This window comes from Marmota flaviventris, chromosome 9, assembly GCF_047511675.1.
Source record: "Marmota flaviventris isolate mMarFla1 chromosome 9, mMarFla1.hap1, whole genome shotgun sequence".
NCBI lineage: Eukaryota > Metazoa > Chordata > Mammalia > Rodentia > Sciuridae > Marmota > Marmota flaviventris.
The window spans coordinates 17745094-17817182 of record NC_092506.1 but is presented as its reverse complement, the minus strand read 5'-3'; the positions used below and the strand labels follow the sequence as shown (position 1 = coordinate 17817182).

Here is a 72089-nt window from a genome sequence, read left to right as displayed (position 1 = left end):
ATCTATTTATCCACCTGCAAAACTTCCAAAATATCAATATCCTTTGGCTCAAACCTATGTGAGGCAAGAATGTAGAATTACGTGGTACACACACACACACACGCACACACACACACACACACACACATTGGGGATTGTTCTCGGGGGCACTCAAACCTGCATGAGACAAGAATTTAGAATTAAGTGATAAAACACTGAGCCACATCTCTAGACCTTTTTTGTATTTTATTTAGAGACAGGGTCTCCCTAAATTGCTTAGTGCTTCACTGTTGCTGAGGCTGGCTTTGAACTCATGATCTGTCTTGCCTCAGTTTCCCAAGCCACTGGGATTACAGGCATGTGCCACCGCACCTGGCTAAGTGTAAAATATTTCTAACACTGCTTTTTTTGTGTAAGCAGAGCTACTTAAGTTTACAAATAGCATTTATTTATAAAATGTGACCATAATATAAGAGAAAAATCATAAATATCTCCTTACACATAAGAGAATGAAATCTTGTCGAGGGATATTAAAATGAAATATGTTTTCATTTTCTGAGAAACACATTTTCAAATTCTTTCTCATTCCTCTTTTTAAATGAAAGTAAATATACCATGTGTCTCCTCTTAGAGTTCTCTCTGGGATTCTCCTCAGAGTCTAAATGAGATGAAGGTAGAAAAAATTTCCCTTGTCTCTGTTACTCTTTCCCTACTATGTATTTCACTTAATTTATTTATGTTATTTTATCATTCTATATTTATTGGGTGTCAGAATTTGTTTGGTATGTCCAAGAGACTATTGTTAGCTAGCAAGCAAGAACTTTATGGATCATAGCTATGTATTTAGTAAATAGATTTCACGTCTGATATTCAACTATTTTATTTGATTAATAATTCTACAGAACCCTTCTGAAGATCACAAGGAAATTTAGAAATACTGTTGAATTTATTTTATTGACCATACAAATATTAAATGTTCTATGTGTATTCAAGCTCTAAAATCCTACAAACCATAGTCTACTAGAAACATATGAACATCAGTTATGCTGTGTAAATTAATAATAGGTATTAAAGCTGTTAGATTATTAGTCATAATCACTTAATATATGCAATGCACCTAGCACAGTTTTTCTGAGACATGGCAACTAGAGTGACCTTTTTCTCATCATAATCTGGAAGTGTATCATAAGAGTTAAAGAGTATGATCTGGAAAATCAGAAACATTCTGATTATTGGAGCATCAATATATCTCCATTGATAGCTTCATCATTTTGCCAGTATCATCACAGGTAAATGGAGATAATAGAAGTTGTCTTAGTCAGCTTTAACATTGCTATGAGCAGAATATGTGACAATAACACCTGAGAGGGAGAAAAGTTTACACTGAGGACTCATGGTTTCAGAGGTCTCAGTCCATGGATACCTGACTTTATTGTTCTGTGCCCAAGGCAGCACATCATGTAGGAACAGCCCATGGGAGGAAAGCTCAGCTAAGGGCAGGGTGGGAAGGAGATGGGGAGAAGAAGCTGCAGGGAAGATGCACCCTTCCAGGGCACAATATCAGTGACCTCCAACCATGCTCCTCCTGCATCCAGTTTCCACCCGGTCAGTCCATTCAAACTAGGATACACTGATCAGTTCACAGCTTTCATGGTCTAATCATGTACCTCTATTATTTCTATATTAACAGGCGCTTTGGGGGTGGACCTTGAATCCAAACCATAGCAGCAGTGTATATATCTTACAAATATTATAGAGATTATTGCCCAATACCAATATTTGTAATTATTTATTTTTTATTTTCATTAGAAGTATAGCCTATGAATGCATATGCATGCATACAGCTAGAAATACAAAGCCCCAAGTCAGAAGAATTTTACAAATATGAGAGAGTTGTCCTGGCTTTGGTTTTCTCCACTATTTTGCACCCATGTATAGCTGCCTCAATGAAGAATTTATAAATGACAGTATTTTTTTGTGTATCGTTTATGTATTCTTGATGAGATTATTCAATATGTCTTTTGATCCTTTCTTCAGTTAAATTAATATTGGACCTGAGGCACATTCATTTGTCACTTGAAATGGCTTTGCTGCTAAACAATTTCCTAATGGTATTTTTCATCTGAGTATTTCTCAAGGTATAGATTAAGGGATTTAACATAGGAGTAATCATAGTGTAGAATACAGCAACTGCTTTATCAATGGGTAAAGTAGCTGCAGGTCTCATGTACACAAATATGCAGGGAACAAAGAACAGGATGACCACTGTGATATGCGAGACACAGGTGGACAGGGCTTTGCGCCTACCCTCCAGGCTGTGGGTCCTCAGGGAGCGCAGGATGACCACATAGGAGATGAGCAGCAGGAGGAAGTTTAACAGGCAGATGAACCCACTGTTGGCAGCAACGAATAGCCCCAGAGTGTGGGTATCAGTGCAGGCCAGTTTGAGCAAAGGGTTCAGGTCACACATAAAGTGATCAATGACATTAGGGCCACAGAAGGGTAGTGGTAAGATGAAGAGGATCTGGATGATTGCATGGAGAAAACCTCCCACCCATGACACTCCCACTAATAGGCGACATACTTTCCGGTTCATGATGGTTGTATAGTGCAAGGGCTTGCAGATGGCTACATAACGGTCATAGGCCATCACTGTAAGCAGAATGACCTCTGCACCTCCAAAGAAATGTTCCCCAAAGATTTGCATTATGCACGCATAGAACAAGATGGTTTTCTTTTTTTGGAGTGAATCTACCATTGGCTTAAGGGTATTGACAGAGGCATAGCAGGCATCAATAAAGGAGAGATAGGCCAGAAAAAAGTACATGGGGGACCCCAACAATGAACTGGTGGTGATGGTGATTACAATGAGCATATTTCCTACCATACAGATGATGTATATGAGCAAGAACATAACAAATACAATTTTCTGCAACTTTGGATTCTCAGTAAGCCCCAGAAGAACAAACTCTGTCACATTATTCCTATTCTCCATGTATTTCAAGTGAAAGTGAATCGCACTGCCTGAAAAACAAATACAAACTTGAATTAAACTTCTCCCTTCTCATAAATAAATAATGTGTAGATTCTATTGAGTAGAGAGAATTGATGTGGAGATTTTTGCATTTATATTGTTGAGTGATGTGGAAAAAAAAGTGTTCTGAGTAATGATGATTACTTTCCCTTCTAGTAAAGATTCTGCAAAGACTATATATGTGAGAAAATTTTGTGAACACACAAGGCAAGAGGCTGAGTATCTCTAATTTTCTGAAATGACTCAGAGCTTAAATTGAATTAATAGTTTTCACTCATAGTGTCATTTAAACCCCCAAAGCAAGGTAGGAACAGAATGTAACTGCCATCAAAGTATAACTAAAGAATGTTGCCCTGTTTTCCTTAAGAAATGGAGAAACATGAGAGCTAATTGAGAATAGGAATCAAGGATGGTGAGAAACTTAAGGAAGGGAATATTAGATGTTATTCTTGTAACCATCCTTTTGTGTCCTGGATGAAGCATAGTGGGTTAAATAAGGGGTGGAAGCCAGAGATCAGAACCCCGTGTAGAAGAGTAATGGTAACAATTCATATAAAGAGATGAGGGCAACACTTACAGAAATGTAACCAGTGTACAAAAGAGCAGCTATAAAATAATTCATAAAACTTGTTGAATAAATCTAATAACTTTGCAATCCCTAATTATGAAACAACTGATATTTATTCCATGCATGGCATAGTACCAATACTTTGCTTGCACAATTCCTTTTCATACTTGAGGTAATCTGTATGATGAGTGTTGTTGCATCCTTCTTACTGGTAAAGAAATCATCTCAGAAACTAAAGTGCAAGGGCTTGCAGATGGCTCGCAATAATCTTGATCATGTTTACTGACAGTAACTGAACTCTACATGTGTTCTAAGTGTTTTTCAGACATGTACTGATCTAGTTCTCACAACAAAGTGAATGGCTAATGTTGTTATCTTTTTATCCATCTTTACTCTTATTTATATTGCACAGCGGAGTTTAGAATCTTCTTCCAGAAAAATTAACTAATAAGTAGCAGAGTATAAAAGAGAATAAATAGATCATTAAATACTTTTTAAAGATGGAGTTTTATGATGTTGCTCAGGCTGACATTAAAATTGTGATTCTCCTACATCAGCTTCCTAGTAGGTGGAATTATGGGAATGTACCTCTTTGTCTGACTTCAGGTTAGTCCAATTTTTATTCATTTTTTTGTCCTTCAGTTCTTTAACATATATTGTTCTCCTCTTCCTTTTAACTATAAATTCGATACTATGTTATATAAATTATGATGAACTACTTCAGAGAGAGTTTATACAAAGCAATTTCATCAGCAGACACAAAGATACATAATAATTCATTTGAACTCCCAGATATTAAGAAAATGAGTGTTTCTTCATTCTCAGAAGGGCTCCTTTCACTTGGCCTGTCCCTCACATGCAGTTCTGCCTTCTCTAATACCACTATAAAATATGGACCCCACAGTCAGCTGGAAAATGTTGTATACAACCCTCATGAAGTTAAGTGTACTGATTTGAGTGTCAGTAAGACCAGATTTGAATCTTGTTTTTTTTTTTTTTTTTTTTTTTCTGCTTGCAACTTCTTTTACCTGGATATATTTCCTGGCCCTGCACCCATCTGCATTATCATCTACAAAGTGAGAGTGAGAATGTCACCTCATAGGTTTTATGAGAATTGATTGTTACATGAGCACATTCATCACATATCTAGAGACACATATAGGGCTTTCATTTATTTTTATAACTGTGTATGCACTCAGCAAAGCTAAATTGACAGTTTGAGTAAAAATATCGAGACATTTTCAAATCTCCTGTCAGCTAAAGAAGAATCTTCTGGATTACTGCTTTTAGAGAAGACATGTGTTTTACCCACAGCAGTTGACCCCAGAAAGACTTCTTGTTTGTACTAGGGCTCTACAGCTGATGATTTGTTTCATTTAATATTGATATCCAAGTCTTAAATGTGTAAAAGTTGTACTTGAATTTTGTTTTTATCTGCAGAGTCTTGGTTATTAAATGAGGTGTCTCATGGCAAACTAAATTTTCTTGTTGTTGGAGGGCTGGGTTTTATATAAAGCTTCATCACTATGTGTCTCAAATTGTCTAATGTTAAATTTTCTCAATGATATTTGCCAACCATATTTTGAAAAAGGGAGATGAGGATGAATTATCCTATAACAAATGACACTCAGCAAATGACACTCTATGACTGCATTTGATAAATGTTGAAAAGTCATGATCTCTGCATATGAAAAATTACAAAATTAATAAACATCCACACTATAGAAAATCTTACCTTAGTACTTTTAGATGATTTTAATTATGCTTTGAGTGTTCAGAATCAATTTCATCTTCAAAAAGACCTCCTCTTATAATAAAGAATTTTAATGTGAAGTGACAACAAACTTCCAAAGAGAATATTCAGGTAACCCAACATCAAATCGAATGTCATTAAAAATGTTTCCTTTAAAGTCTAAATCATTCTTTTTAACTTGAAACCTAAATATTTTAATAGAAAATCTGTGATTTGGATTTAGAATGGATTCACTTGGTATGTTTCGGAGAAATGAAATCATTCTGTTCCTCTGATTCAGTAGGACAGAAGGCAGGATGTTGGGAGAAAAATAATTCAAATGGGTCACTCCTGATGAATATTGCTCTGGATGAATCAACTACAACCAAAAATATTGCCATCTTACAAGACCAGGAAATTTTAAGAGGTTTTCAGAAGAATTTAGGGACCTAGCTTATAGCTGTGCTTTCTCTCCCAGGAATTAATTATATATTTTGATGGAAATATATTACCTTGGAAGCAGGTATTCTGGAAAGACATATTTGAAAATTACCAGCCTCTGAATGGAGACTTGTATTCCCTGAAGTTTGAACGTAATTTCTTTTTTATTTATTTATTTTTTTATCTGAAATTGGGTTGTTAGGAAAGATGAACGCCATGTAAATAGGATTGCAGCATTAATTCAGTGTGAGTACCAGCGATGTATTTTACCTGAAAATGTGTCACAGAGGGGGCTTCTTTCTTATCAGTGTTAAATCCTTTCTGAAAACCCACCGTGAATTGCTTGAGAGTTAAAGAAGTGAAGACATATTAATGACAGCTATTTTTAACTGCACATGGTGCTTTTCCTTATTTCCTGTGTTTTGGAAGTAGCCAGACACCAAAGAAAGGTCTATTTAACAGTGTTCTCTGGGACACAGTATGTAATGATTGGCAGCATTACAGATTTGGAGAGATATTTTAAACACAGAGAGTTCAAGTCATTGCACATTTTGTCAATTGGACAAAACTTCATTGTTACTTATTTGCCACTTAGTCATTTTAGGAAGTCTGTAAATTACTTTAAAAAAAAAAACATTTATTTGAAGTAATTAACATACAAAATACAGTACATATATAACATGTAATCTATGCCATGAAATTATTTGGTCACCTATCTGACCATCTTCAAATGTGTCCATCCAACTTCTTGTATATTATTAGTATAATGATGATGATGACATGCAGCACATAATCTGCCCTTTGAGCAGTATTTTAAGCATCCTGGACAATATTGATCAGTATAAGCTCAATGGTGTATAAATCTCTAGAACTTATTCATGTTGTGCAATCAAAACATCATACCATTTGATTGACATCTTCTTCCTCTTCATTCCCTAGCTCATGACAATCACAGTCCCACTCTATAACTCTGAGTTAGACTGTTTTAGATTTATCCTGTAAGTGATGTCATGTTGTGTTTGCCCTTTTGTGCCTGGTTTATTTTTCTAAACATTAATGTTTTCTGGGTTGATCCAAAATGTTACAAATGGCAGAATTTTCTTCATTTTCCTTTTTATTAATGCTTCATATTTATATATAACATCAAAACTCACTTTGCCATAATTATAGAAGCATGGAGTATAACTTGTTCCATTTCAGTCCCCAGTTTTCCTGTATACTGCATATTGTGTGTATACATTTTTTTTTATTCACCCATCTGTTGACAGGCACCTGAGCTTATTCTGTAACTTGGCTATTATGGGTTGTGGTCCTATAAACATTCATGTGCCTGTATCACTATAGTATGCTGACTTTACTTCTTTTGAATAAACACCAAGGACTGAGATAGCTGGGTGAATTTGTGGTTCCATTCCTCGTGGTTTAAGGAAGCACTATACCGTTTTCCAAAGAGGTTATACTAATTTGCAGTCCTACTGAAAATGAATGAAGATACCTTTTCTCACTGTGGATCAAACACACCTAAAAATTACACAAGAAACCTTTCAAGTTCTAGAAGACAGACTTAGCACTCAAACATATTGGTACAGGCATCCATTTCCTTAACAAGACTTCTAAAGCTCAAGAAATAAAAACCAAAAATCAATAAGTAAGATGGCATGGCATGAAATTAAAAATCTTCTGCACATCAAAGGAAACACAAGCATGCAGAGAGAGCATACAGAGTGGGAGAAGATCTTTTTAAGCTCTTCCTCCAACAGAATCCAGAATACTTTAAAAAAAAAAAAAAAACTCAAAAGCTTGACATCAAACAACAACAACAACAAAATAAAAGAGCAAAGATCCAAAAATTTAAAAAAACAACCAACAAACAACAGCAAAATGACAAATAAACCAATAAATAAATGGTGAAAAGAAAAACACATTACACAAAAGAAGAAATACAAATATATTAAAAAAAAAAAACTGTTCAACATCCCTAGTAATCAAAGAGAGGCAAATCAAAACTGTGATGAGATTTCATCTCACTGAGGTTAGAAGGGAAATCATCAAGAATACAAATAATGATTTTCTTCTTTATAAAGGCTGATATTTTTTGTTTTTGAAACTATTTTAGAAAACTCCATACTTTTTTCTGTAAAGGCTGAACCAATTTATATTAACAAAAACAGTGGAAAAACATTTCCATTTTCTCACATCCTTAACAACATTTATTATCTTTCTGTTTTTGTTTGTTTGATTTTTATAATTCCAATCCTATCAGATTGAGTTGATATCTTATTGTGATTTGATTTGCATTTTTCTTGATGTTTATATTGACATCAAGCACCTTTTAGTTTATCTGCTGTCCACTGGTATGTCTTCTTCCTAGAAATGTCTATTCAAAGTATAGCACATTTTACTGGTATTAATTATTATTTTTTAAAATCTTTTTATTTGTCCTAATTAGTTACAAATGACAGTAGAATACATTAATTCACTTTGATATATCATACATAAGTGGAGTATAATTTATCTTTTTTTCTGATTGTACATGGTAGAATCACACTGGTCATTCAGTCGTATATGTATATAAGGTAATAATGTCTGTTTCATTCCACAATCCTTTATACCCCTGTACCTCCTTCCCTTCCTTCACTTCTCTTTGGTAATCTAAAGTAATTGTATTCTTCCCTAGACCCCTCCCCCATTGTGAATTAGCATCTGCATAGCAGAGAAAACATTCTGCCTTTGGTTCTTTGGGATTGGCTTATTTTCTTTTAGCATGATATTCTCTGCACCATCTATTTACTTGTAAATGCCATAATTTCATTCTTGTTTTAGGATGAAGATTAATTCTTTTAAACTAAGGTTTAAAAATATAAAAAGCTATCCATATTAATGAGGTGCCACTTTATACATGTACACATTGTATAATGTTTAAATTATGTTAATCATATTTATCTCCTCAAACATTTATCATTTCTTTAGAAATGTACATCGTATTATGGTCATCCCCGAGTGCTACAGCACCCTGAGCTTCTTATTCATAACTGCAGCTCACTACCCAAAGATCAGTATTTCCCCATCATCTACCTCCTGCTCTCCCCAGCCACAGCTAAACACCATTCTATTTTTAATTTCTATGAGATCAACCTTTTCAGTTTCCAGTGTGGCTGAGGTCATGCAGTCCTGTCTTTCTGTGCCAGGTTTACTTCCCTTAACATAATGACCTTCACCCTGTTGTTGCAAATGACAGAATTTCATTCTTATTTATGCTGAATTCTCTATATTTTAAAAACCATTCATCTATTGATAGACACTGATATATACCCAGGAGTAGCATAACTGGATTACATGGCAACTCTTTTTCAGTTTTTTGAGGAAACTCCACACTAATTTTCATAGTGGATAGTAGAGTTAAACCTGACTGGCAACTCTGCTCTTTTTGTACCTGGATATCCACATTTACTTAGGTTTGGAAAATATTCTTTTCTGATCCATTTGAAGAGGTTTTCCACAATTTGGCATTTTCAAGTCCCTCTTGAGCTCCCAGAACTCAACTATTTTAACATTTAATTCTACCTTAAAATCCCTATAAGTCTTGGTTCATTTCTTTTTATTCTTTTTTTCTTTTTATTACTCAGACTGTGTATTCTCAAAGAACAGTCTTCAATGGTATTAATTTTCTCTTCTTTTTGATCTATTTTTGCTATTGATGCCCTCTGATTAATTAAACAATACATCTTGAGCTAGAGGATCTTTTGATTTTTAATTTATTTTCATCTCCATTGGAGTGTTAAATGATTTTTTCTGTGTTTTTTTGAAACAATAATTATTGAGTTTCTCCCTCTATGAGGGGTTGCTTGGGTTTGGGAGAGAGAATTATGAATTAGGGATAAAACATCACTTCTTTTTTTAGGAGAAAGAATGTGCATTACTGGCTTTTTTGGATGAGACCAAATTGCTTCTGATGGTCCCTTATTAAAAAGTATGGAGAAGGTTTGCCAGATTATTAGCTACATATGAAACACCAGGGGGATGTTTTAATTTGTTCAAACAATGAAACCACATTTGGTACAAAAGCTGAAATTGGAATTCCCATCTGATCAAGCTAATGGAATTTCACTATAATTTTTCCATAACCATCTGTCTTTGCACAGGACAAGTAGTTCAGTTGAATGTGGTGAGAATCACACCTGAATAGTAAGATCTACCAGCTTCTACTTAGCCTTTTCCACCACGATATTCTCTGCTCCATAGGTTCAGTAGTCACAGCAATTCCTATTATTTCTCTTCTTCTAATGCAAAGATAACCTGAAAAAGGCTTTGGGGTATCTTGAAGACAGATCAACATAAATTTGAGGCAGTGCTCCTGGCTCCTACCTCAAGCATATCCAGCTTCTCTTTAATTTCAGGGTTTCTGGATCTGCAGAATGGCTCAAGTCTGGATGTTGATTGAGGAAGCATGAATTTCTTTTTTTTTTTTTTTTTTTTTTGTTTTCTAATTGTCAGGAACTGGAAAGAGGGTTGTTTCTATCCTTCAGTTTTTATTTTATTTTATTTTTTTTTTGGTGGATGTTATATCCTTTTATTTTTTTATTTTTTTAATATCTCATAATTTTATTTTTTATTTTTTTTTTAATTTTTATTGTTGGTTGTTCAAAACATTACATAGTTCTTGATATATCATATTTCACACTTTGATTCAAGTGGGTTATGAACTCCCATTTTTACCCCATATACAGATTGCAGAATCACATCAGTTACACATCCATTGATTTACATGTTGCCATACTAGTGTATGTTGTATTCTGCTGCCTTTCCTATCCTCTACTATCCCCCTTCCCCTCCCCTCCCCTCCCCTCTTCTCTCTCTACCCCCTCTACTGTCATTCATTTTTTCCCCCTTGTATTATTTTTCCCTTTCCCCTCACTTCCTCTTGTATGTAATTTTGTATAATCCTGAGGGTCTCCTTCCATTTCCATGCAATTTCCCTTCTCTCTCCCTTTCACTCCCACCTCTCATCCCTGTTTAATGTTAATCTTCTTCTCATGCTCTTCGTCCCTACTCTGTTCTTAGTTACTCTCCTTATATCAAAGAAGACATTTGGCATTTGTTTTTTAGGGATTGGCTAGCTTCACTTAGCATAATCTGCTCTAATGCCATCCATTTCCCTGCAAATTCTATGATTTTGTCATTTTTTAATGCATAGTAATACTCCATTGTGTATAAATGCCACATTTTTTTTTATCCATTCGTCTATTGAAGGGCATCTAGGTTGGTTCCACAGTCTTGCTATTGTGAATTGTGCTGCTATGAATATCGATGTAGCCGTGTCCCTGTAGCATGCTCTTTTTTAGGTCTTTAGGGAATAGACCGAGAAGGGGAATAGCTGGGTCAAATGGTGGTTCCATTCCCAGCTTTCCAAGAAATCTCCATACTGCTTTCCAAATTGGCTGCACCAATTTGCAGTCCCACCAGCAATGTACAAGTGTACCCTTTTCCCCACATCCTCGCCAGCACTTGTTGTTGTTTGACTTCATAATGGCTGCCAATCTTACTGGAGTGAGATGGTGTCTTAGTGTGGTTTTGATTTGCATTTCTCTGACTGCTAGAGATGGTGAGCATTTTTTCATGTACTTGTTGATTGATTGTATGTCCTCCTCTGAGAAGTGTCTGTTCAGGTCCTTGGCCCATTTGTTGATTGGGTTATTTGTTATCGTATTGTCTAATTTTTTGAGTTCTTTGTGTACTCTGGATATTAGGGCTCTATCTGAAATGTGAGGAGTAAAGATTTGTTCCCAGAATGTAGGCTCCCTATTTACCTCTCTTATTGTTTCTTTTGCTGAGAAAAAAAAAAACTTTTTAGTTTGAGTAAGTCCCATTTGTTGATTCTAGTTATTAACTCTTGTGCTATGGATGTCCTAAGGCATAAAAATAGGAAAAGAAGAACTTAAATTATCACTATTTGCAGATGACATGATTTTATACCTAGCTGACCCAAAAGGGTCTACAAAGAAACTATTAGAGCTAGTAAATGAATTCAGCAAAGTGGCTGGATATAAAATCAACATGCATAAATCAAAAGCATTCCTGTATATCAGCGACAAATCCTCTGAAATGGAAATGAGGACAACCACTCCATTCACAATATCCTCAAAAAAAATAAAATAAAATACTTGGGAATCAACCTAACAAAAGAGGTGAAAGACTTATACAATGAAAACTACAGAACCCTAAAGAGAGAAATAGAAGAAGATCTTTGAAGATGGAAAAATATACCCTGTTCATGGATAGGCAGAACTAACATCATCAAAATGGCGATATTACCAAAAGTTCTCTATAGGTTTAATGCAATCCCAATCAAAATCCCAACGGCATTTCTTATAGAAATAGAGAAAGCAATCATGAAATTCATATGGAAAACTAAAAGTCCCAGAATAGCAAAAACAATGCTAAGCAGGAAGTGTGAATCAGGCGGTATAGCGATACCAGACTTCAAACTATACTACAGAGCAATAGTAACAAAAACAGCATGGTACTGGTACCAAAACAGGCGGGTGGACCAATGGTACAGAATAGAGGACACAGAAACCAATCCACAAAACTACAACTATCTTATATTTGATAAAGGGTCTAAAAGCATGCAATGGAGGAAGGATAGCATCTTCAACAAATGGTGCTGGGAAAACTGGAAATCCATATGCAACAAAATGAAACTGAATCCCTTTCTCTCGCCATGCACAAAAGTGAATTCAAAATGGATCAAGGAGCTTGATATCAAATCAGAGACGCGCCGTCTGATAGAAGAAAAAGTTGGCTACGATCTACGTACTGTGGGGTCGGGAAGCATGAATTTCTGATTTGAGAATTCAGTTTTTATTTCATTCACTTGAACTTTTCTTCTTCACTATATCAAAGTAAGAACTCATTAGGATTTCTATAGTATTTCACTAATAGGAAGCCTGAAATCGACCAGCCAAAGTCATAGGTCTCTTCAGGCCAGTTGGCTTCTTCTTTAACTCTGCTGTTCACTTGTCACCATCCAGGGATGTTGGGTTCATTGACTCTGTTCAGCAAAAAATGCAGAGCAAGACACAGAGCAGCAGGTTTATCACAAAAGTTACACAGAGCATTGCTCCAAAGAGAAGCCAGGAATCTGTTGGGGTAGTTTTATCTTGTCCTTTTTATGATTTCTGGAATTTCCTCCTCTCCTGTATCCTCCCCTGTCCACATTTTCTTCGGTATTAATGGTTGGAGTCCCCTCTGTCCACACATCTGTTTTAGTTTTGTATTGGATCCCTGGCTTAGGGGCAGGAATACAGACTTGTGTATCTGACTGGAATCTCTGGTGTGTCCAGGAGCACTTTCATCAAGCAGACCCTCCCTCTCCATGCTCCTTTTTCCTGGCCCTGACCCCTACCCCCACCTCCTTACTCACCTTCTTGCCATCTTGCCCTGGCTGCCTAACCCCTTCTGTATCTCCCTTATACTGCAGCAACCACACGATTAAAACTTTGGATATCAAGAGCTGCCACTTGACCCCTGCTATTTCTGGGTCCAATTATTCACTTTGCAGTTAGAGTTTCCAGGCCGGCGACCACAGTTTTCACTGAGGGGTTCCGTCTAACAGGAAAGAGCAATCACAGAAGTCCTCAAGGATGTCAGGGCTCCTCTCACTCACTTACTACTCATGGTTATGATGAAAGTTATGTCTTCTGGACTCTCTTAGGGTGGGCAAGTAGGTCTTAAATGACAAATCACACTGTATCTGTTTTCTTTATGCCTTTGAATTCCTTTTAGCCATTAACTCCTAAAACATTCTAATTTACTCACTGAGAGCCTCATTTGGTCCTTGTTGTTGCAGTTGAATAACCAGAGTCCTTTTCAACTCCCCGATCTGCAGTGTTAAAGAAAGCATCCGATTAATGAAGTCTATATCAGTAAATTTGACCTGATTTATGTCTATTTCATCATTCTTGCATATTCTTTGCATATATTCACACATATATTCCTGCATTTATGTCTGCATAAATTAGAAAAATCATCAAGCCTTTGGAGCGTATTTCACCTTTTCATGGGTCACACATTGTAGCTCTTTTAGGTCCCTCTTGGAACTTGAGCCTAGTTATAGGTCTAGGAGTCAAGAAGGGGAAGGGGGGTTAGTAGTCAGTCCCAAACAGAGTCAGCCTTGTCTTACAGGGAAACTCTTTCAGGGGAGACCATTGTGGTTTCTTCAGACAACTCTGGAGCACTCCTTAGACAGGCTGGGAGACCCCCTGCTCTAGTTACAGGCACCTCTGCTGGAGATGGAGAGGCCCTTGTCATTTGCAAAGTTCTCTCCATTCCATCTTCTCAGTTCCCTCATCCATCTTGTGATGGAAGCCAGAACCTGGATCTCACCCATGACTCCTCTTTCTAATCTTCCTCATTAATTGATTCTCTATAACTTCTAAATATATGGGGAACTATTTCTCTATTTCGGTTTGTGATAATGATCCTGTTGTGGGTATTTCTATGAATTTGTCATTTGAAAGCAGGGACTAAATAAGTCTGATGAGAGAAGGAGAAAAGTGTGTGGTCTCCAGTAAAGTCAGATTTAGCCTGGGGCCTTGGCAGCTCTGGAGTGTTCATTGTGTGATTTAGGTTCCATCACTGATAACCATCCAATAAGGAAGACAAGGTTTTGAGAAAAGGGATAAAAGAAGTTTCATTGCTTTTCTAGCAAAAGAGAAACACAGGGGACTCCTGTCCTAGCATGTGTGATTCTCTCCATCAGGGGCAAAAGAGAGATTTTAAAGAGATGTTCAAAAGGAATCCCATTTTCCCCTGAAATTAGTAGGAGGGGTTATGGAGAAATGATTAGGGAGGAAAAAAGGGAGAAGAGAAAAAAAAAACATGTCTGTTTTAGAGCACCAAGGGCTATATTCAAAGCATGAATTGGACCATTGTCATAATTGTAGTACATAATTTGTTCTGCAAGGGGCAAAGGGATACAACCTTTTAACATTCTTGTGATAGTCTTTCATTTTTCCACTTGAGGGTCATAAAATAGTGGGAATAACCCCTGGATAGAATTTTCTATTTTCTTTGGTGTATTTGTCCAAAAATGGTTAGGGCTGTGAACTCTTAGCAACCCAGTGACAATACCTGGGTCTTGTGCACAGTGGCCTGGTGGAGGGATTCAAGCATGATTCCAGTGTCCAACATTCTGTCTGTTCACCAGCAGGATGAGAATTCAATCCCAGCCTTTTACCCTCAGATCATTATACTAGGCTTCTGCTTCCCTCCTGCCCTTCATATTTATTTATTCTTTATCATACTGGAAACCAAGTTATTATAAAGTAAAATATAATTGTGTCACTCACCATCTTAAAGATACTTCCTATGTTTTGCCCATGGTTTTTGCCATTAACCTTTAATACAATTTTGAGATCTTTTTTGGTCTTGCTTGTTTCTGTCTTCCCATTCTCAGGATTGCAATTTACCTCTACACTACCTTAGTTTAAAGCTTGTTGAATAACAATATAAATTAATAACCACAGTCATGCTGAATGATTTAGGTTTCCTGCATGTTTTGCTTTTAACTTACCTGTCATAGGAATGCTTTGATCCAACATCTTGCCTCTTCACTCTTCTTGCCCAATTTTATCCCATGAGGGCCATTTTTATGTCTTTCTTTCTGGGAATCTTTTTCTGTCAGCACCCTCTCTCCAGGTCTTTGTTTATTATCCATCCAACCTGTCCTCATAGTATCCTGTCCATCTTAACATGTTTGTATAACACTCACCAGTATTTTCCCACTCCCTTCTGGTGTCTGTCACTTAAACACCATGAAAGAAGAACCTAGGTGTGTTTTGTTCGCCTCAGAAGTCACCCAAAATATTAATATTTTTGGAATCAAATATTTAGGTTTATTAATGAATGAAAGAAACATTGAACAACAACAAAAATTATCCTGAAATTGCTTTTGTATAGACAGATGTATACATTTTACAAAATAGTTTTTACTAATGAATGTTACCACCACATAACAGAAAAATCATAAACAGCCCCTATGCAGAGGATAATGAAATCTTGCTGAAAGAATATCATGATATACCATTTGCTCATATGCTCAGAAACTCAGTTCTAAATTATTTCTCATTCCTCAGTAATTGTGGTTTCCCTCAGAGGTCAGTCTGAATCAGATGACAGTGAAAAACAACCTGTAGTCTTCAGGACTCATTTTTACTCTATTTTTTTTTAATGATTTATGTTGCTTTAACATTCATTCTTCATTCACCATTTATCAGAGGCAAATATTGTACTACATTGGAGAAACTATTGTTTGCTAGGAGGCAAGTATTTAATATAGTCTCGCTGTGCATTATTCAACTAGGAGTTTTTGCCTGACCTTCAAGCATTCTTTTATTTTGACTCACCCCTCTTTATCATTGGTTATCAGAGTACAGCAACCTGAGTATACACAGCCTTTCTGAAGACTACAAGGAAATTTGGTTGAATCTGCATCACTTGCCAATCAAAGGTTATTATTGTTTCAGTTTTGTAGCCCTAAAGTCCTTACTTACCATAATATTCCTCAAAACATATTACCATCAATTGTGATATGTATATTTACAAGAAATTTTTATAAAAACCATTGGATATTTAGGTATGGAAATTCAACTCTGCAGTGTGTTCAACACTGTCTTTTCCCCATAAATGATAATCAGTACAATAATATGGTCTATTTATTATAATTATTTGTTCTTGTAACATAGAAATTAACAGTATAATCTGGTAAGTCAGTTTTAATTGCAGGATCATTGCTAGATGTGTTCTAATAACTTGTTTTTTGTCATTTTCCTGATAAATAAAATGAATGAAGATAGCAAAATCAAGCCCTAATTTGGTAAAGGTTTGCAAAGATTCAGAGTTGTCTTGAAGTAGTTTTCCCTTTCGCTGAATCAATTTTTTTCTTCCTTGAAAGCATAAGGTGTTTGCTTGTTTGTTTTTGATTTTAATTATTGGTGTTTTACATTTATGGATAATACTGAAATTCATGATGCAAATTCAAACACAAAAATTATAATTTCTTAAATCTCATGAGATTGATCAAAAGAATTTTTGAATGATTTTTTTTTAATCGCTTAAGTACTGCTTGCTAAGATCATTCAAAGGGTCCTTTCCTGGATTACATCAACGTTGGTCTTCAGGCACATTTCCTAGTAAATAATTTCCTAATGGTGCTTTTCATCTGGGCATTTCTCAAGGTGTAGATCAAAGGATTTAACATAGGCACTATCATAGCATAGAAAACAGCAACTGCCTTATCAATAGGTAAAGTAACTGCAGGTCTTAGGTACACAAATAAAGTGGGAGAAAAGAATAAAAGGATCACTGTGATGTGGGAGACACAGGTGGACAGGGCTTTACGCCTACCCTCTAGGCTCTGTGTCCTCAGGGAGCACAGGATGACCCCATAGGAGACCAGCAAGAGGAGGAAGATTAGCAGGCAGATGAACCCACTGTTGGCAACAACAATGAACCCTAGAATGCGGGTATCAGTGCAGGCCAGGTTTAGCAGAGGGCTCAGATCACACATAAAGTGATCAATGACATTAGGGCCACAGAAGGGTAGTCGGAAGATGAAGAGGATCTGGATGGTTGCATGGAGAAAGCCTCCCATCCAGGACACTCCCACTAGCAGGGCACACACTCTCCAGTTCATGATGGTTGCATAGTGCAAGGGCTTGCAGATGGCCACATAGCGGTCATAGGCCATCACCGTAAGCAGAATGACCTCTGCACCTGAGAAGAAATGTTCTCCAAAGACTTGGGCCATGCATCCACTGAACAGGATGGTCTTCTTTTCATGCAGTGAATCCACGATGAATTTAGGCATACTGACAGAGGCAAAGCAGGCATCAATAAAGGAGAGATAGGCCAGAAAAAAGTACATGGGGGAGCCCAACAGTGGGCTGGAAATGATGGTAATCACGGTGAACAAATTTGCTAACACAGAGATGATGTAGATGAGCAAAAACACAGCAAATATAATTTTCTGCATCTTTGGGTTTTGTGTAAGTCCCAGTAGAACAAACTCTGTCACATTTCTCTTCTCCATGTACTTCCTGTGAAAATTTATTATAGTACCTGGGGGTGAGCAGGTAAAACTTTGAAATTATTAAACTTCTGTATTGTAATAAAATTGAAAGCCTAGATTCTATTGTGCATTGAAATTTGATGAGTGTTTTTCCTTATTTATAAGTATTTTTTTCTTTCTTTTTAAGAAAAACATTCTGTGTTTTTACAGATGACTCAAATACTTCCTGAATGTTGATTCTTCCAGAAGCTTCTGCATGAGAAACTTACAGACACACCTGAGTACACTGTGAATTTTCAGATGATGAGACTAAACATAAGTATTGGATTGCACAGATTGTGGCAATTAATCCCATAACGGAGGTAGAAGATGGATGCAACAGCCATCATTGTATAGTTAACAATCTTTATTCTTAGGAAAAGGAAAACTATAATTCATAACTGAGAAAATTAGTGCAAGTGTGATAAGGAACTTGAGGAAGGGTGAATCTGGGGCATTACTCTTCTAATCGCCACTGTGTGTCCTGGAAGACACTGATCAAGGTTCAGTGAATAGAGGAAGCCAGATCTGGGAACCCCAGGTAGCAGACTAGTGAGGAGAGTTGATGGAAAGAATAGCAGTGCAATAGTGATGGAAATGTAAGTATAAAAAGCTCTTGTGAAATAATTCATAATACTTAATTACTAAACCCAAGAACTTCATAATAGTCAATGACAAATTGCAGTGTTTTTTCCTGTGTATTTCTTGGTACCAAGTGCTTTGCACACATGATTCTTTTTAATACTTAGAATAACCTGTGTGGTACATTCTACTTCATTGCATAGATAAGGAAACAATCTCAGAGACAAATGTTTGCAGTGGTTTAGCTATGGCAATGCTTACCAAAACTCATTGAACTCCTTAGGTGTTCTAAATGCTTTTCCAAATGCCTGCTGATTTAATCCTCACTTCAAGACTAGCAATTGCTGAATATCATCATCTTATAGGTATAATTATACTTATTTTGCTTGTTAGAAAAGCAGAGAGAAATTAAGAATCCTGCTCTAAGAAAAGCAGCTAATACATGGCAGAGCTAAGAACATGACTCAGATTTTTCTTATTCTATTTATTTTTGTCCTCCAAGTTGTCAAAATGTATTATCCTTGAAATTCTCAGCTTTAACTTATATTCCATATATTACCATGGTATAGAAATGTTGTACTAGTAATCCTCTTTTGACATGAGCATAATTATTATAATTAATTAACTGCTACATGAGATACAACTTCATAGAAGTAATTTCATCAACAGACATAGATAGTGATCCGTTTGAACTGTCAAATACTAAGAAAATAAATGTTTCTGCATTCTTGGAGAGAGTACATTTGTCCTCCTCTGTCTCTCACAATCAATTCTCGATTTTCCAATACCATTTCAAAATGGATTACAGACCCTGATGGAAAATTCCATTTTGTCACATAGCTAAGCATCTTGGCATGAGTATCAGGGAAAATCTGATTAGAATCTTGGTGCTTCCACTTGGAATTCTTCTCTGGGGTAGGTTTCCTGGCAAAGCCTACATCTACTTCATCTATCTATGAAATAAAAATTAAGAATATCATCTCATGGGTTGTTCTAATAATTGTTATATGAACATAACTACCACTGTTCTGAGGGCACATATAGGATTTTCTTTTATGTTTAACTGTATGCACCCAGCACATGTGCAGAATTCACACTGAAAAATGAAAGAATTCTCTTCAATATTACTTGTAAAGAAGCCACAAAGACCTATATTATCCATAGCCATTGATTTCTCCATGTTTTACTGTACTCAGTATCTGATGTCTTAGGCCATCTAGTATTCATATTTAGGTCTCATGTGTGGGGGGTACATTTAAACTTTTTTTCCACTTCTGTAAATTATCTTAGTTAACAAAAGAGTATTTCATGGTAAAATATTAGTTCTGTTTGCTAGAGAACTACTGTTTCATCTTTATGACTCTTGAATTGAATTGTTCATTGTTAAATCAGGTTAACGAGAATTGTTATTTCTTGAAAAATTAGAATGTTGATGAAATTCCCCATGACTGAACTTAAGTATTCTGAAAAATTATAATTATAGTACATGAGAAGTACCAATATTTAATAAGATCAGTTCTGTTGAAGAACTTACCTTATAATCTTAGAGAGTTTTAATGATGCTTATAGGTATTCAGAAGCAATCCCATCTTCAAAGTGACCTCCACTTAGAATAAGAACCTTTCAATATTAAAATTGAAAGGGACTATACAGATAATTCTATATCAAATCAACAGATACTAAGGAAGTGTCCTTAGAAGTCCAAATCTTTCCTTCTTACACAAAACCTTGGATGCCTCACAAAAAAAAAAAAAAAAAAAAACCCAGGGTTAGAATTCAGAATGGATTTACTTGATTCACTACGGAAATATGACCTGGGCTTCAGTGCAGGAGGTACACAGTTTGAAGGGAAACATTCAAGTAGATCTTTCTAGTCATGAAGAATCTTGCTCTTGAACTGACTACAACAGAAAGTGTTTCCTTCTGCACTATCTGGGTATTTAAAGAGGTTTCTACAAAGACACCTGGACCTTGCTGGTAGCTGTGCTTTCTCTCCTGGGATTAATTATTTCCTTTGATGGGAATGTTTTGTCTTAGGAGCAGGCATCCTGGAAAGAGACTCTTCCCCTCTTGAGTGGGGAATTTCCTGCATTGAGGACCTATGCTTTCTTGCAAAACTGTGGTTAAAGGACATAAGGCATGTAAAACACTGAGCACAATGCCCACACAGAGTATGGGCTCAGTAAAGATTAAATCTTGAATCTGTTTCTTCTTTTCTGGGTTGATTAATATAATGCAGCATTTCTTATCCAAACATCTAAATCCTTTGCAGCTTGCTTTGCACTAACTACTGCATAAATCAATGCAGTGTTTGAGAGCGTTTCATGAGCAATGGAATCAATAACAAAATTATGAGAGATTAAGGCAAAAACATAAAAGGAGTAATAGAATAAGAAGATGCTGATATTTCAAAAGGCAAGATCCAATAAAGTGATTTAAAACCTTCTATGACATAAAATTAAAGCAACACAATTATCTCTTTGCAACAAAAATCCCAAAGCCAATGAAACATTTGGCATTCAGCATTTACACAAGCACTGACACTTGGAGCCAACATTTGTATTATCTCTGGAGGTTACAGTCTAGAGCCTTATAGAAATAAGTTCTAGCAAACTCCAGTAAAAGCATTCTGCAATTTTATATAACTGCATGGAATTCAATGTTAACTCTTGGAATGCAATACGAACCAAGCTGCATTAAAGTAGCTTAATAATTTGGGTGAACCAGAGTTTTGTGAGAAGGTGTTATGGTTTGGACCCAAAAAGTTGATCAAAATATCATGGTTGAATGGACTACAGGGAAATGGGACCTAGTTGGAGGAAGTAAGTCATTGAGGTTGTTCACTGGAAGAGTTCTTCTTCTTCAGAGCCCTTGTCTCTGGCCTTTCTCTCTTCCTCTCTTGGCTTTCCAGTTGCCAGGAGCTGACAGATTTCCTCCACCATGCCCTTCCTCCCTGATATTCTACCTCACTTCAGGCCCAAGGCAATGGGGTCAACTCAACATGGAATCAAACCTCTGAAACCATGAGTCAAAATACAGCTTTCTTCTTCTCAAGTTGTTCATCTCAAGTATTTCAGTAGAAGCAATGAAAAGATGACTAACACAGAGAGTTTTTCCATCTCCGAATTCCATCTTGAAATCTCTGAAAACTCCAGATTTGTTCTTACTTTTAAAAAGTGCTTTGCAATGATCTCCAAAAGTAATTTCTAATGGTAGCTTCAGTTTTAGATGGGGAAACTGAGAAGACAGAAGTGGGATGATTTCTGTAAGAGAAAGTGATTTACGAAGGTGAGACTAAGCATTCCAGACTCTGGGATTCTGATTGTGCCCAGGATTTAGCATGTGGCATCAGTGCCTGGGAAGACATTCCAACTTCTCTCAGTGGAAGAAAACTGATATGAGATTTTAAGGACATAGTTAAACAGGGAGAAAAGATCAGAAAAAAAAGTGAAAAGAGAAAGACAATGGGAGGGAAAGAAAGAAAGAAATCACCTTACCGTCATACCCTCTTGTGAACTCTGCCCTACCCCACTTTGCCCTCTCAAATACCTAGCACACAGCAACACCTAGGCCTTCAGACAAGGCTCCCAGACAAAGGCTTCCTAGGTACCAATCTGGGGTCTGCTGTTTTCTATCTGTGTGAGGTGGGACAGATCTTTAAACCTCTGTAAGCCTATGTTCTTAATAATGATGTGGGAAATAAAACAGCCTCTTCTTTCTGTGGTTGCTTTGAGGTATTATGTCACTACAGGTCAACTGCTTAGTTTCAGGTGCTCAAAAGTTGTTAATTACTATTAACACCAGCATTACTATTACATACTTATGCATACATGGGGAAATCTATCTTGGGAAACCAGCTAATGAGGGTAACCAAATAAAACCCTATTTCACAGAGTTTCAGAGTGTCTTTATAATGTATGGAAAATGCACTATTTTTCCTTTCATGCCTGAGGTTATCAAACATGGAGTTCAGAATTAGATATATCAATTACCAGACTGAAAACAAAGAATTCCAAAGATCCCTGCTTCTTGTAGAATTCAAAAACACATATCTGATATTTCCATGGCTGCCTTCAATGTCAACACCCAGGGTCCTCCTAAGTGAGCGTGTCTGATTGATGCTGCTCTCCTGCTGCATCCTGGCAAGGCTCCAAGCCCTCACCACTGCCTGATTACCTGTCTTCCTCCATGGTGAGCTATGTCTCATCTACAACACAGGCTGCCTTCATTCTTGTACTAAAGTTACTTTTTAAAGGTTTAGGCTCAAATCCCTCAAAGTTGTCAATGGACACAATATCTTTATTTATTTATTTTTATGTGATACTGAGGATCAAACCCAGTCTCTCACACATGCAAGGCAGGCATTCTACCACTGAACTGCAGCCCCGGCCCCAAAATCTATTTCTGATATCTGGGCAACAGAGTGGAGGTAAACGAGCACAGTCCATGAAATCAAATAAACCTGGATTTAACCACTGGCTGAGTGACCTTCAGCAAGACACTTGCCTTACGGCATCTTAGTTGCCCCGCTCTTCTTCACGTTGGAGTGGAGTTTAAGTGTTAAGGTAAATATAAAGGCAGGTGCACATCACCCTCTCCCCACATTTGCTCTCCTCCACTCTTCCTCAGCAGCCAGTTCTACAAAGAATTATCTCACCAGGTGTGTTCCCCAAAAAGCCTAAGTTTGCATTTTTATTATCTACCTGTGTAGCCCACAGGACACTGGCCATGAGGGATTAAGCAACATGCCTTGGCTGACTATTTCCTAAGGGTAATATAAAGAAATTTTCATTTTGTCCATCTTTTTTTCCCCCGAGGAGCTGTTTGTAAGTCAGACTTTCACCTGGAAGTAAGTCTGCTCATGGAAAAAAACTTTTAAAATGCCTTTCTCAACTCTTATACATTGTTTATGAGAACATAAATTAATACAGCCATTATGGAAAACATTATGAAGGCACCTAAGAAAATTAAAAGTAGAACTAGTGGGCTGAGTATATGGCTCAGTTAGTAGAGTTCTTGCCCTCCAACTACAAGGCCCTGGGTTTAATCCCCAACACACACACACACACACACACACACACACACACACACAAAGAGCTTATGTATGATGCAGCAATTCCACCACTGGGAATATATCCAAAGGAAATGCAATCTGTGTGTCAAAGAGATAGCTGCCCTTCCATCTTTACTGCTGAACTATTCATAATAGCCAAGATACGGAATCAACTTAGGTGTCCAGGAACTGAGGAATGAGGGATGAGAATATGGTACAGGTACATCATGGACTACTACTATGCCATAAGAAAAAAATGAAAGCCTGTTATTTGCAACAGCATGGAGAGACATGGGAGTCATTATGTTAAATGAAATAGGTCAGGCATGGAAAGACATATGCCACACTATTTCACTCCCATGTGAAGGCTAGACAAAGCTGATCTCATAGAGATTACTGGAGGCTAGAGAGAGCAGGTGGGAGGAAGGGTAGGGGACTGGTCAGCAAGTACAATGGTACAGTGAGACAGGTGGAATATATTATGGTGTTTCATTGCACAGTAGGGTGGGTGATGCAGTTGACAAGAATTCATTGTGTATCTAAAAATAACTAAAAGAGAATGTTCAAATTTACTTACTATAAAAATATGGTAAAAGTTTAAGGTAATGGACATGCTAAATCAAAGTATCACATCATACTCCACACATGTGTACAATCATTATGTGTCAATGAAAAGATTAAAACAATTTCAAAGTTCTCTCACTCTTGTTCACAGTGGTCAGAGAACATAGAATCTGATCAGTGTAGTATGATCCAGCAAAGAAAGGAGAGGCACAGAAATACCCAGGTGGGAGAGATCAAAAGACATAGCATCTCAGCCCCAGCCAGTATTTGCAGAGTACATATAAGAGAAGCAAAATCTCCCCTAGAAATCACCAGCTATCACTTGAGCCTCGTGAACTATATTATTTCCTTGTATAAAATTAAGAAGTAAGAATTAGGAAAAGAAAGTAAAGGTCAGCAAAATACTTTCAAATCGAAACAGTCCTATGCAACAGGAGCATCACTGAACAAAATCCAAAATGGAAACTTAATATCAAAACCACATTGATTAAATTCTATCCCGTTTTTTTGGGGGGTGGATTGTTGTTTGTTTGTTTGTTCATAGTGTGTGTTTGTGTGTGCTTGTGTGTTCACGTGCATATGTGTTAAAAAAGAATATGAGATTTTTTAATCTGTTAGTGGAACTTGTAACTTTTTTCTATAGTATTACATGATAAATTTATTGAGTTTTTAAATAATGAATCCAGAATTTTTATGAAATATTTTAATTTCTATTCGTGAAGCTCTCATTTAAAAAAATATTTTTGATATCACAATCATCCATTCACTCAAAAACTGACCACTGAAATCATACCACCTTATCAAGAACTGCCTTAAGCACTTATCAAATAATGTTGATCAGAGGAGATCATGTCCCTAATTCTATGAAACAGATCTTTTTGGTTGAGGGAAAATATACAAGATACTAATAAAAATACAAAATTCAGATGATAATAAGTACTATGAGGGAAATCTAAGTACTGTTGAGTAGAAAAGAAGTATTGGAGGAGGGGTTATGACTTTGTCATGAAAGGCCTGATAAATTGACCTTAGAGAGGAAATATGAAGGCAGGCTGGCAGCAGGCCAGACAGATACTTGGGTAGTGAGTGTTTCAGAGAAAGGAAAGGTGCTTATTGCAATGTCCCTAACACAAGCTTATAGCCAGCATGTGCAGAATAGCAAGAAGACCAAGTGAGTCAAGGGCTAAGTCACAGGAGGTGACATCAAAAAAAACTCATGGATCATCAGTTCTACCTGTGTCTTTCAAACATTTAAGAACTCAAGTTTTTTCTATAAATGCTATGAATAGCTATTGGGAGGTTCTGTGCTGGAGAATGACCCAATGTCACTTAGGTTTTAGCAGAATCTCTATGGCTGCTATGTCAGGATGCATTAGCGGTGGCATAGACCATGATGGAATTAGATAGACCAATTAAAAAGCTATTATGATGATTCAGATGAGAAAATTATACTTAGCTTGGTCAGTATGATAGAAACAGAGGTGTGAAATATCAAAGACCCTTCCAACAGTCCATGTTATATAAAAACACACAGACCAGGTTGATTACATAGTAAAGACATTTGCTTAGAGTAGGGGGAGCATCATGTCTTTTGCCTTTTTCTAGTAGAATTAGGACTTAGTATTTTTACAGGCAACAATGTGAAAATATGGACTGTTTTCATTTCATGGAATTCTTTTTCCCATGTGTAATTTGGGTGAACTCCTACTTGGCCTTCTTTGCTTAATGCTGCTGAGCTGGAAAGCATGTTTATCCTGATGGTCATCTCCTGTCTCAGCCTCCAGACTAGGTGAGATTTTTTTGTTGCTTAGGATAGCCATAACAGATTCCCAGAGATTTGGCAAATTAAAATAACACAAAGGTTAATTATCTCAGAGTCTTAAGTCCAGGTGTTGGCTGGATTGATTCCTGTTGGAGGCTCAGAGGGAGAATCTGGCCACAACTCCCTCCTGTCATTGGTGGCTGCAAAATGCCTGGCACTTCTTGACTTGGGTCTTCCTATCTCCAGTCTCTGCCTCCATCTCCAGATAGACTTAGGTGTTATAAGGACTTCCCCCAGGAATCTCCACCACATTTTTCTTACAATGACACTCATGAGTTGATATAGGACTGGCCTAAATCCAGAATTATATTGCCTCAAAAATTTTAACATAACTACATCTGCAATGACCCTACTTCAAAATAAGGTGACATTCATAGGTACTGGGGCTTAGGACTTGAAATTATCACTTTGTGTTTACTATTCCATCTCTCACAGGGCCCTCCCTTACTCCTCCTGAGAACCTTTGGCACACTTCAAATATCACTTATTATACTGTCCTGTAATTGTTCTCTGGCCAGTTTGACTGAATAGATCTGAGTTTCTGAAGCATACAGACCATGTCTTATGTATCTCAATCTCCAGTTCCAAATGTAATTTCTGCTTGTAATGCATAATATCCACCCCTTATTCGATTAATTTATTACAAATCACAGAATAGATTTATATAATATTGCAAGATGGAGCTGAATCTCAGCAGCAGTTTAAACTTCCTGTTATCATCAGAAGAGACAGATGTATTCACCAAGCCAACTAATGTTGGTGTTTTACAAATGCTTTGGCTCTGAGGGCACATAGAGCTTCTGCAGCAGTGCAGTCAAGGCACACCGGAGCCAGTACTGTGAGCCCAACTCTAGCCCTGAGGGTTTATGAGAATAACTGCCGAACCTAGCAAGGTACAACCACAGAAGCGACCCCTTTGACAAAGGAGCTCTAGGCTTCAGGGAAGACATGAAACATGAGGGTGATCCAACTCACAAGGCTATGTGAAACAGGAAGGTGACAGGAACCACAATGACTATGTGAATCACAAGGGCAATGGTGGGATCCAGGGCAGCAACAACCAGAGGAGCCAGGGAACCTGTACCTTGCAGGTTCTTGCACTTGAGACCACAAATCCATTTTACCACATCCCACTTTGGCAGCTGCAGGAATTGGAAGTGTTTTCCTAGAAACTCCATACCTGATGTACTCACAAGCAGTTCCATGGGGATCCCAGGACTGCCAGGCCTCCACTAACCTGCCCCAGCCTGACCTGAGCACATTGGCTACATCAGCAATGTTTGCATGAATAGATGGAGGAGCTCAGGGAGCAGCACAGAAGCTTCAGACAGCCTAGCTCTGCCTCAGAATCCACAAGCCAGATACCAGTCATAAACATCAGCATGCCACCAACCTTCCCTCTGTACCCAGGTGCCCAGGTAAGTCCTTAAGTTCCAAAGAAGGAGTCCCCAGGAGCATCGTGTTTTATCCTTCATCACTTTGAATACATCAACCCACTGCCTTCTGGATCCCAGGGTATCTGATATGGACCTTATAGGGAAATCATAATGAAAGCATCCTTCCTCTCAGCCCCACATATGGTAGTAACAACCCTATAGTGTCTTAGAGAATGAAGCGCCTATCATGATGTGGGTGGCTACCACCCTTTTGACACAAGTCATTCCAAGCTGAAAGAAAAGGGAATTGAATACCTTGAGTGTAGGTGTGATAAAGTTTTTACAAGTCAAAAGTTACTTATAGACTCTTGAACTCAAAATAAAAAAGGCCATTGAAGCATCCTACAGATTTTAATTTCTACACAAGTAAATATCAGTCTCCATAATCCACTAAAGCAAAAAGCTTCTCAAGCCTTTCTTACTCTTATTATGAAAGTGGAAAAGGTTGGGGAGGCCAGAAAGAAAGACAGCCTCTGTGAGTTATGGGTCATTTCAGACCCTGGCTGTGACTGTTCTTTTTTTTCTTTTTCTTTTTTTTTTTTTGTGGTTGTGGGGGGCATGGCCTCATTTGGTGGTTTTGGATTTAGGGATTTTGGATTTCTTTTCTTTCTTTCTTTCTTTTTTTTCTGTGAGGGGGATGATATTTTATTTTGCTTTGTTTCCTTTTTCTTTCCTTCCTTTTCATCTAAAATTATTTTTGTTGTCTCTTACAAAGTATAGTGAGAGTAGTGAGTTTAGTGAAGGGTAAGAGTGGCAGGTCCTCTCAATCAGCTCCTTGCTTAAGGATATTCTTGTGAACCATTATAGTGGCCCGAGGGACACCTTGCAGGGCAGCATTGCTCAGGTGAAACTGGTTCATCATCTCCTCAATGAGACACAGGTTGCCATGGAAGTCCTGCTAAAGGTAGAGCAGAAGACCATGGACCAACTAAACATGATCAAGTTGTTTCAAGGTATTGACACATTGAAAACATCTAGGTTGTGCTGGAGCATTCATGTGGGGACAGTTACTGCAGCTCATCCTGGAGGCATGAGGAAAGCAAAAGGAGGAGGCCCAGGGAAGGTTCAGGCAGATTACATGCTCTGTGAGCTACTCCACAAGAAGAGCACCACGCACAGAGATTTGAAGCCAGCAAACATCCTGGTAGACACTGGAGGAAACATCAACTTCTTTGACTTTACCTGAGTTGCAGGTCACAGCTGGGCAGGAGCTGGACACATTGTGCAGCGCTCTTCTGTACTGTGCCCCAGAACTCTACCAGCAAGAAGATAACAAGCCTGTGGTGGGTGCCTGGATCCTGGGTGTAGTTCTATTCTTCATGTTCACCGAAGAATCTCCAATTTAACTTGACCACCTTTGTGCAGCTGAAGGAGAAGGTCCTGAATGCATGGTATGGCATTCCCCTTTACGTTTCTGCTAAAGGACTTAGTGTCATCAGTCAATTACTGACCATCAATCAACCCCATACAAAGGCTCACAATAGACCAAATTTTGAGGCACCCATGGCTGTGCCAGGATGAGAAATATTCACCAACTCATTCTAGTGAGCTACTCACCAACAACTCAACCCCACAATAATGACAATCATGCTTGACATGACTTATATCCCACATCACATCTGGGAATCTTTGGTAAACACAAAATCTGACCATGCAATGGCTACAGATCTGATGCTTCAGCACCAGGCAATCCAGGGAGCAATAAGCATGTTTGCAATTAAGCATGCACATTCAGAGGTGGGGCCTTGCATGCACACTGCAGATTCTACCACCTTCTGTGTCTCCCAAAAGAAGAGTGCCATTGAACTTGCCCTTCCCACCTTCCCCTTCTTGCTCAGCTGGCTGAGAAGAACCAGTAATCAGGGCAGCAGGGCAAGAGAAGAGCAAGTCTGCATTTCATTCCTGTCTGCATCCTACAGGTGAGCAACTCCACTCCCCGAATACCCCACAACATGACCTTGCATACCCCCTCCATCCAGGTCCTGGATGACCATCAGAGGGTGAGAAGCAGAAAACAAGTCTTCTCATGACATATCAGAAGAAGAAAACTCCCTCTTCACTGTGAAGCCCCATGGTGAAACTGCAGCCTATACCCATGACAACATCAAGGGCTGGGAGGGGATGGCTAGGAGGATTGCCACCTGTATTCTAAGAATACGTTTGTTGCTGCATGCTCTGTTGCTGTGTGCTGGTCCTGATGGCCTGTATTCAGAAACAAAGTGACGCCTATGAAAGTGGACAGCTGAGCTAGAGACAAAGCCACTGGACAGCCAGAAGATCCTGAGCTCCAATGATCCTGACATTATTGCAGGGGAATCAGCCAGACATGGATTTAAACCGACATGGATTTTAAAATACAGGAGGGAGGAGAGCAAACATCCTTGGGCTTCCACATATAGATTCCATTCACAAGAGTATCTGGAGCTATCTGGGCCTGAGTGAGCCCCTCTGCCACCATCTGGGAGAGATATCAGAGACTGCTTTTCCTAGGACACTTCCCCTGTTCTTTATCCCATATTTATGAGATAGCAGAGATGATTTTTAATAAATTTGTTTTACTCCTAAATCTTATAATACTATTGATGCTGCAAAGATTTGAAAACTGTTTTTGACTTCTATTTTCTTCTTCCATAGAATGAAATATATAGAATAGGTAAAATTATACAATTATGCATCAGGTAATGGAGGAAAAACATCTTAACCATAAGTATAATGGAATTTTTTAATATTAGTGGTTTTCAGACAATTATTTTTGTCTAGTAGTTAGATCATTTTCTTCTTTCTCTAGCTTCATGGTACTATCATTTTCCATTTGCTGTTTTTCAAAATTGGAGTCAGAAAACTTCAACATTCAGAATGACATACTTAATAGCTATGTCAAATTTGGAAAAGGGTATTGATGGCCACTGGACATAAAATCCAAAACTTGAGAAATACTTGGAATGGAAGCGAAGGAGAAGAGGTAGACATCTGCCTACAGCAAGAGTGTTGTCCAAGACCAATCAGGGAGTGGAAGATCTATGGAATTTCTAAATATGAAGATGAGATGAGAAAATGGAGAGAGGGCATGTGTTGATACTGCCTCTCCATCTAGGAGTTTTCTGAGCTCTTAAAAACATCCTTGTGTGCATGACTTCTGAGATATGCCACTTATCTATGAAAAGAATAAGTCTTACTTATTTTAAGAGTTTATTAGCAAATGGTAACAATTGCAATCCAATAGATTGTGACATATTTGGTGGAAGACCAAATCAATTTATGTTCATTCTGTTGGCTTCATAAGATATTACTGTGATCAGATACAGCCATACTGAGGACAAACTCCCAATGTAGGGCTGCAAACTGATGCTTACCACAGCAGAGCTCCAAGGTACACAATAACAGAGTTATGACTATAACCTCTACTGCAGCATTTACAAGAGAAGCAAGCATAGAAAGATTCCTTTATCATTTAAGAAAATATAACATGCACATTCCAAAACTCAAATTGTCAAAATCATTCTCTACCTCTGGTTCACTACTAAAAAAAAAAAAAAAAAAAAAAAAAAAAAAATTGAAGGAGCACTATTTTACTAGTCAACTAGGCAGATATTACACTAAATTCTATATTTTATTTTTCCAATGGAAGATATTTCAGGGTGAAACAAAGCATTGAGTATTTTAAAAACCAACCACCCAAACAAAAATAATGACCTGAACACCATAAAACTTCTAAAAACTGAGGTTTCTAGAAAACTCTTTTCTGAATGCACTGTGACCTTAGTGCTTTACATGCTGATAAAATGAAGGTTGCCACTACTGATTTTAGCCAATAGACTCAGGCAGGTGCTCGTGAATTACATTTCCCTCCAGCTACATGTACTCCAATAGGTTAACTATTGTCATGTGTGTTAGTGCTGCCAGCTCCCATAAAATACTGTCACGGGTGACTGGTAAATTCACAAATATACCAGCTGCTTTCAAAACTAAGGAATTGTTTCTCTCGCTGTGCTGTCTTTCCATTCCTCTAAGAGTTGTAGACATAATACACAGTATTTTTTTTCATCATTCTATCTAGGTCAAGGTCACCAAATGTCCTCTGTCCTCCCTATCTTGTTGCTGCATGTTTAGACACATATAATTTCCAAATGCCATAGTCCTCTGATTAAAGTTCTGTGATGCCTCTTCATTATTATCTACCGATTCCTTCTGTGGCGTGATACATGAAGTCATTCATAGACGACTTCATTCTAACCTTCTTAAATTTTCTCTCAAGATGGCTTACCAAATTAGACTGCAAACAAAATTCGCCCTAGAACACTGAATTTCACGATTCTCTATCCTCTAATTCTCTTCTCCACCTATCAACTCATCCTTCAAATCATAGTTTTTCTGCAAAGATTTTTTCAGATCTCGGTAAAATCAGACATTTATTTTTTCTTATTGCCTCAACCTCTGCTCTTATCATCAGCCTTAAAAAAAAAAAGAAAAGAAAAAGAAAAAGAAAGCATTGACATGTATTGTGTGACAGCTAGTGAATAAGTCTTTTTAAATAACATTTATTTCTTTTTGATCCCACCCAAAATGTTATAAAGTAAGTACTTTTCCAACTCTATAAATAAGGAAACATAAGTTTAAGGAAAACCAATACTTCTAAATTTACACAACACTTGAATTTTGAATCAGCTGTCATATCACGTTACTAAAATTACTGGTTTACATGTAATGTATTTCCATCTGCACTCACAGAAGAGTGAGAGCTCTGAGATCCATATGTATGTGTCTCTCCTAGCTCCCAAAATAGAGCCTGGGGCATATTAGGTTCATGGATGGCATGTGTTGAATGACTAAATGAAAGGAGAACACGTACAAAGAACATATTTAGCTCTAAAGCATTTTTCATTTTAGATCAAAGTCTTCATCCTCCTGAGGAAATAGAACAAACATTTGGGAAATAGCTTGATTATACTTCTACTCTCTAATGTAATCTTAATGATTCCACAATATAAAAAACAAAATCCTCCAGGAGACATATAAACCCAGGTAGCACAACTTCTGCTTGCCTCAGAACTCTCAGGCACAGCAGGTCATCATGACATCATAACAGACCATTAAGACAGGACAGCAGATAATTATAACAACACAGCAGGTGATATGACACCACAGCAGGTCGTTATGACAACACAGCTGGTTGTTATTACATCATGACAAGTCATTATGACACCACAGCAGGTTACTATGACATTATAACAGATCATTATGACACCTTAGCAGGTCATCATGAATTCATGTGAGGTCATCATGGCACCATAGCAAGTCATTATGACACCATAAAACTTCATTATGATATCATGAGAGATAATTCTGACATCATAGCAGACATTATGATATAATGTGATGTCATCATGACACCACAGTAGGTCATTGTGACACCACAGCTGGTCATTTTTATCATCATGGCAGATCATTATGACTCCATAGAAGCTCATTCTGACACCACAGCTGGTCATTATGACATCACAGCAAGTCATTTTTAACACCATGGAAGCTCATTATGACATTACAGAAGCTCATTATGACATCATGGATATCATTATTCAGCCACAGCAGGTCATTACGACATCATAGCAGATCATGTCATAGAGCTGGATCATTGTCTTCTGAGGTAGGAAAAAGAAATCTTTGTTGTGTCCTGAACCACAGTTTATTCAGAACTATGTAGACCCAGCTATGCAGGGGATTAAGAAAAGGCAGACAAAAAAGTAGAGAAAAATAGCCATGCACAGTGGTTCAGCCTACCTCTGGTGGCTGAGAGTAAAGGCAGTCCAATTAGAATTTATCAGCTTGAACCCATGATTCTCTACTCCAGCAGCAGGTGTTTGAACTCAAGGTATGAACTGATAAAATTCTTTGGCTACCAGGGAATTTCCCTTTGAACGGGGCATGGCCATACAACTAGGTGGTCTCCATGGTGCCTTTACACTGAGAGTTCTCCAGAGGGGCGTGGCCTCTGTCTCTGGGCAGTTCAAAGACCATCATTCATTCCTGGGTCTGACAAATGTTCATTGCTGGTATTTCTAGATGAAACCACAGGCTTCTGATGGTTTCTTATTGAAAAGCATGGAGAAGCCTTTGCCAGATCACTAGCTGTATATCAGATGCCACAGGGATATGTTAATTTGTTCAAGCAAGGAAATCACATCTCATTCAGCATGTACACTTGAAGTTTCTTTCTGATTAAGCTTATGGACTTCCATTCTACATTTCCTATAACCATCTGTATCCTGAACAGGACAAATCATTCAGTTGAATGATACAACCCTGGTGTATCTTTCAAGACCTTCCTGGTGGTAATAAGCTCTGAAATGCCTCCAGGAATGAAATTTATATTTGTAATGTAATACTATGCCAAGTAAAATACAATTTTATTTTTGTTTTACTATTTTCCTAGATAGAGGCAATTCTACTGGCTTCCACTTGGCCTTTCCCACCATAATCATTTTCTCTCTATAGGTCAGGAGATCAGTGTGGAGATTCTACCTCTCCTGAGTATCTCCTTCTTAATTTTAATTTCAGAACAGCATGAATGACCACCAAATGACCAGGACACCCAACACTGAGAGAAAGACCTGAATTAAAATTTCATTGATCATCTAGTCTCCATGAGACCTTCATCTTCAGGACCATACTAATATATTCTTTAATTACGGTCAGTTGACATTTGGGGTTCAGTAGTTGCATAGGTACCTGATTATTTCCATTTGCCTAATGGACTGTGCCCTGAAAAAGGCTTCAGTGTACCTTGAAGAAGAGTAGGAGAAAGTTTCACATAAGTTTTAGACAGAGTTCCGGGGTGCTACCTCAAGCCACCCAAATTCTTTTTTATTTTAGTTGCTCTGGATCTGTAGAGTGGCTCAAGTCTGGAAGATGATTGAGGGAACATGACTTCCTATTTTCAAAATTTAGTTTTGTTTTGATTTACTTACACTAAAATTTTTCTGCTAAACTATATCAAGTAAGAACTCATTAGGATTTCTATAATATTTCACTTTTACGAAGCCTAAAATCAACCAGCCAAGGTCATAGATTTTTTCTGGTCTGATTATTTGGATTCATTCTTTATTTTTTTTCAAAGTTATACATGCCTTTATTATATAGCTATGCTTTCTTGTTGAATGAATTATATACACCATTTTGTACAAATTAGAATATGAATAATAAATATATAGAGAGAGTTATTTGTAGGACTAGTTTATTTAGGGCTAAATTTTAACTGGATAATACTTCAAATTTTATTAAATACCTTAAAAATATTTTCTTGGTTTTATACTCCCAATATTTGTTTTCTAGCAGTCACTCCCATGCCTGGGCTATACAGAGTATAAATATATTGTCTAATTTTTAAAGATATCATTATGAGTTGCTAATTTGATATCTTAATTGAACCAACACTTTGTTTATCCATGCTATTTTGAATCTTCCCTTATTTCTAATTAAATTTTGACACAGTGTGAAAAGTTTATCTGTTTTGCTTTAGTGTATTTTGAGTATGTATCTTGTCACACAATTGATTTGATGATTCATAAGCTGACATTAATGGGAATTCAAATCTATTTGTGGACTCATGGAAATTTACTGAAGGCAGCATTATGACTGTTATTATTTTAAATTGAAGTCCAAAAAAGATTAGCAATCTATTATTCCATGGAAAGTATCAAAAACAGTGTTTATTCAATGAAAATTACTGGGTAGGTTGCAAGGTGCAACTTGTTCAAACTTAATCACCACATGTTTTTTTTCTAATTGATTAGTGTACTATCAGTTGTAAAGATTGTGGAAAGACACATTGAATTTGTCATGGAGAATTTAGGCTCCATCTATATTTAAAATCACAATCTATCAGTATTTGTTATGATTCTCAAGGTTCTGTTAATATTAATGCTTTTAAGAAAGCCACTCTACCATCATGGATGCTAACACTCATTTAAAAATAGTTCTGTTTTTGCTTTAATATGTCTGTTTTCTCTTTATTTGCTTTCTATCAGAAAGGACATTGGCATAAAAGCAAGAACTTATTGAGGAAGGGTCTGTATACTCTGGCCACTTATTCTTTATTTTAAGGTCTATTGGTTCAAAGCAGGTTCAGGTGAATACAGCTGAATTCTCTAACAGAGGACTGACCTAATGTTAAAGACTCATTACACTAAAACCATGGAGAAACGGGAAGAGGAACTAAAAAAGTGCCTCCAAATTTGAGCTGTGTTGTCCCTTATTTTTAACTTTTTTTTCACATCTTCATACATGTATTTTGTACAACAATGAGGGTGTCCTTCCACCATCCATGCAATTCCCCTTCTCCCTCCTTTTCCCTCCCACCCATCTTTCCTATCTAGAGGTAATCTTCTTCCAGTACTCTTCCTCCCTACCCCATTTTGAGTCACCCCCCCCCCCCTTATATCAGAGAAGATATTCGGCATTTGTTTTTTTGGGATTGGCTAACTTCACTTTGTATAATCTGCACTAATGCCATCCATTTTCCTGCATATGCCATGATCTTATTATTCTTTAGTGCTGAGTAGTATTCCATTGTGTATAAATGCCACATTTTTTAATCCATTCATCCATTGAAGAGCATCTAGGTTGGCTCCACAGTTTAGGTATTGTGAATTGTGCTGCTATAAACATTGATATGGCTGTGACCCTGTAGTATGCTGTTTTTAGGTCCTTTGGGTATAGTCTGAGAAGAGGAATAGCTGGGTCAAATGGTGGTTCCATTCCCAGCTTTCCAAGGAATCTCCATACTGCTTTCCAAATTGGCTGCACCAATTTGCAGTCCCACCAGCAGTGTATGAGTGTACCTTTTTCCCTTCATCCTAGCCAGCACTTGTTGTTTGTCTTCATAATGGCTGCCATTCATACTGGAGTGAGATGGTGTCTAGAGTAGTTTTAATTTGCATTTCTCTGATTGCTAGAGATGTTGAACATTTTTTTTCATATAGTTGTTGATTGATTGTAAGATGTGTGAGATGTAAAAATTTGTTTCTATATCCTGGGAACAAATTTTTACCCCTCACACATCTTCTTTAATTTGTTATTCACTCTACCACCAATACTTTGGAGATGGAGTGATGTCACTTGACTCCTGCCATCCATGGATCCAATTATTTACTTTGCAGTTAGAGTTTCCAGTCCAGGCATCGAAGTTCCCACTGTGGAGTCCCACCAACAGGGAAAAGCAATCACAGAAGTTTTCAAGGATGCCAGGGCTCCTCCCACAACTTATTACTCATAGTTGTGATAAAGGTTATGCATTGAACTCATCCAGGGTGGGTGAATCTTAAATGACAAATCACAGTGCATTCCAATTTCTCTAAGCTTTTTAATCCCTTTCTAACCCTTAACCCTTGAAAGTTCAGCATTTCTATCTCACTCATGAGCACTACATTTTGGTCCTTGTTGCAGCTAAATAATCAAACAGAGCTCTTCCTAACTCCATGATATACAATTCTAAGAATATTTGTTTTAGTGAATTTGCATCTGTAAATATGGCCTGATTCAGCTTTGTTTGTTTCAACATTATCCCACACTTGAATTTATTAATAAACATATTCCTGGATTCCTGTCTGCATACATTAGAAAAATCATGTCATTTTTTGGAGTGTAGTGCACATAGGGTTACAATTTGCAGTTCCTTTAGGGTAACTTTAGACTTGAGTCTAGATAGAGGTCTAGAAATAATGAAGGGAGGTGGGAGTTAGCCCCAAGCAGAATCAGCATTTTCTTTAAGGGCAACTGCCTCAGGGCAGAGAGTCCTCAGGCAATGTAGAGTAATCCTTAGGAGTAAAAAGACCACCTACTAGTAGCAGGAAGGAACTCCTACAAGACATAGAGCAGCTTTGTTAAACACTTGCAAAGACTCATAGATCTCTCTGATCCATCTCCTCAATTTCCTCATCCATCTTGTGATGGGAGACAGAACCTGAATCTTACCTGTGACTCCTCTCTCTCCAGGTCATTTTGTGTTCCACAGATGTAGAACCAGATGTGGGGATGTGGGGATTTCTATGAAGGTGACAGACGGAAGCAGGGACTGCGGGAATCTGACAAGGTAAGGGGAAGAAATATGTGTTATCAAAATAAGTTTGGTTTTAGCCTGGGACCTTGAGAGCTATAGAGTATTCACTCTACTCCATAACTTGTTCTGCCTGGAGGCAAGCGGATTCCAACCTTCTTATCCTTTTGTGATGGTCTTTTATTGTCTACTTGAGGACCCTAAGATGGTAGAGAAAATCCATAGACTGAAGCTCCCATTTTCTTTAGTTGTTCAGAGAAGTGCAGGGCTGTGAGCTGTTAGAAGCCCAGAGACATAGTCGCTGGGTCTTGTGCACACTGGCCTGATGGAGGTGATCTGGACATGATTCCAGTGTCCACCACACTCTGCCTCTTCACCAGCAGGACCAGAGTTCAATCTACAGTTTTCACACTCATATCCTTACAATAGGATTCTGCTCTTCTGCTGTCAATCTTACTCCCTTCATTCATCTAACTGTGTAAGTCGAGTTATCACTGTAAATCTAAAATCTAATTGTATCACTTGCCATCTTAAAAATACTTTCAATTTTTTTTCTCCATGATCCTTACCATTAATCTGTAACAGGATTTTGAGTACTGTTGTGATTGTACCTATTTCTGTCTTTCTAGTTTCAAGAATGACAATTTACTTTTTACACTAGCTGAGTGTGCAGTTCCACACCTGGCATTCAGTAGGGTTTAAGTAAACAATTGCTGGATGAATATTCAACCTAATATCCCCAACCACATTGAATTATTTAGGTTTCCTGCATATTTTGTTTATGCCTTCTGTCCTTTATTAAACATCACCTGTCATGGGGATGCATTAATTCAGTCTCTTGTCTCTTCATTCTCCTTACCCAATTTTGTCCCAAATGCGCCATTTATATATCTTTCCTTGTAGGAATCCTTTCACATCCCCAGGTATGTATTTGTCATCCATCAAACATGCTTTCATAGCCCTCTGTCAATCTTAACTTGTATATATATTTCTCAGGAGTTCTTTCCACTCCCTTCTGGGAGTCTCTCCATGAATCTTAAGCACTGGGAAGGAAGAAACTGGTGTGTTTTCATTCATCTCAGGGCAATCCCTCAAATCACTGTGTAATGAGTGAACAAATCAGTGAATGAAAAAACAAACAAACAAAAATCCTGAAGTTGCTTTTGTGTAGAGAGAGCTATATGCTTTGACAAATATGTTTTACTAATGAAATGTGACCACAAAATTACAGAAAAAAAAGTCATCAATAGCCAACATGCATAGATAATGAAATCTTGCTGAGAGAATATCAAGGTCTAATGTTTTTGCTCATATGAAGAGAATGTCAGTCGCAACCTCTTTCTCATTGCTCAGTTCATGTAGGGCAAAAGGAAAACAAAATGTGCTTTCTTTTGGAAGGCAAGCTTAAATTTCCCCTCAGTCTGAATCAGATTGAAGGTTAAAAAATATTATAGTCCCTATTACTAATTTTACAGAATTTACTTATGTGTTTTTATGCTTGTACTCAATCACTGACTGCTTATTAGGGACCATACTTGGTGCTAGCAAGCAAGTAATTCATGGAGTTCGGTTGTGTATTATCAAATTGAAGTTCCTCGGAGACAATCAAGTTTCTTTTATGTGATCCATCGCTCCTCTAATAGGTTATCAACATAGGTCACAAGAGCTATAATTTTTTTTTCTGAAGACTACAAGGAAAGTCAGAAACATGATCAAATCTACATTATTTAGTACTTAGAGGTTAAATGTCCCTTATGTTTATAGTCCTAGTCTGTAATACCATAATGTTATCCAAAACGTATTACCTAAAATGTGATATATGTGTTTATAAAAGATGTTTATAAATAAAATTTGATTTTTAGATATGGAAAATCAATTACCAACAGAATATGCTCAGAATAGTATTTTAGAATTATAATGAACACACTGATGTGATCTATTTATTATCATTGCATGGCCATGTAACATGGAAATTAACAGTATAATCTTCTTGAATCAAATGTATGATATATGATATGTCAAGAGCTTTGTAATGTTTTGAACAACTAATAATAAAAAAAACAGGTGAACACATAAAAAAAATAAATTTACAGATGAGAACCACAAAAATAAATAAATAAATAAATAAATTCCCTAGAACCTTAAAAAAAAAAAACAACAAACACTATAATCTGGAAAACTAGTCAGAAGATTTCTGCTCAATACAAATGTTTAATTGTTTGTTTTGTTATTATTAAAAGGACAGCTTATGAATTTATATACATGGATAAAGCAAAGAAAACCAAGTCTTGATTTGGTAGATTTTTTCAACTTGTAGCATGGTCCTGAGTTTATTGTTCATTTTTATTCATACATTTTTAATTCCTTCAATGCAGAGTTTAAAAATATTGTTGCATTATAATTATACATAAGAAGGGTATGCCGTATTCACACATGCAAAATACAAGTTGATGCATCTCATGAATTGACAAATGAGATTGAATAAAGCACAAGTTTTGAGTAAATATGACTTTTATCTTTATCTTTAAAGTGCTGCTTGGTGAGGTCATTCAAAAGGGCCATTTGACACTTTCTTCAGTAAACTCAGTGTTGATCTTCAGTCATAGTTATTTGTCCAGCAGAAAGAAACTTCCTAGTAAATAATTTCTTAATGGTACTTTTCATTTGGGCATTTCTCAAGGTGTAGATCAAGGGATTTAACATGGGAGTTATCATAGTGTAGAAAACAGCAACTGCCTTATCAATAGGTAACGTAACTGCTGGTCTCAGGTACACAAACATGGAAGGGAAAAAGAATAATACCATCACTGTGATGTGGGAGACACAGGTAGACAGGGCTTTGCGCCTACCCTCTAGGCTCTGTGTCCTCAGGGAGCACAGGATGACCACATAGGAGACCAGCAAGAGGAGGAAGATTAGCAGGCAGATGAACCCACTGTTGGCAACAACAAAGAGCCCCAGAGTGCGGGTATCAGTGCAGGCCAAACTGAGCAAAGGACTCAGATCACACATAAAGTGATCAATGACATTAGGGCCACAGAAGGGTAGTCGGAAGATGAAGAGGATCTGGATGGTTGCATGGAGAAAACCTCCCATCCAGGACATGCCCACCAGCAGCATACACAGTCTCCAGTTCATGATGGTTGCATAGTGCAAGGGCTTGCAGATGGCCACATAGCGGTCATAGGCCATCACTGTAAGCAGGATGACCTCTGCACCTGAGAAGAAATGTTCCCCAAAGACTTGGGCCATGCATCCATTAAACAGGATGGTCTTCTTTTCATGGAGTGAATCCACAATCAGTTTAGGGGTATTCACAGAGGAGTAGCAGGCATCAATAAAGGAGAGATAGGTCAGGAAAAAATACATGGGGGACCCCAACAATGAACTGGCAGTGATGGCAACCACAATGAGCAAATTTCCTAACATAGAGATGATGTAGATGAGCAAAAACACAGCAAATATAATTTTCTGCATCTTGGGGTTTTCTGTAAGTCCTAGTAGAACAAATTCTGTCACGTTGTTCCTTTTCTCCATGTACTTCCTGTGCAACTTTATTACATTACCTGAAAAACATGAATGCAACCTTGAATTTGTTAAACTTCTCCATGTCACAAAGAAAGGAAGCCTGGATTGTATTGTCTGTGAAATCTCATGAGTTCCACTGCTTGTTTCATAGATTTTGTTGAGCATAAAATATTGGTTCTGTTACCTTATAGATTATTCAGATGCCTCCTGAGTGATGATTGGGCAAGAAGCATATGCATGAGAAATTTTTATAGACATGAAAGTCAAGAGGCCCTTGGAATACATGGACTCTTTTGTGGAAACCAGAAAACTAGGAGAATAAATATAAGTAAAAGATTAAACAGATTGTGGCAGTTAAGTCCCTAAGGGAGGTAGAAGATTGATGTAACAGTCATCATGGTATAGTTAACAATTTTCATCCTTATTCTTAGGAAAATGGAGACTACAAAACATGTCTATGAAAATGAGTGCAAGTATGACAAGAAATCTGAGGAAAGGTGAATCTGGGGCATTACCCTTGTAAATGCCACTGTGTGTCCTGGAAGAAGCTGGTCAAGGCTCAGTGAATAATGGAAGCCAGATCCAGGAACCCCAGGTGGCTGACTATCCATGAGAGTTGATGGAAGAATTTCAGTGCAACAGTGATGGAAATGTAAGTATAAAAAGCTACTCTGAAATAATTCATAATGCTGGATGACTAAACCCAAGAGCTTCATAATAGCCAACTATAAATTACTTTGCAATATTTGTTCAGTGAATTTCATGGTACCAAGTGTTTTGCACACACAATTCTTTCTTTTTTTTTGTAGTTGTAGATGGACAGAATGCCTTTATTTTATTTATTTTTATGTGGTGCTGAGAACGGAACCCAGTGCCTCACACATGCTAGGCAATCGCTCTGCCACTGAGTTACAGTCCCAGCCCCATATGTTTCTTTTTAATACTTAGAATAACCTGTGAGGTAATACTACTTCACTACACAGATAAGGAAACAATTTGAGAGAAAAATGATTGTAGTGGTTTAGCAATGGCAATGCTAACCAAAAGTCATTTAACTCTTCAGGTTTTCTAAATGCTTTTGCAGATGTCTGCATATTTAATAATCACTTTAAGAGTAGTGGTTGCTGGCTAGAGTCATCTTATAGGTATATTTAAACTTATTTTGCCTGTAATGAAAGCACAGAGAAATTAAGAATTCTGCTCTAAAGGAAGAAGCTAATAAACATAAGAGCTAAGAACAGAACTCAGGTTTTTCTTATTCTATTTATTTTTGTCCTCCAAACTTTTAGCTTTAACTTATATACCCCATATTGCCCTGTTTTAGCAATGTACCAATAATTCTCTTTTGACATGACCATAATTATTATGATTAATTAAATACCACCTGAGAGACATCTTTATATGAACTAATTTCTCCAGCAGACTCACAGACATATAATGATTCATTTGAACTCTCAAATATTAAAAAAATAAATGTTTCTGCATTCTTGGAGGGGTTCCTTTGTCCTCATCTGTCCCTCACATCCAATTTTCCCTTTCTCAATACTGCCATAATGTGGTTACAGATCCTGTTGGATATGTTGAAAACAACTATCACAGCATCTTGGCTTTAAATTAGTGAAAACTGATTAGAATCCTGGTTATTCAACTTGAAACTATTTTTTCCTGGCAAAGCACCCATCTATTTCTTCTATCTATGGAATGATAATTAAGAATATCACCTCATAAGTTGTTCTGATAATTGATTATTATATGAACACACTCACAACCGTTCTGATGATACATAGAGGACTTTCCATTATGTTTAACTGCGTGAACTCAGCAGATGTGCAGAATTAACACACTGAACAGTGAAGGAATTATCTCCAATATTACTTGTAAAGAATCCACAGAAACCTATATTATCCATAGCCATTGATCCCAGAAAGATTTCCCATGTTTTATTTTACTCAATATCTGATGTCTTAGGCCATCTAGTATTCATATTAAATCTCTTTGTGAGAAGTTCATTTAAATTTTGTTTTTGCCTGTGTGAATTATCTTAGTTAACAAAAGAGTGTCTCATGGTAAAGTAGGCTTCAGTTGCTAAAGGATTTTTACTTCATGTTTTGTGACTCTTGAATTGTCCACTGATAAATTAAATTTACCATCTCTTGAAAAATTAAGGTGAGGGTGAAACACCCTATAATCATACTTTAAAACGTTGAAAAGTAAAATTTCAGTACATGAAAACTAACAATATTTAGTGAACATCAGCACTGTTGAAGAACTTACCTTAGTAATCTTAGAGGATTTTAATGATGCTTGTGGGTGTTCCAAAGCACTCCCATCTTCAGAGTGACCTCCACTTAGAGTAAGAATCTTTCAATATTAAAATATAAGACACAATTGAAAGAGAGTATTCAAATAATACAATATCAAATCAACAAATACTAAGAAGTCTTTCTAAGTCCAAATCTTTCCTTCCCACATCAAACCTTGAATGTCTCACAGAAAACCCAGGGATAGAACTTGAAATGGATTCACTTGTTTCATTATGGAAAAGTGATCTTCATTATCCAGGTCTGGTCTTCAGGGCAGGAGGTAGAAATTTTGAAGGAAAAAAATTCAAGTGGGTGTCATCATGATGAGTCTCATTTGATGAAGTGACTACTATAGATGGTATTTACTCTTACATTATCTGGGTATTTATGGTTTCCATAAAGTCTCTTGGACCTTGCTAGTAGCTGTGCTTTCTCTCCCAGGAATTAATTACCTTTGATGGAAAGGTTTTGTCTTAGTCTCATCCTGGAAAGAGATTTTGAAAATCTCCCCCTCTTGAGTGGGGAAATGTTATGTCCTGCACTTTGGACCATAAGCCCTTGAGAGTCCCTATTCCCTCTATGAACTTGGTTTGTTTCGAAAGCTGAATGCCAAGCAGACAGCATGGCAGTAGGAGTCTTGTGCGGAGACCAGTGGTGCAGTTTCCCTGATGATGCATTTCGCAGAGGGAACTTCCTGCTTCTGACTGATGTTTAACCATTTCTGAAACCTATTGTTGATTGCCTAAGAGCAAAGCTGCTGAGGCATAAAATTAATAGTAGTATGTTAGAGTACTTTCCTCCAAAAGCTGCTCTTCTTATTTCTAAGAGTGTTTGGAAGTAGCCTTAACCTGGAATGTTCTATATTACGATCCTCTTTGGGTCTTACGGGCTGTCCTGGGATAAGAGGCAACACTACAAATTTGAAGATGTACTTGAAACAGAAAAGTTAAGTCATTTGGTCACTTGATAGTTTTACTTATGTCCAATTTATTTTTTCTAGGAGGTATATAGTGGTAAATTATTGTAGCTTTAATTCAAATTTTAGTAATTATTTATGTTAATTTAAACTTTCACAATCTTATTGGTCATTAGTATATCATCTCTTGTGAGGTTTTCATCTATAGCCTTACCAGATAAAACAGAAGTTTTGGCTTCTTCTTTTGTAGTTTTAAGTGATCTCAACAGTACTTTTAAGTGATCTCAATGCCGCAGTCTGGCTGGGCACAATCAGGAGCCACTTGTCAAAAGAAACTAACTTTATTTTTAGAACCAAACACGCCAAACAAAACAGCCTCTCAGGAAAAACCCTCAGAGCCTCAACTGCCACCACCGGCTTTCCACAAGCCTCTCTCTCCCCACACAAGCTTCTCTCCACCTCCCACAATCCTCCTGCTCTTGAGGCCGATTGGCTGGGTCACGTGGGCAGAGCCAAAAAAGTCCCCCAATGAGCAGCTCCGTGGTCTGAAAGGGCAGGGAAACAGTCCAATGAGCATCACCGCAGAGGAGCCAATCAGCTAGATGTTGCTGGGGCCGAGGAGCCAATCAGCTAGATGTTGCTGGGGCCGCTGTGAGCCAATCATCAGCCGGCAGCTGGAAGTTTGCTGGGGCCCCTTCGGCTGTGGCTCTCAACATCTCCCCCTCTCTGTTTAAACAACAAGCATGTGGCTTAGGGACCGTGCCTGTTAGGCAGTCCAATTCAACATATGGTCCTTACCCGTCATCGGATGAACTGACCTCTAGGCGTCAGCCTCCTGTCTTAGGTTGGTACCACTGCAATTGGATCATACCCGTCACTGACTACCGGTCCAGAATACAAGTATACTTGTGGATAGGCCTTTGCACCAGTGGGGGGGTGAGGTTCTTTGCCTCACCTCTGTTGGCCCCCAAATTTTAGACCATCACTAGTAGAGGAGGATGCAAAATGCCATGACATTAAGCCAATTGAGGGCTCCTTTGAAAAATTGTACCACCGGTGACATCATCAGCAAAAATACCCCAACACTACCACAAGTCGCTGCACCAACAGATAGTTCACAATGCATACATGTGAGCTCACAATGTGTCCAGGCAAGTTCTGCAAGCAGTTCAGTGATGGCTATTGTAGAAGCTGTAGATTGGTTTTATCTTTGACTTCACCAGCACTGGGATGAAGATAGGAATTCTGGCAATAATGGCTAAAGAAAAAATTATGTAACATTACAGAAGGCACTAAAAGAAAACAATTTTCTTAACAATTTACATTGTCTTCACCGGCACTGGGGTGAAGATAGGAATTCTGGCAATAATGGCTAAAGAAAAAATTATGTAACATTACAGAAGGCACTAAAAGAAAACAATTTTCTTAACAATTTACATTATCTTTAAGAGAATTATTAAATATAATGAAAAGGAAAGGTGAAAGTAAACAAACAGATATGTTAACCTTCTTTTTTGTTTACATATTAAAACAATCCTCAACAGTTGTTTACCCAATTTAAATTAAACCATATAAATCACGTGAAAAAAAATATTTGGATCCATTTTATCATGAGCGCTCATCATATATGATATATGGACATACGTACATTCAAACATATAACACAAAACACAAGTGTGCACACATAATATAATACATACAACACATAACATTATAGTAAAGGCCTTATAACTTTTTACAGGTGAAATCTCCATTGCAATGTTTAAAAACTCTATAGTCAAAAAATAGAACTGATCAGCAAAACATTAACCTAGGTCTGTATGAGCTCAAAAAACAAAATAGAACTTCATGATATGGCAAAGGGCAATAATAAAATAGATGTTGAAAAAAGCATCCTGGTTCTGTTGCAGATGTAAGAATAGCCAAACTGGAGTTTTGGATATCAGTTGTTATGGATTTGAGCCAAATCATCTTCTTTTTGGTCTGTAGAAATCGCTTTAGTTAATCTTTCTGGAATCCAAATCGGCTGCTGTTCTCCCTGTGGAAACACATAAACAGACCCCCGACTCCAGACAATCACTGGGTCAGGACCTTGGTTAATCTCTCTGGAATCCAAATCGGCTGCTGTTCTCCCTGTGGAAACACACAAACAGACCCCCGACTCCAGACAATTAATGGGTCAGGAACTTTCCATTGTCCTGTTAGAATATCCTTCCAAAGTACCTTGGGCTTATGCACATTTTTTGGACACATATGCCTTTCCGCAGCACTAAGTCCTGATGAATCCAAATTTAAAAAGTTTAGAGTAAAAAGGGTTATTTTAAGTTTATCTTTGGGGAATATATACCCCTTCCCAATTCCTTCTTTTTGCTTTAATAAGTACATTTTAATAGTTTGATGAGCTCTTTCAACTATGCCTTGTCCCTGTGGATTGTATGGGATTCCTGTTATATGAGTAATGCCAAATGTTGAGCAAAATTGTTTAAAAGAGGTAGAAGTATAACCAGGGGCATTATCTGTTTTTAACTGTTTTGGAACACCCACAGTGGCAAAATTTTGTAAGCAATGAGCTATAACATCTTTAGTTTTTTCTCCGGCATGAAGGGAGCCCATCAAAAATCCAGAAGAAGTATCAACTGTAACATGCAAATATTTTAATTTTCCAAATTCTGGCAAGTGTGTGACGTCCATCTGCCAAATATGGTTAGGTATCAATCCTCTAGGATTGACTCCAAGATTAACTTGTGGTAAAAAGGTCACACAATTTTGACATTGTTTTATTATTTGTCTAGCTTGTTCCTTAGTTATTTTAAAACGCTTTTGTAAAGTATTAGCATTGACATGGAACTTTTTATGAAAATTTATAGCTTCTTCTAGTGTAGAGAAAATATGTATGTCATGTGTAGATTTATCTGCTAAATCATTGCCCAAACTAAGGGCTCCAGGCAATCCTGTATGTGCCCTGATATGTCCTATAAAGAATGGATCTTTTCTGTCCCAGATTAGACTTTGTATAGTGGAAAGCAAAGAGAAAACAGTAGAAGAAAGGGAAATCCTACCAGCATCTTCAAGAGATACTATAGCATTAACTACATACTGACTATCAGAAAATAAATTAAATACAGAATCTTTAAACATCACAAAAGCTTGTAAAACTGCATTAAGCTCTACCTTTTGAGCTGATTGTTTGGGTACTAAAAATGTAAAAGTTTGATCAGGGGTAACTACTGCTGCTGTACCATTATTTGACCCATCAGTGAATATATTTGGAGCATTCATGATAGGTGTTTTTCTTGTCATTTTTGGAAAAATTACAGGATGCAATGACCAAAAAGACAATAAAGGATTAGATGGTAAGTGGTTATCAAATGAAACATTAGATTTGCACATGATTATTGCCCAAGTATTTAACTCATTAGCTAACTCATCAATTTGATTCATAGTATATGGAGTAATAATTTTATTGGGAGAAATTCCAAACACTCCCTTTGCTGCTTTTATTCCTTTGAGTATTAATTGTCCTACAGCCTCAGGATACCTAGTAAGAATAGTGTTAGGAGAATAAGATAAATGTATCCATAATAATGGACCTTCTTGCCAAAATACTCCTGTAGTAATATTTTTTGTTGGTAGTACAATAAATAATAAAGGCAAACTTATATCAATTCTATCCAAATGCATATTTTCCATATATGTTTCAATGATTTTTAATGCCTTTCTTGCTTCAGGCGTTAACATTTGGGGTGAATTTGGATCTGATGGACCTTTTAGGATATCAAATAAAGGTCCCAACTCTCCTGTTGGTATACCTAAATAAGGCCTTATCCAATTTATGTCTCCTAATAACTTTTGAAAGTCATTAAGTGATTTGAGTTGATCTACTCGTATTTGAATTTTTGGTGGACAGACCATGGTTGAGGATAATAGAACTCCTAAATAATTAATTGGAAAATTTAATTGTACTTTATCTATTGCTATCTCTAGATTATAATTTTTTAATAAGTTTGTAAGTGTGGCATAGCATTCTAGCAATGTGTTTTTATCTTTGTGTGCTAATAATACATCATCCATATAGTGAAATATTTGTAGTTCAGGATTTTGATTTCTAAGTGGCTGGATTGCTTTGTTAACATAAATTTGACACATAGTTGGGCTGTTAGCCATCCCTTGAGGGAGTACTTTCCATTCATATCTCTGATCAGGACCTTCATGATTCAGTGTAGGGATAGTAAATGCAAAACGTGGACTATCCTCAGGATGAATTGGAATTGAAAAAAAACAATCTTTAATATCTATAACTAAAACATACCAGGTTTTTGGCAAAGCAGACAACTGAGGAATCCCTGATTGAGCAGGTCCCATAATAACCATCTCATTATTAATGGCTCTTAAATCTTGCAATAATCTCCATTTACCAGATTTCTTTTTGATGACAAAAATGGGAGTATTATGGGGAGATACAGAAGGTTGTATATGTCCTTCCGCTAATTGTTGTTTGACCAGGTCATGGGCTGCTTGTATCTTTTCTTTAGTCAGGGGCCACTGAGGAACCCATACTGGTCTTTCTGATTTCCAAGTAATTTTTATTGTCTCAGTGGCCCTTTCTGAAAATCCAACCCATGTCTGTCTGTTCCTTGATCTATTTGTATTGGTGCTGCTATACCTTGTTCTTGTTTTTCTAATCTTTTTCCTTTCCTAAAACCTTGTCTAGTCATAATAGTGGGTGCATTTTGGTTGATGTTATTTGTTAATGTCAAACCTAATTGATCTAGGACATCTCGTCCCCATAAATTTACGGGAAGATGATCCAATACATATGGCTGTATAGTTCCTTCACATCCTTCAGGATCCTTCCAATCTAATACCATTGCACTTCTATGGGGATTAGTCGCCACTCCTAGGCCTCGAAGCGTTTGAGTGGCTTGTTGTAATGGCCAATGTTTTGGCCATTCTTGATGAGAGATGATGCTAAGGTCTGCACCTGTATCCAGTAGCCCATTAAATTCATGTCCTTGAATATTTAGTTTTAGCATGGGGCGAGAATCTAAATTTAAAGAAAGCATAGCCCAATCTACACCTGTGGAGCCTAATCCCTTGGAACCTCTTTCTACAGTACGACTGGAAAATTTATCATGTAGGCTGGGTATTATTAGTAACTGTGCTATTCTATCTCCTGGTGAAATTACTGATATACCCTTTGGAGAACTGGCTATAATTTTTATTTCACCTTCATAATCGGGATCAATTACCCCAGGACTTATCATAAGTCCTTTTAGAGTAGAAGAGCTGCGTCCCAATAATAAGCCTACTGTTCCTTTGGGAAGAGGTCCTTTCACCCCTGTGGGAATGATTTGAACTCCCATCTCTGGAGTTAGTACTGCTCTGGCGGAGGCGCAGATGTCCAACCCTGCGCTCCCTCTGGTTTGTCTGATGAGGGATCTGATGGACAATGTGTCCTGGGCACTACCCTGATGGGGTTGCTGGGTTCCTCCAGTGCTCCGTATATTTGTGGTTTTGGGCCCCGGAGCATTGGGCCCCCCTGTCCATTTTTTGGCAATGGAGCCCGATGCCTTTCTCCACGATATCGTGGATAAACACCTGGTCCTTGTTCGTTTTTTGATAATGGAGTACCCTCTATGGTGGTTTGAGAACGGCATTCATTAGCCCAATGTCTCCCTCTACAGCATCGTGGGCAAATACCTGGTATTCTACTCCTTTGATACCTAGTTTTGTTAAACCCTCCTCCAATGGGGCAATTCCTTTTAAAATGTCCTGTTTGTTCACAATTGTAGCATGTTCTTGGCCTGGCATCTAAAGCCTGTTTTACTGCAGCTGCCACAATTTGCCCTTGTTCATTAATGTCTCTGGCATCTAAAGCCTGTTTTACTGCAGCTGCCACGACTTGCTCTTGTTCATTAATGTCTCTACATAATTTAATATATGTGTTTAAATCTTCATGTTTCCATGGTCTAATGATATCTCTGCACCAACGATTCGCTTGCTCATAAGCCAGGTGTTTTAGTAATGGCATTGCTTGTTCTGTATTCCCAAAAACTCTGGTGGCTGTTTGAATAAGCCTATCTACAAATTCAGCATAAGGTTCATTAGCTCCTTGTATTACCTTAGACAATTGACCTTGTAAACCTCCATGTCCTTGTAAAGTCTTCCATGCCTTAATTGCATCTACAGCAATTTGTGCGTATACACCAGGATCATATGCAATTTGTTGCTGCTGATCCTCATAAGGTCCCTTTCCTAACAACATATCTAGATTTCTCTGAGGATAACCAGCTGCTGCATTTCGCCTAGCCGTCTCCTTGCAAAATTCCTCATTGGCAACCTTCCATAACAGGTATTGTCCTCCATTTAGCACAGCTTTACACATATTAGCCCAATCTGCTGGCGTCATGTTCAAGTTGTTAATGGATTCGACCATGCTTACAGTGAAGGGTGCTTGAGGACCATAGGTTGTTACAGCCTCTTTTAGCTGCTTCACTGTTTTGAAATTTAAAACTTGGTAAAATCGCTGCCCTCCTGCCTCAAATACAGGGCATGTTAATATTTGAGATCTTGTCTCAGGATCCCAACTATCAACTGCGGGGGTTGGGGACCTCCCAGCATATGGAGGTGGCCTTGTTAGTTGGACACTTACGTCCTCTGGTGATAGAAAGGTGTTAGTAGCAGTCTCCTGTAGAGGTGGTGCTGTTGGTTGGACACTTACACCCTCTGGTGATAGAAAGGTGTTAATAGCAGTCTCCTGTTGTAACTTTCCCCCTGATGGCTTTTTCTGTTTTACACTTTCTTTCTCTGTCTGACTAACTTGAGAGGCCTTCTCTTTTACTTGAATCTTTTCCTCTGTCTGACTAGCTTGAGAGGCCTTCTCTTTTACTTGAATCATTATGTCTTCTCCTTCCTCTACTATTGTCTGAACTGAAGGCTTTGGACTAAGCAAACAAGACACCAACGCCCACAATGTCAATGTGCCAACTGGCAGAGTCCCTGGGCTTTTCTTTTCTATTCTTTTTAAATCTTCACCATGATGGTTCCATTGTGATATATTTAACAACTCCTCCTTAAAAAGCCATGGGCTACATTTTTGTATTGTATCAACGTATGCCCTGACTGCTATTGATTTTACTGGGATGCCTCCTTCCTCTAACAATTTACTTAACACTCTTTCAGTTTGTTTTTTTACTAATTTCTGATCCCGTATTTCTACTATAATACAACCCAACAAGATGACGCCTAACAAAACTGAAACAGAGTGAAACAAAATTGAAACAACACAAAATCATTATAATAGCCTCCTGAAATGTCCATCCGTCCTTTCTCCCTATCTGTTCCTCAGATGTGAGCGGTTTTTCTTCCAACTTACACATCTCCAGGGACAGGCAACTTAAAACAAAAGTGAAACAAAGTAACAAAAGAAGAATCTTAAAATGGCTACCCATCCTCTTGCCCTGCCCTCAGGGGCGAGCAGTTCACTTACCCTCAGTCGCTCCCCGTGCGAGCCACCAGATGCCGCAGTCTGGCTGGGCACAATCAGGAGCCACTTGTCAAAAGAAACTAACTTTATTTTTAGAACCAAACACGCCAAACAAAACAGCCTCTCAGGAAAAACCCTCAGAGCCTCAACTGCCACCACCGGCTTTCCACAAGCCTCTCTCTCCCCACACAAGCTTCTCTCCACCTCCCACAATCCTCCTGCTCTTGAGGCCGATTGGCTGGGTCACGTGGGCGGAGCCAAAAAAGTCCCCCAATGAGCAGCTCCGTGGTCTGAAAGGGCAGGGAAACAGTCCAATGAGCATCACCGCAGAGGAGCCAATCAGCTAGATGTTGCTGGGGCCAAGGAGCCAATCAGCTAGATGTTGCTGGGGCCGCTGTGAGCCAATCATCAGCCGGCAGCTGGAAGTTTGCTGGGGCCCCTTCGGCTGTGGCTCTCAACAATCTCAACATCAATATATTTGATCTCAAATATATATATATAACCATACACAATTTAGTCCAAGTCTGTGAATTATCTTTTTTCATTTAAAATTTTATTTTTGAACAAGTAATATTTTATTGGTTCTTTTTAGTTATACAAGACAATAGAATTAATTTTGACATAATTATAAAAGCATAGAATATTTTTGAAGTACATTAACATAAAAAACCCTACATATATAATATACATAATTTGGTGAGTTTCAAGTTATATATTCCTATATAAAGCTGTAACCATACTCCATGCTATAAAACTATCCAGTCTCCTATACAATCTCCTGCAAAAATGTCCTCTCATCTTTTTGTTTATTGTTATTGTTGTGATAAGAACTCCCAACACAAGATCTATTTTCTTAGCAGAATTTGGGGTGCTGAGCTCACCTGAACATCTTCTACCCCTCTACTCATTATCCTTTGCTCAATAGTTCTCTGGCCCCTACTCTTTTAGCCACTGGTACCTCCATTCCATTCTCATTTTATTTTTATTTTTTTTTATTGTTGGTTGTTCAAAACATTACAAATTTCTTGATATATCATATTCCACACTTTGATTCAAGTGGGAGATCAACTTTGTTAGATTCCATCTGAGTGAGATCATATACTTGTCTTTGTGCCTTACATATTTCACTTAACATAATAATCTGTAGTTCTACTCACACTGCTGCAAAAATCAGGATTTTATTCTTTTTATGGCTGAATTGTCTTCCATTGTGTATATGTACCAAAATTTATTTTCCATTCATCAACCAATTTACCTTGCGTTTATTTCCTATTTTGTTTATTACAATTTGTTCTGTATTGAACATGGGAGTGCAGATGTCTCTGACATATTAATTTTATTTCCTTTGGATATATACCAAGTAGTAGGATGGCTGGGTTATAAAGCACTTCTAATTTTAAGCTTTTGAATAATCTCCATATTGATTTCTATAATGGCTATACTAATTTACATTTCCATTGACATGGTGCCAGAGTTCCCTTTCCTCTATATTCTTGCTCACAGGTTCACACGTATTATCTTTATTCTACTTGACGATAATCCTTTTAACTAGGTTGAGGTAACATCTCATTTTGGTTTGCTGTGCATTTTTCTATTTCACCTACCTGAAGGCTATTTTAGCATATCTTTTTTTTGGAAAAAATCTCCCAAAGATATTATTTGCACTTTTTAAATCAAAATTGATTTTTCTTTTCTTTTCATTATTTATTTGTAAGAATTCCTCATATAGTTTGGATCTTACCTGTTACCAGATAAGTTTCATGAGTATCTTTTCCCACTTAATAGGATGCCTTTTCATTTTGGTGTTTCTTTGTAATGCATTTGAAACTATTATTTTTAGTTTGTTATAGTTCCACTTTATTTTTTGCATTTTTTCCTTCACTGTTGATATCATACCTAAAAAAATCACTGCCAAGAAAAATGTCAAGGAAATTTACCCCTACATTTTCTGCTGTGAGTTTTAGCGTTTCAGGTCTTATATCGAAGTCTTGAATCAATTTCAAGTTCATTTTTATAAATGGTACCAGATAATGAGCAAGTTTCATGTTTATGTGTGGGAATCAACTTTCACCAAAAATTAACAAGAGAATATCCCTTCCTTATCATACATTCTGGATCAACTATTAGTTTACTGTATGTGCATGGTTATGTCTGGTCTCACTAATTTGTTTCATTGGGCTCTGTGCATATTTTAATGACAGTGTCATAATATTTGAGTAGTATAGATTTGTAGCATATTGCAAAATCAGGCAGTGCTATACCTCAGGTTTGTTCTTAGTTTTCAAGATTGCTCTGGCTTTTTGGCCTCATTTGTAGTTCTGCATGAATTTCTTTGTGTGTTTTTTTCTATTTCTGCAACAAACATCATTGGAATTTTGATAATGATTTCATTGGATTGGTAGATTGCTTTGGGTAATGTGGACATTTCAACAATATTAATCTTCCAATTTGTGAGCATAGGGTTTCTTTTAATTGATTTATATCTTCTTTATTTTCTCTCTGAAATATCATATAGTCCCTAAAGCAGAGGTCTTTCATCCCCAGGGTAATTTATTCACATGATTTTAGTCTTTTTGCTGCTATTGTACATGGTAGTTTTGCACAAGAGATACAGTCCATTGTTTCATGATGATTTTGTATCTTGCAAATTCACAGAATTAATTTGTTATTTCTAACAGACTTTTATAAAGTCTTAGGAGTTTCCTAGCTATATAAGATTATGTCATTTTTTTGCCTATTTTCTAGGATTCTGTTTTATAGAATTGATGGGAGATGGCCTGCTCCTTGGTCCTGTACTTACATAAAAGGCACTTAGCTTTTTACCATTTAAGATAGTATAACTGTGGGCTTGTCACAGATGGATTTATTATATGGAATGTTGAGAAATATTACCTCTATACCTAAATAGTTGAGTGATTTATCATGGTTAATATCAATACTCTTATGATAGTTTCTTAGCTCATTGATATAATTATGTAATAAAGAGTTTAGAATTCATTAAATGTATATTACATAACATCAGTTAGTTTGGACTTTAAGGAAATTATTCTGGTTTGAGAGGGGGAACTTGTCACATTATCAATGCTAATACATTACAGAATCACTCATGCCAAGATTCTAAATATAAATAAAAGAAAGCCTTAAAGCTCTCTGTATGACCACTTTAATGTTACTGGCTTTTTTTTTTTTTTTTTTTTTTTTTTTTTTTTTTTTTTTGCAAATATAACTACACAGGCTTTTGTTGCAAAAAAAAAAAAAAAAATGCCTATGGTAATTTTTCCCTCTGGTCTGTCTTAAGTCTTTTAATTCAAAGTATTCCTAGCAATGCAGATCTAAAATATTTTTGTGCATTGAAGATCCAAAAAGGAAGACAGCTGCTGTCTATATCAATTTGCTGTTTAATATTACAGAGAAAAATTAGAAGAATCAGCCTGAAGAACAACCTTGACATTGAAGAGAAATATAAAATATGAGACAAGATTAACATAAATACTTTTCTTAAACTGGGAAAATCTTTGAAGTTTTGGACATCTATTTACATATAATTTGATTTTAGTAAATATTAATTTTTTTATTTTAAGTCTTATGGAATATTTTAATGGTAGTTCTTTTAAAGAACAGACTTTTAGGATGGTAATTTGAGGACAAATTCATTTGAGGGGAAAGTTATTAAGCCTTTGAATTTGTGATATGAGAAGTATTGTAAAAATATGAGTTTTTGAAACATACAAATAAGGATTAGATATAGATGTTTCTATTTGAACTTGGTTGTAATATTCCTATTTGCAAAAGGGGAAACAATACAATAACATGCATCTCATTGTCCAAGGTAAAAATAAAATAGATAAATATATAAAAAATATTTAATACCATGCCCAGAATATATTAATAATTATGGCACATAAACATTTTACATCAAATAATTAAATTTATATCTTCCAATTTCACAATTTTTCATTGTTAATGATATAATAAATAGTTAAATAGAAAAACATGAAATTGTTCCTGATGGAGTTTCATACTACCAGCCACATATTCTCTGGACCTTAGTCATGCATTTATTTGTCAAGAATGACAATTCAGTGGGTTTCTCTTTTTTTTTTTTTCCTGGAAAATGGAATTTGACATATATTTGTAAATAATTTTGTAGAAAAATCTTTCTCAAAAAATTTACATAGTAGAGACTTTTGGCAAATACACTTAAAGTGAAGGGTATGGGATCTTCACTTGTACACCATTGTGTTTCTATGAGAGAGACCAGAAGAAGAGAGAGAGAGAGAGAGAGAGAGAGAGAGAGAGAGAGAGAGAGAGAGAGAGAGAGAGAGAGAGAGATTAGAAAGACAGAGGCAGAGACATAGACTTTGGAACCATTCAGTATTATTAGAACAGAAGGGTTTTACAAACGTTCTCATCGAACAGTGGCTATTGCAACATGAGATGGCTTTTTCCAAGAGCTCCCAGAACTGCTTTGGGGACTGCTTTGAAGCATCTTTATCCACATAGTTCTGTAATATCCTAACTGATATTCTCTTATTGTAACTAAGACAGTCCTAGATCAATGTTAAAGAGTACTGGTGCTTTTGTCAATATCAGGGAAATATTTTGAAGCAGGATTTGCACTTCCTACAGTTTTAATTTTGGTTTCACAATGAAAATAAATATTGTCAATCTACATTTCTAATGAACATCAATATTTTCACATACAATTTCAAAATATAATAAAATCAATAAATTTACTATGCTCTATATAAAACTATAGTCAAACAATAGTCAACTATAGTCAATTTTCTAAGTTACTCAACTTTTTTGCTTTGTTTTATATAATCTGCTTCCTGATTTTGGCTTATTTTTAAAATGTATTTTCTCTTCTGAATTGAATCATTCCTTCTTGCCTCTTTTAAAAATCTTCCTTCATGTCCTATCTAGAGATTTAAATTATGCAATTATGCTTTAAAATAATGTATTCTCAATAACTCCTTTTCAAAGATCACACCATTGTTTTTATCTTTTAGTTTTCACTACAATATAAAAAGGGTATATATGCAACTCTGAATATATGCAAGATTTAAAGTTATAAATAAATATTATCACAAAAATAAAAATCCAAAGAATAAAAGTAAGGGAAAAATCTGTATAGTGCTTTTGGAAGTATGGCCATTTTGATAATATTAATTCTGTCTATCCAAGAGCAACGTAGATCTTTTCATCTTCTAAGGTTTTCTTTGATCTCTTTCTTTAGGGTTCTATATATAGGTCTTCCACCACTTTTGCTAAGTTGATTCCCAATTATTTTATGGTTTTTGAGGCTATTTTAAATGGGGTAGTTTTCCTCATTTCCCTTTGAGGATTTGTCACTGATATACATAAATGTCTTTGATTTCTGTGTGTTGATTTTATATCTTACTACTTTGCTGAATTCATTTACTAGTTCTAAAAGTTTTTTGGTGGAACTTTTAGTGTCCTCTAGGTATAGAATCATATCATCAGCAAATAGTACCAATTTTAGTTCTTCTTTTCCTATTTGTATCCCTTTAATTTCTTTCGTCTAACTGCTCTTGCCAGTGTTTCAAGAACTATGTTAAATAGAAGTGGTGAAAGAGGGCATCCCTGTCTTGTTCCAGTTTTATAGGGAGTGCCTTCCATTTTTCTCCAATTAAAATGATGTTGGTCTGGGGCTTAGCATAGATAGGCTTTATGATGTTGAGATATGTTCCTGTTATTTCTAGTTTTTCTAGTGTTTTGAACATAAAAGGGTGCTGCATTTTGTCAAATGCTTTTTCTGTGTCTATTCAGATGATCAAATGATTCTTATCTTTAAGTCTATTGATGTGATGAATTACATTTATTGATTTCCATATGTTGAACCAACCATGCATACCTGGGATGAATCCCTCTTGATTGTAATGCACGATCTTTTTGATATGTTTTTGTATTCAATTTGCCAGAATTTTATTGAGAATTTTTGCATCTATGTTCATTAGACATACTCATCTGAAGTTTTCTTTTTTCTAAGTGTCTTTGCCTGGTTTTGGAATCAGGATGATATTGGCCTCATGGAATGAGTTGGAAGTGCTACCTCTTTTTCTATTTTTTGAAGTAAATTGAAGAGTATTGGTATTAGATCTTCTTTAAAGGTCGTTTAGAACTCGGCTGTGTATCCATCCCGTCCTGGGCTTTTCTTGGTTGGTAGACTTTTGATGGTGTCTGCTATGTCATCACTTGAAATTGATCAGTTTAAATTGTGTGTATCATTCTGATTCAATTTGGGTAAACTATATGACTCTAGAAATTTGAAGATGCCTTTGATATCTTCTATTTTATTGGAGTATAAGTTTTTTCAAAACAATTTCTAATTATCTTCTATATTTCTGTAGTGTCTATTGTAATATTTTCTTTTTCATCATGTATGTTAGTGATTTGAGTTTTCTCTCTCCTTCTCTTCATTAGCATGGCTAAGGATTTATTAATTTTATTTATTTTTTGTTCACTCAATTTTTTCAATTGTTTCTTTTGTTTCAATTTCATTGATTTCAGCTCTGATTTTAATTATTTCCTATCTTTTGCTGCTTTTGGTGTTGATTTCTTTTTTTTCCCTAGGGCTTTGATGTGTAGTGTAAGGTCATTTATTTGTTGACTTTTTCTTCTTTTAAGGAATGTACTCCATGCAATGGACTTTCCTCTTAGAACTGCTCTCATAGTGTCCCAGAGATTTTAATATGTTGTTTCTGTGTTCTCATTCACCTCTAAAATTTTTTAAAATCTCCTTGATGTCTTCTGTAACCCATTGTTCATTCAGTGGCATATTATTTAGTCTCCAGGTATTGGAGTGGGTTTTATTTCTCACTTTATCATTGATTTCTAATTGTATTCCATTATGATCTGATAGAATGCAGGGTAGTATCTCTACTTTTTTATATTTGCTAAGAGTTGTTTTGTGGCATAGTATATGGTCTATTTTAGAGAAGGATCCATGGGAAGAAAGTGTATTCTTTTGTTGAAGGATGAAATATTTTATATATGTCAGTTAAATCTAAGTTATTGATTGTATTATTGAATTCTGTAGTTTCTTTGTTCAGCTTTTGTTTGGAAGATCAATCTAGTGATAAAAGAGGTGTGTTAAAGTCACCAAAATTATTGTGTTGTGGTCTATTTGACTCTTGAAATTGAGAAGAATTTGTTTGATGAACATAGGTACAACATTGTTTGGGGCATATTTATTTATAATTGTTAAGTCTTGTTGGTGTTTGGTTCCCTTGAGCTGCATGTAGTGTCCCTCTTTATCCTTTTTGAATGACTTTAGTTTGAAGTCTGCTTTATTTGATATGAGGATGGAGACCACTGCTTGCTTCCAGTCCGTGTGAGTGGTATGATTTTTCCCAACACTTTACCTTCAGTCTGTGGATGACTTTCCCTATGAGATGAGTCTCTTAGAGACAGCATGTTGTTGGGTGTTATTTTTTGTTTAATCCAGTCTATTTCTTTTGATTGGTGAGTTTAGGCCACTAACATTCAGGGTTATTATTGAGACATGATTTGTATTCCCAGCCATTTTTGCTTATTTTTGTAATTTAGCATGACTTGGTTTCTCCTCTGATTAGATTGTCCTTTATTGTAATACCTCCCTCTGCTAATTTTCATCATTGTTTTTCATATTTTCATATTTTGCTTAGGATGTTCTGTAGTGCAGGCCTTCTAATTGTAAGTTCTTTTAACTTTTTTTAAGAGAGAGAGAGAGAGAGAATTTTTAATATTTATCCTCAAGCCTTTGGTGGACACAACATCTTCACCTTATTTTTATGTGGTGCTGAGGATCGAACCCAGCGCCCCGTGCATGCCAGGCGAGCGTGCCACCGCCTGAGCCACATCCCTAGCCCTTAACTTTTGTTTATCATGGAACATTTTTATTTCATCATCAAATCTAAAGCTTAGTTTTGCTGGATATAAGATTCTTGGTTGGCATCTATTTTCTTTCAGAGCTTGGTATATGTCGTTCCATGATATCCTGGCTATGTGAGTCTGGGTTAAAAAATCTGCTGAGACGTGAATTTGTCTCCCCTTATACGTGATCTGATTGCTCTCTCTTGCAGCTTTTAAGATTCTATCCTTATTCTATATGCTAGCCATTTTCATTATAAGGTGCCTTGTTGTAGATCTGTTGTAATTTTTTACATTTGGTGTCCTGTAAGCCTCTTGTGTTTGGTTTTCCAATTCGTTCTTCATGCTTCAGAAATTTTCTGATATTATCTCATTGAAGAGATTGTACATTCTTTTGATTTGGAACTCTGTGCCTTCATCTATCCCAATAACTCTTAGACTTGGTCTTTTGATGCTGTCCCATAATTCTTGGATGTTCTCTTTATGGTTTCTAACTATCTTCACAATGTGATCAATTTTATTTTCCAGACTGTATACTTTGTCTTCATCATCTAACATTCTTTCTTCCAAGTGATCTATTCTGTTGGTTATGGTTTCTATTGAGTTTTTAATTTAATTTATTTTATCTATCATTTCAAGGATTTCTGACTTTTTTTTTCAGAGTCTCTCTCTTGAAATAATCTTTTGCTATCTGTATTTGCTCTCTTATCTCATTATTGGAGTGATCAATTTTTGCCTGTATTTGCTCATTTAGGTCATTATTTTATTCACACATCATTTTAATTATGAACCTTCTGAACTCCTTCTGACATTTCATGAACGTCGAGGTCCATGGGTTCTGTTATTATAGTGTCTTGATTTGTTTGGGGCTCTTTCCTCCCTTGCTGTTTCATGTTGTCTATGTGTCTTCCTTTCTTGCAGTGTAGATCTGAGATATTACAGTCTGTTCCCTATATTCTTGTAGTACCCATGCAGATCGTATGTACCTCACCTGATTTGGGGCTTCCAGACCCTGCTGGTGTCCCTCAGTGAATGCTACTGCATCCTGGATCTGTGTCCTGAGCAAGTTAAGAGTGATTGGATCTGGGCCGCTGGGCTTGACTTCCCGTGAGAGTCTGCTAGTCAGAAGGGGTGGTCCTGTGCCAGAGGCCAGGCTCTGACAGGTGTCTGCCCCATGGGGGAGGGGTCAACTGTGCCTCCTGTAAGCCTGGGTCCTGCACAGGCTGGTGTGAGTGGTTCTTAATTACAGGATTTTTGGCTATACTGTTGACAAACATTTTAAGGAGTATTTGGTGAACTCAAAATGAAGGGACATTCTGTGGGTTTTTAATTTTCTAGAAAACTCACATTAGACAGGAATACTTGAAGCATACATATTCACACACACTTCTTCCCAGAGAACATGATAAAATTGGTGAGAATCATTTCTTAACATGGGGACCAGAACTACAGCTTTCTCCTCAGGTTACAGAGATAGGAAAAAGATACTCAAATTGCATAAAAAGCACCTCTCAGTCATCAAAAACTCAGCGGTGAACGGTATTTGAGCTATATGCTGCAGAAATGTCTTTTTTTTGCAATGTACTTTTAATCTAGTTGTAGAGTTGCTCTGATAACTTCCATGTAAAAGGATGCTAACTGGTGAATTGATCACTTTGGTATGCATAAAGAGTTCACTTTCTGTAAAGAAGCAAAGTTCTGGAAGGAAATAAAAATGTACCTTTAGAATATAATGGGCATCTAAAATGTACCTTTGGAATACAATGGACATTTTATTTACATTTGAGCCTGAAAATACTGAGAACTAATTTGGCTCTCTAGAGACCATGACTAACCAACATGGTTTTCAAAAAACAAGTACACCTGCTTCAAACTTTTATTTTTCCTTGTGGGGTGACCTCCTGTCAATTATTATTTGATTCAGTGATGTGACAGGTGACCATAGTTACAAACTGATATGCATTTTGTATTTTCTCACATGGTAGGTGAGCACTCTACCTCTGAGCCACAACCCCAGCCCAAGGCTCAATTTCATTTAAGAGCCTATTTATGCTTGATGGGGATTAGATTTTAAATCATTTATATAATTTGGTTTATTAAAATAAAAATTATTATGTTTATTAAATATTTTACATTTATTTTATTAGAATAAAAAAGCATACAAATCCCTTTTAATAATTGTTCAAATCAGGTAATATGTCCAACATTTTTTTTCTTCAAATAAAATATTACTGTAGTTCAATTTTGGAGAAGATCAAAACCAACTTTTCAAAAATGTGCCATTTATCTAATTCTGTTTTGGAAAATTTTATATGGAAATGAATATGTTTGTTTGAAAATTCAACTTCTATTACTAGTAAATTATTCATTGTGTTAGTAACAATATTTACCTAGTACCTTGGAGAATTGTGAAGAAAATTTAAGTAGAGTTTGATTAAGAAATTAAGTTTAAGATTGGTGTAGAAAATATACATTCCAAAAAGGCAGGTGTTTTGAGATCATCTGGTCAGAATTAATTATAAACATTTTGATTTTAAATAGTAGTGACCAAAATTGATGGAACATGGTGATGGAGATGATCATAATTCTGTGTCATTTTTCAGGAACACCCATGATGTTCCTTAGCACTGGGTCTTACCACCTACTACAATAGTCTGAGCCCATGGGATCAAATCCTTTTGCTTTGAAATAACTTGCACTGATGGTGATGATAAGAATACTACTCAAATATTTACATCGATTTGGAATTGAAATTTCCCACTTGTAAAAAAGGAAAACTGAGAGTTTGATTGAGTGATATTAGACTCAAAATGTGTTAATCTTCTTAAATATTATTGTATTTGCTCAGAGTAAATTTTACCTAATACTCCCAGTGCTTCAATAATAATGTCTATAGAAATATTACCGTAAATTACAAAACAGCTTCACATTCTATTACTATTTGAATGTCACAAATATATGTATTGTATAAGGCAAGTAATTCCCTATTATTTGTACTTAAACAGATGAAAGAGTTGACTTTCAAGGTAAAGGCATATTATATTATGGTGCTAAAAATAGAGCCTGCCTTGAAATTGGTCTCTGTATGGATTTATCACTGTCTGAGAGTTTGTGAGACTAGACAAAATGATTGCATTGCATGAATTTAAAAAAAAAAAATACATACCCTCCAATCACAAGGTTCAAAGAACTTCCAAAATATAATATCCTGCATTGAGTGCAAACTTTAGTATAATATTCCCCAAAGCACAGTCTTTCCTGGAACTTATTCTTAGGTTTATTTGGTGGTTCCATTTTGTTGTTTTCCTTGAATTAATTAGCAGATTAAGCTATTCTGTGTTTTAAAGTGTCAGCACATAATTTTCAGTAAATCACTGAGAAAACCAATAACAAGGAACCAAATAACACAAAAATATTTCAAAAGGCTTGCTTCAGCTTCTTAAAGAGAGAGCATTGCATCTTAAAATATTTTCTTGTAAATTTGTTTAGTTTTTAGGCTAATTAACTCTAACATGGTCTTGAGATAATGTATATTTCACTAAAGAAAAAAAAAAAAAAGCCAAGTTAAATTAGTTGGTACATAATGAAAAAAACATGTTAGCTGTGTAACTTATACTTGTTTCCTTAATGAATTTTGAGTCCCAAAAATTCAGAGCAGCATTCTTTACAGGGAGCAATTGCATATTTCATCAAAATTTAGGAGTACATATGATCGAAAGTAAAATATTAATATCATTGTTTGAACAAAGTATTTCTTCCTCAATTACTTCGCATTCTCTGACCTTTGCTCCACTTCCACAGTGACCCCTAAATTAATGACTGACTTACTGGCTGAACAGAAGATCATTTCCAAAAATAACTGTATGGCACAGCTGTTTAGCACCCATTTATTTGGAGGCATCGAGATCTTAATCCTCACGGGGATGGCCTATGACCACTATGTGGCCATCTGCAAGCCCTTGCATTATGCTGCCATCGTGAGTAGACAGAGATGCAACACGATCATCCTGGCGTGCTGTGCTGGGGGATTTGCACATTCTGCCAGTCAGTTTCTTCTCACCATCTTCTTACCCTTTTGCGGCCCCAATGAGATAGATCACTACTTCTGTGATGTGTTACCTTTGCTGAAATTGGCCTGTTCTAATATACACACACAATAGGTCTCTTAGTCATTGCTAACTCAGGATTAATTGCTCTGGTGACTTTTGGTGTGTTGATGTTGTCTTATTTTTGTATATTGTACATCCTAAGGGGATGCTTCAGGGAGGGCCACAGCAAAGCTCTTTCCACTTGCAGTGCCCACATCACTGTTGTGGTCCTGTTTATTGAACCCACATTATTCATCTACATCAGGCCAGCCACAACATTCCCAGAAGACAAAGTGTTTGCTCTTTTCTACACCATCATCGCTCCCATGTTCAACCCTCTGATCTACACGCTGAGAAACACGGAGATGAAGGATTCTCTGAGGAAAGTTTGGTGTCATCAAACACTTCTGGAAAGAAAGTAAACTTGTGGATTATTTCTGCTTTTCATGGTGTGGTACCTAACAGCATTTGTAGTATCTCATTATATAAATTTAAAATGATTAATTTTTCCATTATCTTATTGGTAGAATTTGTGTAGTTTCCCCTTTAGGAAAATTATGTATAGTGCTGCTTTGAACATTTTGGAACTTGTCTTGTTAATAATGTGTCTGCTATTGGTTTTCCTTTATGTTTTGTAGTGTAATTATCACTTCACATTTTAAGAAAGGTATTGTGCATTCATTTCAATGCTCTACCATAATATGTTACTGATATAAAATGAAATATATTAAACTCAAACTAAATATCTCTTATTCATGGAAAACTACTGGGATGAGTTTAATTAAAAGAAGAGAAATACTTGAAGCCCCTGACCCTTGTAGGATCTATGCAATGGGCTATGAGGTATGCTAATTAGCACAGCCTGCCTATCAATTATTGGGAAAAAGAAGAAAGCTCTGAAAATAGTAGTTTATCCAATGAGGTAAAAAAATAAAGTATAACTCTCAGGGATGCCTCATTAAGTTATGCTACCAATATTAACATATAGTAAATCACTGTTGAGAAATTTTATGAAAAAACATCTCTGTAGCAAATGGAGCAGCTTGATATATTAAAGGAAGCTGAGTAAATTGTGTATTTATTTTCTCAGAAAACATCCACTTCATGGAGTCACAGTAAGGGAAGAAAGCCACATGTTTCTGCTAACAGATTCCCTCTGTACATCAAACACACCTACATGCATATGCAAAATTCATATGTAAAATAAGAACTGTCCAGGGGCTTCTATTTCTAGCATAATTTGAATAAATCTATTCATGTAAAAAAACAAAAATGAAGAAGAGATAATATTTAATTTTTGTTCACAACCATGCAAAACAGGAGGACATATGATTGGAAAAGCCATAACAGAGTACAGAATACATTTCATTTTTTGCAGTTAGCCAATTTAATAGGAAAATGTTATTTTATAACAATTTAACATTATTTTAATAGCATGATATAGTAATGCAAACCATCAAATATTAAAGGCCATTATAAGTCAAATACAATGATTTTAAGAAATAAGAAAAAAGAACATTATTATTAGAAATGTAAGGGATAAAACATAGCAGCTGTATCTTAAGAAGTAATCAATGAGCTATAGTTATATGCTAATAAATTACCCAGAAGAGTGAATAGAGCAAAAACTAAATGAAAAAAAAATAGATAATATTAAGATACATTGAACTACTTGTGCAAAGACCTCCAGCCCAGGACATGACCAGCAGCTCAGCGCACAACCAAGGTGTCCTGAAAAACAGGTGAAGCAAGGGCTTACAGATGTCCACATAGCAGTTATAGGCCATCACCAACAGAAGATCTCAAAGGAAAAGAGAGAAGAACTCTGTAAATAAAATTAATAGATTTTTTTTTTAAAAATCATTTGGATAAAATTGTAATGATATGGCATTTTCTTAGAAGAACAAATCTTAAATCAATTTTTGGGAAAAGATGGGAATAGATCTTTAAACAATAAAAAAGAAAAAAGACCAGTGGGCCCAGGGTCTTCCTGGCAGTCTTCGTGAGGACAGGAGGTTGCACACCACAGAGGAATTGTTAAAGAACAAGAACACAAAGTACCTTCTGCTCTTTTGGATTCTGTATGAGGCCCAAGAGTACACATTAGACAGTACTTTTCTTCCATCTATTTTTTTTAAATAAATTTTTCAGATACTAGAAACTGTCAACCTATAGAAGAGGACAAACTTTCAATATATTATATTAAATATTTTATTTTTTTATTTAGTAAAAAATGAATCTGTTTTGTGTCAAACTACCTACCATAGACTTTGAGATTATCAAATTCAATAGGACTCTATTCCCTACCTGTGTTGATTTGCTAACATGTTCATGGGATCACAAAATTACAACCCAATTTAGTAGGTGCGATTATAAATTTGTTCATGATGTGCTGAGGGTTCATGGAACATGTTAATTAAACTGGGATCATAGAGGGCTTCTCAGAGCATACATTCCCTGACTGAGGTTTAAAGTGGATGAAATGAGAATTGGCCAGAGTATGAAAGGATGGAAAGATGCATTTCATATAAATTCACATGAGTGTAATACTTGTGGAACCACTTAGGATAATTTGCACATTCAAAATGAACAGAAAATTTATAAATGGATTCTATTCATGTGATAACCTAATTCACATCTCTAATTGGATCTCAGTTTCATATAAAACTCTCCTTCATTTCCCACAAAAATCTTTTTTCCCTAGGTGTTCTCCATCTCACCAAATCATACTGCCTACAATGTTATCATTCATGCTAAAAATCATACAATATCTTCACTACTCTATTCCTTACATCTTATTTAGCAATATTTTTAAAGAATTGCACCTTCAAAATATGCCTAATTTCATCATTGCCATTACTTCTTTCATACCCCCCCTCACTTACTATAACAGCTTCCAGAAAATTCCCTGTGCTTTCTATTTGGTTTCCAACAAACTATTCTTATAATGTAGTCCAAATGGCCCTCTTGAAATCATGTTTGGATCATATCTCTCTTCTGTAGAGCACTTTTGCATTGGATTTTTATCCAATACTTAATAAAAATCTTCTTACTTTGGCCTCCTAGACACTAAATGACATGGTCCAGGTAATATCTCCAAGATCCTTTGTACATGTCTTCAAATGCAACATTCTCTAGTTTTGTTTTCCTTCAAGTATTCAAGGTATTTTTCCTTCTTCTTAGTTTTATCAATATTTTTTGTATTGCTATTTCAAAGGTCAAAAGCAGTTTATCTCTGAAATAATAGTAAATATGGTGTAAAGCTATTTTCTTTCTTTTTAAAAAATATTTCTTTTCAAGTTGTAGTTGGACACAATACTTTTATTTATTTTTATGTCGTGGCAAGGATGGTACCCAGGGCCTAGGAGTGCTCTCTACTGCTGAGCCACAACCCCAGCCTCAGTGTAAAGCTATCTTCACTATGTATTTGTTAGTTGAATAAATAATGTTTATAGAACATTTGCATGAGGCTCAGGGTGCACATAGAGGGCAGGTCATCAGAGGACAGAAAGGGAGCAATAATTGACCAGCCACCTTTTCACCATCAGTCTTCTATTTTGTCAGAGTATTTGCTTTAAATTTTCTCAAATCTTTTCTTGACAAGTATCATGTAAATCCTGACTTGTAACATTCTAAATTTTCTTCTTATTTTCTAAGACATGAAACTTTCCTTGAGGAAGTCTCTGTTTAGCTAGTTGACTATTACATATATTTCTCACCTAAGTCAAGAATCCAGTTTATATATCAAGAAAACCAAAAAGACTTATTTACTCAGGTTTTAAATAAGAACATAATTAATATTCATGCAGAAACAAATGAGGTTTATGGATAGGAATATAGTAATGACTAGGAAGGGTTATAAGACAGGTTTCTGGTATCTGATGTGGTAGAGTTAACTTTATGTAATTAACTGAGAGGTACATTTATGTTTATGCAACTATTTATGTGATGTACTTGACAATATGCTTTATTATAATAGTTTCTGTCATTCCACTATCCCTTACCACGTAATGGTCTTTTACTAAGTGATTCCTGTTATCTATCATCATTTACTTGCTCATATTTTCATGTGGAAGATATAAACTTTGATATGGACATTAATATTCCATTATTTATATATAATATTTAGCATTATATCCAAAAACATATTTTCAAACATCTCCAAGATATCAAAGCACATTTTTTTTCATAGTGGGCAAAAAAGACAATGCACTGCCTTTCCCTACCACTCAAGTAACTGTGATAAGCAGAATGGGGTCTCCCAAAAAAGTCTGAGACCTAATCCATGGAACTTATGAATAGGTTTTACGTATATTATAAAGAGAGATCTTGATTATAGATGGAACTAAATTTATTAATCAATTGACCTTAAAACATGAATGTTATCCTGAGTTATCCAGGTAGGCCCAATAGATTCACAGTTTCTTGGTGGAAGAAAGAGGCAGAATAGGATTTTAGGGACTGACAGAGATTTGAAGAAGCTACACCACTGGCTTTGAAGATGGGGAAAAGGCCCCCAAAGGAAGAAGACAGTCACCAGAAGTCGGAAGAATTAAGGGAGTTAATGTTTATCAAGAGTGTATGTATAATGCAGTTCCTTGTGCTTTTATTTTTGTCCAATGAGGCCAAATTTAGATTTCTGAGCTCTAGAATTCTAAGGAATTGAATTTGTATTGCTTTTAGTTACTAAATTTTCAGTACTTTGTTGCAGCAACCATAGGAGTAATATAGTAACTTAATCATGTTCTGCATTTCTGCAAACCTGGGCACATTTCCCCTTCACTTTAAGCTCTTGATGTTTTAAACATTTCTCTGCTAAGTCTGTAGATAGAAGGGGGCTGAACAAGATCTCTTTACATTCTGCACATTGCATAAAAAAGGAAGGAGATAGTGAGGTCAGAGTAGGAAGGAGAATATAAAAAGCATAAGTAAGAAGGAAAAAAAGAATAGGAAAGGGAAAAACAAGACAGTTATTGGTCACAAATCAACCATAATGGCTGGTAGTCAAAAGTAAATGCAGAGGCTGAGGCAGGAGGCATGCAAGTTCAGCCAGCCTCAGTAACTTAGTGAGACCCTCAGCAACTTAGGGAGACCCTGTCAGAAAACAAAAAGGGCTGTGAATGAGGCTTAGGTGTTTTGTATCTGGATTCAATTCCTGATACAAAAACAAAAACAAAACAAAAGAAACCTGGGTAATAAAGGTGATGGAATTATGCTATGTGTGCTGAATTATATCATAATGTATTCCAATTTTATATATTAGCATAATGCACCACTAAAAAATAAATAAGTGGAAATAATACCAATAGAGTAGAAGAAGGATATGAGAAGGAGAGAGGAGGGGAGGGGATATTACTGGGAAATGAAATGGAAATAACTACATGCATTTGTGTATTTGTCAAAATAAACCCCACTACTATGTATAACTACAAGGTACTAAAGAAAGCAAATAAATTAAAGGTAAAACCACTATTTATCTCAAATACAGGCCAGAAATGAACCTCATACTTTCTGCAAAAAATCATCAGAAGGAAATCAGAGGAGGAACCCACTGATATAAATGAATCTGTGCTTTTCTATTCAAAGAGTGATTTCAAAAGAGTAGAACAATTAAAGTTCCATTAATAACATATATATTTTAAGATGGCGTATTACATGAGTACTATTTAATACACATATTGAACTACATGGACTAAATGAAGAAAATATACAATCATAAAAATTGTTTGGTAAATTGCTTTGATTTAGTATTATGATCTAGTAATTGACTTCTAAATTTGTTTTATTTATTTATATTTTAATTGAAGAAACTTGGAAATTAAAGTTCATTATTAGTTCTGTAATTTGGTTTTGACTATGAAGGAAGACGTTGGGGAAAAGCTTTCCCAAAGGTCATTATCATTTTACTACATTCTCTTTAAGGAGAACCGAAGTAGAAGAGAATTTATTGTCAAAGGTACTTTGAAACTGCAGATTTAAGTAGGTAAGAGAACCAGGAAGAATAAAGACTGACTTCTACCAGCTTTTGAATTTAAGGTATCTGGAATTCTCTGGTGCTAACCATTCACAAATCAATTTCTCAGGTATCACTGTTACATTAATTTGATCTGCTGTACCCACATTATCTAAGGAAGAGATAGAAAAATAAAGCACATTCAAGCACTGGAAAATACAGGTGAGATTTTCTTTTTCTATTAAAATGAATACCGAATCTATGTTGGAAAGAGGAATTCATTTAAGCTACTAGATTTTGTACATTTGTAATAAAAATGCAATACACTGCTTTCTGAAGTAAATGGAGAATGAAATCATTAAGATGATGCTAAGTTAAGGCGTTTTCTATACATGACTGTGAGATGGGTGTCATGAGTGCCACAAATAGAAAAATGCCAATCATTTCAAAAACTACTGAGGTGTCAGGTTTCAAATGCTCAGCAAGTGGAGGAAAGCATCTTTGAGATGTGGGTTAAGGAGAGATAAGGTTTCCTCTAGGACCTTGTGTTTTGGATAGTAGAGGGATCGTTTCCCAGCTTGTGTGTATGTGCTTGGTTTGTTCTAGAGAACCGACCGAGCAACGTAAGTGATATTTGCCAAAACTGCTATGCTGTGCATTCAATTTAGGGGCTCTCTCACTGGAGAACAGGCTCTTTTTAAAATCAGTAGAAAAACCAAAGGAGTATGAACATATGAAAGTAGGGAACATGCTTAATCCCAAATCTCAATTTCAATGTTGCTATTACCATTGCGGTTATTACTATCATCATTTTGTCATGCCCCAGAGAAGGCAGCACTGTAATGACTACTGAATCCACTCCACAGACTTGATGGAACACTGACCTGCAATTTTCCCAAAGCTGTAAGTACCAAGCACAAAAGAGGTAATGGGTGGGCTCACAGCAATCAGTAATCATGAACACCTAACTCAGCAGATCCGAAGGGCTGTGTTCTCAGTAGCACAGTCAAGAATAAGAGGAACAGTTTATGTCCTTGGCTTGAATTGAAAACCTAGAAAAACCCTTTCCAATTATTCCATATACATGTTTCTAGTAAAACATAGCATAGTGTGCCTGTAACTCCATTACTGAATGTTTATCTATTTAAATTATACTTTCTCCTCTTCTTAAATTAATTTTAATTATCATTCAATGGTAATCTCTTCCTGAAATATTGAATTCTCCCAAACTGGGAGATCTAATGCAACTACCATAACACTGGAAATATCAGAAGGATACACAAAAAAATATGGACATTAAAAGACTGAATGCTGCCTTTTCTTCCTTTTACTTTGATCCAGTTTAGAGACAAATTCTGTTTGGGCTAATCCATGCTTACAGACGTGATTTAATTTCATGATAGAAATAAGTGCTATTATGATAAGTGATAGATTGAAACTCTGTCATTTCACAAATGAGATAATGGAAGCTCCAAGAAGTTAAAAGATCCTGTGTTACGACAACATCACATCAAAGCCTAATTTGTATAATTTTGTTTCTATGACTTCACACTACATCTGGAGCTTGGGGTCAAAAAAGGGACTATGAAGTCATTTAGATGAGATCAGATTCATAAGAAGGAGAACCTGCGGAAGTCTCTAGGCTCAAGTAGTTGAGGACTTATGAGTGGATATTGTGAACAGGTATGGAAATACTTAGCAAAGAAAGTGAGGACATATGTTTTTACTTATGCATCAAAAATAAAGAAAACATTTTCTTGTATACACAAATTGATATTTCCTCAAACAGATTTTGTTTCAAAATTAGAGTGCCTTATATAAAATAAAAGCTATTTTTATTAAATTACATTTTTATGTAAATACAAATAAACTGCAATGGACACCACAATTCAGTATAAGTAATATACATCAATAATAAATTAAAGAAAACTGAAAAGTCAATTTGGAAATAAACTTTAATACATAGTGAAGGAGGAAAAATACCTGGTAATAAGTGAGACTCAGGGGATTTATGTTACCTCTCTGGACATTGTTTCTATATCTGAAGTGAAAAAAAATGATATTATATAGAAGTAAGGTAATTGGAAAATATGCAATTCATTTTCAAGTGTGTATACTAATAGGAGTATCTACCCATTTTTCTGTTTTCAACTATAAGAATTATTCATTTGTTCTAAATTAGAAATAAATGATGATGGTACTTTCCATGTGTCCTTCAGGTAATTTGTCTCTGGAGATCATGGCCTCATGGACTCATCCCATGGAAAAAATAAACAATGTAACTGAATTCATCTTCTGGGGCCTTTCTCAGAACCCAGAAGTTGAGGAAGTCTGCTTAGTGCTCTTCTCTTTTTTCTACACAGCTATTCTTCTGGGAAATCTCCTCATTATGCTGACAGTTTGCACGGGCAACCTGCTCAAGTCTCCTATGTATTTCTTTCTCAACTTCTTGTCTTTTGTAGACATATGCTATTCTTCGGTCACCGCACCCAAGACAATTGTTGACATGTTAGCAAAGAACAAAACTATCTCTTATGCAGGGTGCATGCTGCAAATCTTTGGAGGGCAT

At 36.4% G+C, this 72089-nt stretch overlaps 4 protein-coding genes and 1 pseudogene across 4 annotated transcripts in view; 2 read left to right on the top strand and 3 right to left on the bottom strand.

Moving 5' to 3' along the window:
- Window positions 1–2044: 2044 nt before the first annotated feature.
- On the bottom strand, window positions 2045–2974 carry LOC114093660 (olfactory receptor 4C46-like). The gene has a single exon (XM_027936530.2). The coding sequence runs from the start codon at window positions 2972–2974 to the stop codon at window positions 2045–2047; it is 930 nt and encodes a 309-aa protein (XP_027792331.2).
- A 13956-nt stretch (window positions 2975–16930) lies between these two features.
- On the bottom strand, window positions 16931–17845 carry LOC114093691 (olfactory receptor 4C46-like). The gene has a single exon (XM_027936567.2). The coding sequence runs from the start codon at window positions 17843–17845 to the stop codon at window positions 16931–16933; it is 915 nt and encodes a 304-aa protein (XP_027792368.2).
- A 22109-nt stretch (window positions 17846–39954) lies between these two features.
- On the bottom strand, window positions 39955–40908 carry LOC114093680 (olfactory receptor 4C46-like). The gene has a single exon (XM_027936551.2). It carries the CDS (start codon window positions 40906–40908, stop codon window positions 39955–39957), a length of 954 nt encoding a protein of 317 aa, XP_027792352.2.
- Window positions 40909–41518: 610 nt separating this feature from the next.
- Window positions 41519–63989, top strand: LOC139706973 (olfactory receptor 4P4-like; annotated as a pseudogene).
- A 7770-nt stretch (window positions 63990–71759) lies between these two features.
- The window catches only part of LOC114093759 (olfactory receptor 4S2-like), a 954-nt gene continuing 624 nt past the window's right edge, over window positions 71760–72089 (top strand). Inside the window, exon 1 of the mRNA XM_027936657.2 lies at window positions 71760–72089. This exon is cut by the window's right edge and continues 624 nt beyond it. Within this exon, the coding sequence (XP_027792458.2) occupies window positions 71760–72089 (330 nt within the window).

Coding starts and splice junctions, on each gene's coding strand:
- LOC114093680 (XM_027936551.2), bottom strand. CDS start 40,908: ATGGAGAAAAGGAACAACGTGACAGAATTTGTTCTACTAGGACTTACA.
- LOC114093660 (XM_027936530.2), bottom strand. CDS start 2,974: ATGGAGAATAGGAATAATGTGACAGAGTTTGTTCTTCTGGGGCTTACT.
- LOC114093691 (XM_027936567.2), bottom strand. CDS start 17,845: ATGGAGAAGAGAAATGTGACAGAGTTTGTTCTACTGGGACTTACACAA.